This window comes from Schistocerca cancellata, unplaced genomic scaffold, assembly GCF_023864275.1.
Source record: "Schistocerca cancellata isolate TAMUIC-IGC-003103 unplaced genomic scaffold, iqSchCanc2.1 HiC_scaffold_1114, whole genome shotgun sequence".
Classification (NCBI taxonomy): domain Eukaryota; kingdom Metazoa; phylum Arthropoda; class Insecta; order Orthoptera; family Acrididae; genus Schistocerca; species Schistocerca cancellata.
In genome coordinates, this window is record NW_026047113.1 from 1,681,098 (window position 1) to 1,753,186 (window position 72,089).

Sequence of the window (72,089 nt, forward strand, 5' to 3'; positions counted from 1 at the left end):
GATGTATTGAATCGGGACGCAATTTGCATGGTCCATCGTCATTAGGTGGCCCTGAATGTTACAATTCACTATCAGTTTTTCGTCCGAATCGAAAATCTTTGACTCACAGCAGAACGGCCATTAGGTGCCCGAGGCAGCAATCGACCCATGGAGACAAGTCTGCTGGAGGACGATGTATTGAATCGGGACGCAATTTGAGTGATCCATCCTCATGAGGAGGCCCTGAACGTTACAATTCACTCCATTCGATAATCTAGACTCACAGCAGAACGGCCATAAGGTGCCCGAGGCAGCAATAGACCCATGGAGTCAAGTCGGCTGGAGGACGATGTAATGAATCGGGACGCAATTTGAGTGATCCATCGTCATTAGGAGGCCCTGAACATTACAATTCACTATCAGTCTTTCGTCCCATTCGATAATCTAGACTCACAGCAGAACGGCCATAAGGTGCCCGAGGCAACAATAGACCCATGGAGTCAACTCGGCTGGAGGACGATGTATTGAATCGGGACGCAATTTGAGTGTTCCATCGTCATTAGGTGGCCCTGAATGTTACAATTCACTATCAGTTTTTCGTCCGAATCGAAAATCTTTGACTCACAGCAGAACGGCCATTAGGTGCCCGAGGCAGCAATCGACCCATGGAGACAAGTCTGCTGGAGGACGATGTATTGAATCGGGAAACAATTTGAGTGATCCATCGTCATTAGGAGGCCCTGAACGTTACAATTCACTATCAGTTTTTCGTCCCATTCGATAATCTAGACTCACAGCAGAACGGCCATAAGGTGCCCGAGGCAGCAATAGACCCATGGAGTCAAGTCGGCTGGAGGACGATGTATTGAATCGGGACGCAATTTGAGTGATCCATCGTCATTAGGAGGCCCTGAACGTTACAATTCACTATCAGTTTTTCGTCCCATTCGATAATCTAGACTCACAGCAGAACGGCCATAAGGTGCCCGAGGCAGCAATAGACCCATGGAGACAAGTCGGCAGGAGGACGATGTATTGAATCGGGACGCCATTTGAGTGATCCATCGTCATTAGGTGGCCCTGAACGTTACAATTCACTATCAGTTTTTCGTCCCATTCGATAATCTAGACTCACAGCAGAACGGCCATAAGGTGCCCGAGGCAGCAATAGACCCATGGAGACAAGTCTGCTGGTGGACGATGTATTGAATCGGGACGCAATTTGAGTGATCCATCGTCATTAGGAGGCCCTGAACGTTACAATTCACTATCAGTTTTTTGTCCCATTCGATAATCTAGACTCACAGCAGAACGGCCATAAGGTGCCCGAGGCAGCAATAGACCCATGGAGTCAAGTCGGCTGGAGGACGATGTATTGAATCGGGACGCAATTTGAGTGATCCATCGTCATTAGGTGGCCCTGAACGTTACAATTCACTATCAGTTTTTCGTCCGATTCGAAAATCTTTGACTCACAGCCGAACGGCCATAAGGTGCCCGAGGCAGCAATAGACGCATGGAGACAAGTCTGCTGGAGGACGATGTATTGAATCGGGACGCAATTTGAGTGTTCCATCGTCATTAGGAGGCCCTGAACGTTACAATTCACTATCAGTTTTTCGTCCGATTCGAAAATCTTTGAGTCACAGCAGGCCTGCCATAAGGTGCCCGAGGCAGCAATAGACCCATGGAGACAAGTCTGCTGGAGGACGATGTATTGAATCGGGATGCGATTTGAGTGATCCATCGTCATTAGGTGCCCCTGAACGTTACAATTCGCTATCAGTTTTTCATCCCATTCTATAATCTAGACTCACAGCAGAACGGCCATAAGGTGCCCGAGGCAGCAATAGTCCCATGGAGTCAAGTCGGCTAGTGGACGATGTACTGAATCGGGACGCAATTTGAGTGATCCATCGTCATTATGAGGCCCTGAACGTTACAATTCACTATCAGTTTTTCGTCCCATTCGATAATCTAGACTCACAGCAGAACGGCCATAAGGTGCCCGAGGCAGCAATAGACCCATGGAGTCAACTCGGCTGGAGGACGATGTATTGAATCGGGACGCAATTTGTGTGGTCCATCGTCATTAGGTGGCCCTGAATGTTACATATCACTATCAGTTTTTCGTCCGATTCGAAAATCTTTGACTCACAGAAGAACGGCCATAAGGTGCCCGAGGCAGCAATAGACCCATGAAGTCAAGTCTGCTGGACGACGATGTATTGAATCAGGACGCAATTTGAGTGATCCATCGTCATTAGGTGGCCCAGAACGTTACAATTCACTATCAGTTTTTCGTCCCATTCGATAATCTAGACTCACCGCAGAACGGCCATAAGGTGCCCGAGGCAGCAATAGACCCATGGAGTCAAGTCGGCTGGAGGACGATGTATTGAATCGGGACGCAATTTGAGTGATCCATCGTCATTAGGTGGCCCTGAACGTCACAATTCGCTATCAGTTTTTCGTCCGATTCGAAAATCTTTGACTCACAGCCGAACGGCCATAAGGTGCCCGAGGCAGCAATAGACGCATGGAGACAAGTCTGCTGGAGGACGATGTTTTGAATCGGGACGCAATTTGAGTGTTCCATCGTCATTAGGAGGCCCTGAACGTTACAATTCACTATCAGTTTTTCGTCCGATTCGAAAATCTTTGAGTCACAGCAGGCCTGTCATTAGGTGCCCGAGGCAGCAATAGACCCATGGAGACAAGTCTGCTGGAGGACGATGTATTGAATCGGGATGCAATTTGAGTGATCCATCGTCATTAGGTGGCCCTGAACGTTACAATTCGCTATCAGTTTTTCATCCCATTCTATAATCTAGACTCACAGCAGAACGGCCATAAGGTGCCCGAGGCAGCAATAGTCCCATGGAGTCAAGTCGGCTAGTGGACGATGTACTGAATCGGGACGCAATTTGTGTGGTCCATCGTCATTAGGTGGCCCTGAACGTTACAATTCACTATCAGTTTTTCGTCCCATTCGATAATCTAGACTCACAGCAGAACGGCCATAAGGTGCCCGAGGCAGCAATAGACCCATGGAGTCAAGTCGGCTGCAGGACGATGTAATGAATCGGGACGCAATTTGAGTGATCCATCGTCATTTGGAGGCCCTGAACGTTACAATTCACTATCAGTTTTTCGTCCCATTCGATAATTTAGACTCACAGCAGAACGGCCATAAGGTGCCCGAGGCAGCAATAGACCCATGGAGTCAACTCGGCTGGAGGACGATGTATTGAATCGGGACGCAATTTGAGTGATCCATCGTCATTAGGTGGCCCTGAATGTTACAATTCACTATCAGTTTTTCGTCCGAATCGAAAAACTTTGACTCACAGCAGAACGGCCATTAGGTGCCCGAGGCAGCAATCGACCCATGGAGACAAGTCTGCTGGAGGACGATGTATTGAATCGGGACGCAATTTGCGTGGTCCATCGTCACTAGGTGGCCCTGAATGTTACAATTCACTATCAGTTTTTCGTCCGATTCGAAAATCTTTGACTCACAGCAGAACGGACATTAGGTGCCCGAGGCAGCAATAGTCCCATGGAGTCAAGTCGGCTAGTGGACGATGTACTGAATCGGGACACAATTTGTGTGGTCCATCGTCATTAGGTGGCCCTGAATGTTACAAATCACTATCAGTTTTCCGTCCGATTCGAAAATCTTTGACTCACAGCAGAACGGCCATAAGGTGCCCGAGGCAGCAATAGACCCATGGAGACAAGTCTGCTGGAGGACGATGTATTGAATCGGGACGCAATTTGAGTGATCCATCGTCATTAGGAGGCCCTGAACGTTACAATTCACTATCAGTTTTTTGTCCCATTCGATAATCTAGACTCACAGCAGAACGGCCATAAGGTGCCCGAGGCAGCAATAGACCCATGGAGTCAACTCGGCTGGAGGACGATGTATTGAATCGGGACGCAATTTGTGTGGTCCATCGTCATTAGGTGGCCCTGAATGTTACATATCACTATCAGTTTTCCGTCCGATTCGAAAATCTTTGACTCACAGCAGAACGGCCATAAGGTGCCCGAGGCAGCAATCGACCCATGGAGACAAGTCTGCTGGAGGACGATGTATTGAATCGGGACGCAATTTGAGTGATCCATCGTCATTAGGTGGCCCTGAAATTACAATTCACTATCAGTTTTTCGTCCGATTCGAAAATCTTTGACTCACAGCAGAACGGCCATAAGGTGCCCGAGGCAGCAATAGACCCATGAAGTCAAGTCTGCTGGACGACGATGTATTGAATCAGGACGCAATTTGAGTGATCCATCGTCATTAGGTGGCCCAGAACGTTACAATTCACTATCAGTTTTTCGTCCCATTCGATAATCTAGACTCACCGCAGAACGGCCATAAGGTGCCCGAGGCAGCAATAGACCCATGGAGGCAAGTCGGCTGGAGGACGATGTATTGAATCGGGACGCAATTTGAGTGATCCATCGTCATTAGGTGGCCCTGAACGTCACAATTCGCTATCAGTTTTTCGTCCGATTCGAAAATCTTTGACTCACAGCCGAACGGCCATAAGGTGCCCGAGGCAGCAATAGACGCATGGAGACAAGTCTGCTGGAGGACGATGTTTTGAATCGGGACGCAATTTGAGTGTTCCATCGTCATTAGGAGGCCCTGAACGTTACAATTCACTATCAGTTTTTCGTCCGATTCGAAAATCTTTGAGTCACAGCAGGCCTGCCATAAGGTGCCCGAGGCAGCAATAGACCCATGGAGACAAGTCTGCTGGAGGACGATGTATTGAATCGGGATGCAATTTGAGTGATCCATCGTCATTAGGTGGCCCTGAACGTTACAATTCGCTATCAGTTTTTCATCCCATTCTATAATCTAGACTCACAGCAGAACGGCCATAAGGTGCCCGAGGCAGCAATAGTCCCATGGAGTCAAGTCGGCTAGTGGACGATGTACTGAATCGGGACACAATTTGTGTGGTCCATCGTCATTAGGTGGCCCTGAACGTTACAATTCACTATCAGTTTTTCGTCCCATTCGATTATCTAGACTCACAGCAGAACGGCCATAAGTTGCCCGAGGCAGCAATAGACCCATGGAGTCAAGTCGGCTGGAGGACGATGTAATGAATCGGGACGCAATTTGAGTGATCCATCGTCATTAGGAGGCCCTGAACGTTACAATTCACTATCAGTTTTTCGTCCCATTCGATAATCTAGACTCACAGCAGAACGGCCATAAGGTGCCCGAGGCAGCAATAGACCCATGGAGTCAACTCGGCTGGAGGACGATGTATTGAATCGGGACGCAATTTGAGTGATCCATCGTCATTAGGTGGCCTTGAATGTTACAATTCACTATCAGTTTTTCGTCCGAATCGAAAAACTTTGACTCACAGCAGAACGGCCATTAGGTGCCCGAGGCAGCAATCGACCCATGGAGACAAGTCTGCTGGAGGACGATGTATTGAATCGGGACGCAATTTGCGTGGTCCATCGTCACTAGGTGGCCCTGAATGTTACAATTCACTATCAGTTTTTCGTCCGATTCGAAAATCTTTGACTCACAGCAGAACGGACATTAGGTGCCCGAGGCAGCAATAGTCCCATGGAGTCAAGTCGGCTAGTGGACGATGTACTGAATCGGGACGCAATTTGTGTGGTCCATCGTCATTAGGTGGCCCTGAACGTTACAATTCACTATCAGTTTTTCGTCCCATTCGATAATCTAGACTCACAGCAGAACGGCCATAAGGTGCCCGAGGCAGCAATAGACCCATGGAGACAAGTCTGCTGGAGGACGATGTATTGAATCGGGACGCAATTTGAATGATCCATCGTCATTAGGAGGCCCTGAACGTTACAATTCACAATCAGTTTTTTGTCCCATTCGATAATCTAGACTCACAGCAGAACAGCCATAAGGTGCCCGAGGCAGCAATAGACCCATGGAGTCAAGTCGGCTGGAGGACGATGTATTGAATCGGGACGCAATTTGAGTGATCCATCGTCATTAGGTGGCCCTGAACGTTACAATTCACTATCAGTTTTTCGTCCGATTCGAAAATCTTTGACTCACAGCCGAACGGCCATAAGGTGCCCGAGGCAGCAATAGACGCATGGAGACAAGTCTGCTGGAGGACGATGTATTGAATCGGGACGCAATTTGAGTGTTCCATCGTCATTAGGAGGCCCTGAACGTTACAATTCACTATCAGTTTTTCGTCCGATTCGAAAATCTTTGAGTCACAGCAGGCCTGCCATAAGGTGCCCGAGGCAGCAATAGACCCATGGAGACAAGTCTGCTGGAGGACGATGTATTGAATCGGGATGCAATTTGAGTGATCCATCGTCATTAGGTGCCCCTGAACGTTACAATTCGCTATCAGTTTTTCATCCCATTCTATAATCTAGACTCACAGCAGAACGGCCATAAGGTGCCCGAGGCAGCAATAGTCCCATGGAGTCAAGTCGGCTAGTGGACGATGTACTGAATCGGGACGCAATTTGAGTGATCCATCGTCATTAGGAGGCCCTGAACGTTACAATTCACTATCAGTTTTTCGTCCCATTCGATAATCTAGACTCACAGCAGAACGGCCATAAGGTGCCCGAGGCAGCAATAGACCCATGGAGTCAACTCGGCTGGAGGACGATGTATTGAATCGGGACGCAATTTGTGTGGTCCATCGTCATTAGGTGGCCCTGAATGTTACATATCACTATCAGTTTTCCGTCCGATTCGAAAATCTTTGACTCACAGCAGAACGGCCATAAGGTGCCCGAGGCAGCAATCGACCCATGGAGACAAGTCTGCTGGAGGACGATGTATTGAATCGGGACGCAATTTGAGTGATCCATCGTCATTAGGTGGCCCTGAAAGTTACAATTCACTATCAGTTTTTCGTCCGATTCGAAAATCTTTGACTCACAGCAGAACGGCCATAAGGTGCCCGAGGCAGCAATAGACCCATGAAGTCAAGTCTGCTGGACGACGATGTATTGAATCAGGACGCAATTTGAGTGATCCATCGTCATTAGGTGGCCCAGAACGTTACAATTCACTATCAGTTTTTCGTCCCATTCGATAATCTAGACTCACCGCAGAACGGCCATAAGGTGCCCGAGGCAGCAATAGACCCATGGAGTCAAGTCGGCTGGAGGACGATGTATTGAATCGGGACGCAATTTGAGTGATCCATCGTCATTAGGTGGCCCTGAACGTCACAATTCGCTATCAGTTTTTCGTCCGATTCGAAAATCTTTGACTCACAGCAGAACGGCCATAAGGTGCCCGAGGCAGCAATAGACGCATGGAGACAAGTCTGCTGGAGGACGATGTTTTGAATCGGGACGCAATTTGAGTGTTCCATCGTCATTAGGAGGCCCTGAACGTTACAATTCACTATCAGTTTTTCGTCCGATTCGAAAATCTTTGAGTCACAGCAGGCCTGCCATAAGGTGCCCGAGGCAGCAATAGACCCATGGAGACAAGTCTGCTGGAGGACGATGTATTGAATCGGGATGCAATTTGAGTGATCCATCGTCATTAGGTGGCCCTGAACGTTACAATTCGCTATCAGTTTTTCATCCCATTCTATAATCTAGACTCACAGCAGAACGGCCATAATTTGCCCGAGGCAGCAATAGTCCCATGGAGTCAAGTCGGCTAGTGGACGATGTACTGAATCGGGACGCAATTTGTGTGGTCCATCGTCATTAGGTGGCCCTGAACGTTACAATTCACTATCAGTTTTTCGTCCCATTCGATAATCTAGACTCACAGCAGAACGGCCATAAGGTGCCCGAGGCAGCAATAGACCCATGGAGTCAACTCGGCTGGAGGACGATGTATTGAATCGGGACGCAATTTGAGTGATCCATCGTCATTAGGTGGCCCTGAATGTTACAATTCACTATCAGTTTTTCGTTCGAATCGAAAAACTTTGACTCACAGCAGAACGGCCATTAGGTGCCCGAGGCAGCAATCGACCCATGGAGACAAGTCTGCTGGAGGACGATGTATTGAATCGGGACGCAATTTGCGTGGTCCATCGTCACTAGGTGGCCCTGAATGTTACAATTCACTATCAGTTTTTCGTCCGATTCGAAAATCTTTGACTCACAGCAGAACGGACATTAGGTGCCCGAGGCAGCAATAGTCCCATGGAGTCAAGTCGGCTAGTGGACGATGTACTGAATCGGGACGCAATTTGTGTGGTCCATCGTCATTAGGTGGCCCTGAATGTTACAAATCACTATCAGTTTTCCGTCCGATTCGAAAATCTTTGACTCACAGCAGAACGGCCATAAGGTGCCCGAGGCAGCAATAGACCCATGGAGACAAGTCTGCTGGAGGACGATGTATTGAATCGGGACGCAATTTGAGTGATCCATCGTCATTAGGTGGCCCTGAAAGTTACAATTCACTATCAGTTTTTCGTCCGATTCGAAAATCTTTGACTCACAGCAGAACGGCCATAAGGTGCCCGAGGCAGCAATAGACCCATGAAGTCAAGTCTGCTGGAGGACGATGTATTGAATCAGGACGCAATTTTAGTGATCCATCGTCATTAGGTGGCCCAGAACGTTACAATTCACTATCAGTTTTTCGTCCCATTCGATAATCTAGACTCACCGCAGAACGGCCATAAGGTGCCCGAGGCAGCAATAGACCCATGGAGTCAAGTCGGCTGGAGGACGATGTATTGAATCGGGACGCAATTTGAGTGATCCATCGTCATTAGGTGGCCCTGAACGTCACAATTCACTATCAGTTTTTCGTCCCATTCGATAATCTAGACTCACAGCAGAACGGCCATAAGCTGCCCGAGGCAGCAATAGACCCATGGAGACAAGTCTGCTGGAGGACGATGTATTGAATCGGGACGCAATTTGAGTGATCCATCGTCATTAGGAGGCCCTGAACGTTACAATTCACTATCAGTTTTTTGTCCCATTCGATAATCTAGACTCACAGCAGAACGGCCATAAGGTGCCCGAGGCAGCAATAGTCCCATGGAGTCAAGTCGGCTAGTGGACGATGTACTGAATCGGGACGCAATTTGTGTGGTCCATCGTCATTAGGTGGCCCTGAATGTTACAAATCACTATCAGATTTCCGTCCGATTAGAAAATCTTTGACTCACAGCAGAACGGCCATAAGGTGCCCGAGGCAGCAATCGACCCATGGAGACAAGTCTGCTGGAGGAAGATGTATTGAATCGGGACGCAATTTGAGTGATCCATCGTCATTAGGTGGCCCTGAAAGTTACAATTCACTATCAGTTTTTCGTCCGATTCGATAATCTTTGACTCACAGCAGAACGGCCATAAGGTGCCCGAGGCAGCAATAGACCCATGAAGTCAATTCTGCTGGAGGACGAGGGATTGAATCAGGACGCAATTTGAGTGATCCATCGTCATTAGGTGGCCCTGAACGTTACAATTCACTATCAGTTTTTCGTCCCATTCGATAATCTAGACCCACCGCAGAACGGCCATAAGGTGCCCGAGGCAGCAATAAACCCATGGAGACAAGTCGGCTGGGGACGATGTATTGAATCGGGACGCAATTTGAGTGATCCATCGTCATTAGGTGGCCCTGAACGTTACAATTCACTATCAGTTTTATCGTCCCATTCGATAATCTAGATTCACAGCAGAACGGCCATAAGGTGCCCGAGGCAGCAATAGACCCATGGAGTCAACTCGGCTGGAGGACGATGTATTGAATCGGGACGCAATTTGCGTGGTCCATCGTCATTAGGTGGCCCTGAATGTTACAATTCACTATCAGTTTTTCGTCCGATTCGAAAATCTTTGACTCACAGCAGAACGGCCATTAGGTGCCCGAGGCAGCAATCGACCCATGGAGACAAGTCTGCTGGAGGACGATGTATTGAATCGGGACGCAATTTGAGTGATCCATCGTCATTAGGAGGCCTTGAACGTTACAATTCACTATCAGTTTTTCGTCCCATTCGATAATCTAGACTCACAGCAGAACGGCCATAAGGTGCCCGAGGCAGCAATAGACCCATGGAGTCAAGTCGGCTGGAGGACGACGTAATGAATCGGGACGCAATTTGAGTGATCCATCGTCATTAGGAGGCCCTGAACGTTACAATTCACTATCAGTTTTTCGTCCCATTCGATAATCTAGACTCACAGCAGAACGGCCATAAGGTGCCCGATGCAGCAATAGACCCATGGAGTCAACTCGGCTGGAGGACGATGTATTGAATCGGGACGCAATTTGAGTGATCCATCGTCATTAGGTGGCCCTGAATGTTACAATTCACTATCAGTTTTTCGTCCGAATCGAAAAACTTTGACTCACAGCAGAACGGCCATTAGGTGCCCGAGGCAGCAATCGACCCATGGAGACAAGTCTGCTGGAGGACGATGTATTGAATCGGGACGCAATTTGCGTGGTCCATCGTCATTAGCTGGCCCTGAATGTTACATATCACTATCAGTTTTCCGTCCGATTCGAAAATCTTTGACTCACAGCAGAACGGCCATAAGGTGCCCGAGGCAGCAATCGACCCATGGAGACAAGTCTGCTGGAGGGCGATGTATTGAATCGGGACGCAATTTGAGTGATCCATCGTCATTAGGTGGCCCTGAAAGTTACAATTCACTATCAGTTTTTCGTCCGATTCGAAAATCTTTGACTCACAGCAGAACGGCCATAAGGTGCCCGAGGCAGCAATAGACCCATGAAGTCTAGTCTGCTGGAGGACGATGTATTGAATCAGGACGCAATTTGAGTGATCCATCGTCATTAGGTGGCCCTGAACGTTACAATTCACTATCAGTTTTTCGTCCCATTCGATAATCTAGACTCACCGCAGAACGGCGATAAGGTGCCCGAGGCAGCAATAGACCCATGGAGTCAAGTCGGCTGGAGGACGATGTATTGAATCGGGACGCAATTTGAGTGATCCATCGTCATTAGGTGGCCCTGAACGTCACAATTCACTATCAGTTTTTCGTCCCATTCGATAATCTAGACTCACAGCAGAACGGCCAATAAGGTGCCCGAGGCAGCAATAGACCCATGGAGTCAACTCGGCTGGAGGACGATGTATTGAATCGGGACGCAATTTGAGTGATCCATCGTCATTAGGTGGCCCTGAATGTTACAATTCACTATCAGTTTTTCGTCCGATTCGAAAATCTTTGACTCACAGCAGAACGGCCATTAGGTGCTCGAGGCAGCAATAGTCCCATGGAGTCAAGTCGGCTAGTGGACGATGTACTGAGTCGGGACGCAATTTGTGTGGTCCATCGTCATTAGGTGGCCCTGAATGTTACAAATCACTATCAGTTTTCCGTCCGATTCGAAAATCTTTGACTCACAGCAGAACGGCCATAAGGTGCCCGAGGCAGCAATCGACCCATGGAGACAAGTCTGCTGGAGGACGATGTATTGAATCGGGACGCAATTTGAGTGATCCATCGTCATTAGGTGGCCCTGAAAGTTACAATTCACTATCAGTTTTTCGTCCGATTCGAAAATCTTTGACTCACAGCAGAACGGCCATAAGGTGCCCCGAGGCAGCAATGGACCCATGAAGTCAAGTCTGCTGGAGGACGATGTATTGAATCAGGACGCAATTTGAGTGATCCATCGTCATTAGGTGGCCCTGAACGTTACAATTCACTATCAGTTTTTCGTCCCATTCGATAATCTAGACTCACCGCAGAACGGCCATAAGGTGCCCGAGGCAGCAATAGACCCATGGAGTCAAGTCGGCTGGAGAACGATGTATTGAATCGGGACGCAATTTGAGTGATCCATCGTCATTAGGTGGCCCTGAACGTCACAATTCACTATCAGTTTTTCGTCCCATTCGATAATCTAGACTCACAGCAGAACGGCCATAAGGTGCCCGAGGCAGCAATAGACCCATGGAGACAAGTCTGCTGGAGGACGATGTATTGAATCGGGACGCAATTTGAGTGATCCATCGTCATTAGGAGGCCCTGAACGTTACAATCCACTATCAGTTTTTTGTCCCATTCGATAATCTAGACTCACAACAGAACGGCCATAAGGTGCCCGAGGCAGCAATAGACCCATGGAGTCAAGTCGGCTGGAGGACGATGTATTGAATCGGGTCGCAATTTGAGTGATCCATCGTCATTAGGTGGCCCTGAACGTTACAATTCACTATCAGTTTTTCGTCCGATTCGAAAATCTTTGACTCACAGCCGAACGGCCATAAGGTGCCCGAGGCAGCAATAGACGCATGGAGACAAGTCTGCTGGAGGACGATGTATTGAATCGGGACGCAATTTGAGTGTTCCATCGTCATTAGGAGGCCCTGAACGTTACAATTCACTATCAGTTTTTCGTCCGATTCGAAAATCTTTGCGTCACAGCAGGCCTGCCATAAGGTGCCCGAGGCAGCAATAGACCCATGGAGTCAAGTCGGCTGGAGGACGATGTATTGAATCGGGACGCAATTTGAGTGATCCATCGTCATTAGGAGGCCCTGAACGTTACAATTCACTATCAGTTTTTCGTCCCATTCGATAATCTAGACTCACAGCAGAACGGCCATAAGGTGCCCGAGGCAGCAATAGACCCATGGAGATAAGTCTGCTGGAGGACGATGTATTGAATCGGGACGCAATTTGAGTGATCCATCGTCATTAGGAGGCCCTGAACGTTACAATTCACTATCAGTTTTTTGTTCCATTCGATAATCTAGACTCACAGCAGAACGGCTATAAGGTGCCCGAGGCAGCAATAGACCCATGGAGTCAAGTCGGCTTGAGGACGATGTATTGAATCGGGACGCAATTTGAGTGATCCATCGTCATTAGGTGGCCCTGAACGTTACAATTCACTATCAGTTTTTCGTCCGATTCGAAAATCTTTGACTCACAGCCGAACGGCCATAAGGTGCCCGAGGCAGCAATAGACGCATGGAGACAAGTCTGCTGGAGGACGATGTATTGAATCGGGACGCAATTTGAGTGTTCCATCGTCATTAGGAGGCCCTGAACGTTACAATTCACTATCAGTTTTTCGTCCGATTTGAAAATCTTTGAGTGACAGCAGGCCTGCCATAACGTGCCCGAGGCAGCAATAGTCCCATGGAGACAGGTCTGCTGGAGGACGATGTATTGAATCGGGATGCAATTTGAGTGATCCATCGTCATTAGGTGGCCCTGAACGTTACAATTCGCTATCAGTTTTTCATCCCATTCTATAATCTAGACTCACAGCAGAACGGCCATAAGGTGCCCGAGGCAGCAATAGTCCCATGGAGTCAAGTCGGCTAGTGGACGATGTACTGAATCGGGACGCAATTTGTGTGGTCCATCGTCCTTAGGTGGCCCTGAATGTTACAATTCACTGTCAGTTTTCCGTCCGATTCGAAAATCTTTGACTCACAGCAGAACGGCCATAAGGTGCCCGAGGCAGCAAACGACCCGTGGAGACAAGTCTGCTGGAGGACGATGTATTTAATCGGAACGCAATTTGAGTGATCCATCGTCATTAGGTGGCCCTGAAAGTTACAATTCACTATCAGTTTTTCGTCCGATTCGAAAATCTTTGACTCACAGCAGAACGGCCATAAGGTGCCCGAGGCAGCAATAGACCCATGAAGTCAAGTCTGCTGGAGGACGATGTATTGAATCAGGATGCAATTTGAGTGATCCATCGTCATTAGGTGGCCCTGAACGTTACAATTCACTATCAGTTTTTCGTCCGATTCGAAAATCTTTGACTCACAGTAGAACGGCCATAAGGTGCCCGAGGCAGCAATAGACCCATGAAGTCAAGTCTGCTTGAGGACGATGTATTGAATCGGGACGCAATTTTAGTGTTCCATCGTCATTAGGAGGCCCTGAACGTTACAATTCACTATCAGTTTTTCGTCCGATTCGAAAATCATTGACTCACAGCAGAATGGCCATAAGGTGCCCGAGGCAGCAATAGACCCATGGAGACAAGTCGGCTGGAGGACGATGTATTTAATCGGGACGCAATTTGAGTGATCCATCGTCATTAGGTGGCCCTGAAAGTTACAATTCACTATCAGTTTTTCGTCCGATTCGAAAATCTTTGACTCACAGCAGAACGGCCATAAGGTGCCCGAGGCAGCAATAGACCCATGGAGACAAGTCGGCTGGAGGACGATGTATTGAATCGGGACGCAATTTGAGTGTTCCATCGTCATTAGGAGGCCCTGAACGTTACAATTCACTATCAGTTTTTCGTCCGATTCGAAAATCTTTGAGTCACAGCTGAACGGCCATAAGGTGCCCGAGGCTGCAATAGACCCATGGAGACAAGTCTGCTGGAGGACGATATATTGAATCGGGACGCAATTTGAGTGTTCCATCGTCATTAGGAGGCCCTGAACGTTACAATTCACTATCAGTTTTTCGTCCGATTCGAAAATCTTTGAGTCACAGCTGAACGGCCATAAGGTGCCCGAGGCAGCAATAGACCCATGGAGACAGGTCTGCTGGAGGACGATGTATTGAATCGGGACGCAATTTGAGTGATCCATCGTCATTACGTGGCCCTGAAAGTTACAATTCACTATCAGTTTTTCGTCCCATTCGATAATCTAGACTCACAGCAGAACGGCCATAAGGTGCCCGAGGGAGCAATAGACCCATGGAGACAAGTCGGCTGGAGGACGATGTATTGAATCGGGACGCAATTTGAGAGATCCATCGTCATTAGGTGGCCCTGAACGTTACAATTCACTATCAGTTTTTCGTCCCATTCGATAATCTAGACTCACAGCAGAACGGCCATAAGGTGCCTGAGGCAGCAATAGACCCATGGAGTCAGGTCGGCTGGAGGACGATGTACTGAATCCGGACGCAATTTGTGTGGTCCATCGTCACTAGGTGGCCCTAAATGTTACAATTCACTATCAGTTTTTCTTCCGATTCGAAAATCTTTGACTCACAGCAGAACGGCCATAAGGTGCCCGAGGCAGCAATAGACCCATGGAGACAAGTCTGCTGGAGGACGATGTATTGAATCGGGACGCAATTTGAGTGTTCCATCGTCATTAGGAGGCCCTGAACGTTACAATTCACTATCAGTTTTTCGTCCGATTCGAAAATCTTTGAGTCACAGCAGGCCTGCCATAAGGTGCCCGAGGCAGCAATAGACCCATGGAGACAAGTCTGCTGGAGGACGATGTATTGAATCAGGACGCAATTTGAGTGATCCATCGTCATTAGGTGGCCCTGAACGTTAGAATTCACTATCAGTTTTTCATCCCATTCTATAATCTAGACTCACAGCAGAACGGCCATAAGGTGCCCGAGGCAGCAATAGTCCCATGGAGTCAAGTCGGCTAGTGGACGATGTACTGAATCGGGACGCAATTTGTGTGGTCCATCGTCATTAGGTGGCCCTGAAAGTTACAATTCACTATCAGTTTTTCGTCCGATTCGAAAATCTTTGACACTCACCACAACGGCCATAAATTGCCCGTGGCAGCAATAGACCCATGAAGTCAAGTCTGCTGGAGGACGATGTATTGAATCAGGACGCAATTTGAGTGATCCATCGTCATTAGGTGGCCCTGAACGTTACAATTCACTATCAGTTTTTCGTCCCATTCGATAATCTAGACTCACAGCAGAACGGCCATAAGGTGCCCGAGGCAGCAATAGACCCATGGAGACAAGTCGGCTGGGGACGATGTATTGAATCGGGACGCAATTTGCGTGGTCCATCGTCATTAGGTGGCCCCGAATGTTACAATTCACTATCAGTTTTTCGTCCGATTCGAAAATCTTTGACTCACAGCTGAACGGCAAATAGGTGCCCGAGGCAGCAATCGACCCATGGAGACAAGTCTGCTGGAGGACGATGTATTGAATCGGGACGTAATTTGAGTGATCCATCGTCATTAGGAGGCCCTGAACGTTACAATTCACTATCTGTTTTTCGTCCCATTCGATAATCTAGACTCACAGCAGAACGGCCATAAGGTGCCCGAGGCAGCAATAGACCCATGGAGACATGTCGGCTGGAGGACGATGTAATGAATCGGGACGCAATTTGAGTGATCCATCGTCATTAGGAGGCCCTGAACGTTACAATTCACTATCAGTTTTTCGTCCCATTCGATAATCTAGACTCACAGCAGAACGGCCATAAGGTGCCCGAGGCAGCAATAGACCCATGGAGTCAACTCGGCTGGAGGACGATGTATTGAATCGGGACGCAATTTGAGTGATCCATCGTCATTAGGTGGCCCTGAACGTTACAATTCACTATCAGTTTTTCGTCCCATTCGATAATCTAGACTCACAGCAGAACGGCCATAAGGTGCCCGAGGCAGCAATAGACCCATGGAGACAAGTCTGCTGGAGGACGATGTATTGAATCGGGACGCAGTTTGAGTGATCCATCGTCATTAGGAGGCCCTGAACGTTACAATTCACTATCAGTTTTTTGTCCCATTCGATAATCTAGACTCACAGCAGAACGGCCATAAGGTGCCCGAGGCAGCAATAGAACCATGGAGTAAAGTCGGCTGGAGGACGATGTATTGAATCGGGACGCAATTTGAGTGATCCATCGTCATTAGGTGGCCCTGAACGTTACAATTCACTATCAGTTTTTCGTCCGATTCGAAAATCTTTGACTCACAGCAGAACGGCCATAAGGTGCCCGAGGCAGCAATAGACCCATGAAGTCAAGTCTGCTGGAGGACGATGTATTGAATCGGGACGCAATTTTAGTGTTCCATCGTCATTAGGAGGCCCTGAACGTTACAATTCACTATCAGTTTTTCGTCCGATTCGAAAATCTTTGACTCTCAGCAGAATGGCCATAAGGTGCCCGAGGCAGCAATAGACCCATGGAGACAAGTCGGCTGGAGGTCGATGTATTTAATCGGGACGCAGTTTGAGTGATCCATCGTCATTAGGTGGCCCTGAAAGTTACAATTCACTATCAGTTTTTCGTCCGATTCGAAAATCTTTGACTCACAGCAGAACGGCCATAAGGTGCCCGAGGCAGCAATAGACCCATGGAGACAAGTCGGCTGGAGGACGATGTATTGAATCGGGACGCAATTTGAGTGTTCCATCGTCATTAGGAGGCCCTGAACGTTACAATTCACTATCAGTTTTTCGTCCGATTCGAAAATCTTTGAGTCACAGCTGAACGGCCATAAGGTGCCCGAGGGTGCAATAGACCCATGGAGACAAGTCGGCTGGAGGACGATGTATTGAATCGGGACGCAATTTGAGTTTTCCATCGTCATTAGGAGGCCCTGAACGTTACAATTCACTATCAGTTTTTCGTCCGATTCGAAAATCTTTGAGTCACAGCTGAACGGCCATAAGGTGCCCGAGGCTGCAATAGACCCATGGAGACAGTCTGCTGGAGGACAATGTATTGAATCGGGTCGCAATTTGAGTGATCCATCGTCATTAGGTGGCCCTGAACGTTACAATTCACTATCAGTTTTTCGTCCGATTCGAAAATCTTTGACTCACAGCAGAACGGCCATAAGGTGCCAAGGCAGCAATAGACCCATGGAGACATGTCGGCTGGAGGACGATGTATTGAATCGGGACGCAATTTGAGTGATCCATCGTCATTAGGTGGCCCTGAACGTTACAATTCACTATCAGTTTTTCGTCCGATTCGAAAATCTTTGACTCACAGCAGAACGGCCATAAGGTGCCCGAGGCAGCAATAGACCCATGGAGACAAGTCTGCTGGAGGACGATGTATTGAATCGGGACGCAATTTGAGTGATCCATCGTCATTAGGTGGCCCTGAAAGTTACAATTCACTATCAGTTTTTCGTCCCATTCGATAATCTAGACTCACAGCAGAACGGCCATAAGGTGCCCGAGGCAGCAATAGACCCATGGAGACAAGTCGGTTGGAGGACGATGTATTGAATCGGGACGCAATTTGAGTGATCCATCGTCATTAGGTTGCCCTGAAAGTTACAATTCACTATCAGTTTTTCGTCCGATTCGAAAATCTTTGACTCACAGCAGAACGGCCATAAGGAGCCGAGGCAACAATAGACCCATGGAAACAAGTCTGCTGGGGGACGATATATTGAATCGAGACGCAATTTGAGTGATCCATCGTCATTAGGTGGCCCTGAACGTTAGAATTCACTATCAGTTTTTCATCCCATTATATAATCTAGACTCACAGCAGAACGGCCATAAGGTGCCCGAGGCAGCAATAGTCCCATGGAGTCAAGTCGGCTAGTGGACGATGTACTGAATCGGGACGCAATCTGTGTGGTCCATCGTCATTAGGTGGCCCTGAATGTTACAAATCACTATCAGTTTTTCGTCCGATTCGAAAATCTTTGACTCACAGCAGAACGGCCATAAGGTGCCCGAGGCAGCAATCGACCCATGGAGTCAAGTCGGCTGGAGGACGATGTATTGAATCGGGACGCAATTTGAGTGATCCATCGTCATTAGGTGGCCCTGAAAGTTACAATTCACTATCAGTTTTTCGTCCGATTCGAAAATCTTTGACACTCAGCAGAACGGCCATAAGGTGCCCGAGGCAGCAATGGACCCATGAAGTCAAGTCTGCTGGAGGACGATGTATTGAATCAGGACGCAATTTGAGGGATCCATCGTCATTAGCTGGCCCTGAACGTTACAATTCATTATCAGTTTTTCGTCCCATTCGATAATCTAGATTCACAGCAGAACGGCCATAAGGTGCCGGAGGCAGCAATAGACCCATGGAGTCAACTCGGCTGGAGGACGATGTATTGAATCGGGACGCAATTTGCGTGGTCCATCGTCATTAGGTGGCCCTGAATGTTACAATTCACTATCAGTTTTTCGTCCGATTCGAAAATCTTTGACTCACAGCAGAACGGCCATTAGGTCTCCGAGGCAGCAATCGACCCATGGAGACAAGTCTGCTGGAGGACGATGTATTGAATCGGGACGCAATTTGAGTGATCCATCGTCATTAGGAGGCCCTGAATGTTACAATTCACTATCAGTTTTTCGTCCCATTCGATAATCTAGACTCACAGCAGAACGGCCATAAGGTGCCCGAGGCAGCAATACACCCATGGAGACAAGTCGGCTGGAGGACGATGTAATGAATCGGGACGCAATTTGAGTGATCCATCGTCATTAGGAGGCCCTGAACGTTACAATTCACTATCAGTTTTTCGTCCCATTCGATAATCTAGACTCACAGCAGAACGGCCATAAGGTGCCCGAGGGAGCAATAGACCCATGGAGTCAGCTCGGCTGGAGGACGATGTATTGAATCGGGACGCAATTTGAGTGATCCATCGTCATTAGGTGGCCCTGAACGTTACAATTCACTATCAGTTTTTCGTCCCATTCGAAAATCTTTGACTCACAGCAGAACGGCCATAAGGTGCCCGAGGTAGCAATAGACCCATGGAGACAAGTCTGCTGGAGGACGATGTATTGAATCGGGACGCAGTTTGAGTGATCCATCGTCATTAGGAGGCCCTGAACGTTACAATTCACTATCAGTTTTTTGTCCCATTCGATAATCTAGACTCACAGCAGAACGGCCATAAGGTGCCCGAGGCAGCAATAGACCCATGGAGTAAAGTCGGCTGGAGGACGATGTATTGAATCGGGACGCAATTTGAGTGATCCATCGTCATTAGGTGGCCCTGAACGTTACAATTCACTATCAGTTTTTCGTCCGATTCGAAAATCTTTGACTCTCAGCAGAATGGCCATAAGGTGCCCGAGGCAGCAATAGACCCATGGAGACAAGTCGGCTGGAGGTCGATGTATTTAATCGGGACGCAGTTTGAGTGATCCATCGTCATTAGGTGGCCCTGAAAGTTACAATTCACTATCAGTTTTTCGTCCGATTCGAAAATCTTTGACTCACAGCAGAACGGCCATAAGGTGCCCGAGGCAGCAATAGACCCATGGAGACAAGTCGGCTGGAGGACGATGTATTGAATCGGGACGCAATTTGAGTGTTCCATCGTCATTAGGAGGCCCTGAACGTTACAATTCACTATCAGTTTTTCGTCCGATTCGAAAATCTTTGAGTCACAGCTGAACGGCCATAAGGTGCCCGAGGGTGCAATAGACCCATGGAGACAAGTCGGCTGGAGGACGATGTATTGAATCAGGACGCAATTTGAGTGATCCATCGTCATTAGGTGGCCCTGAACGTTACAATTCATTATCAGTTTTTCGTCCCATTCGATAATCTAGACTCACAGCAGAACGGCCATAAGGTGCCCGAGGCAGCAATAGACCCATGGAGACAAGTCGGCTGGGGACGATGTATTGAATCGGGACGCAATTTGAGTGATCCTTCGTCATTAGGTGGCCCTGAACGTTACAATTCACTATCAGTTTTTCGTCCCATTCGATAATCTAGATTCACAGCAGAACGGCCATAAGGTGCCGGAGGCAGCAATAGACCCAAGGAGTCAACTCGGCTGGAGGACGATGTATTGAATCGGGACGCAATTTGCGTGGTCCATCGTCATTAGGTGGCCCTGAATGTTACAATTCACTATCAGTTTTTCGTCCGATTCGAAAATCTTTGACTCACAGCAGAACGGCCATTAGGTGCCCGAGGCAGCAATCGACCCATGGAGACAAGTCTGCTGGAGGACGATGTATTGAATCGGGACGCAATTTGAGTGATCCATCGTCATTAGGAGGCCCTGAATGTTACAATTCACTATCAGTTTTTCGTCCCATTCGATAATCTAGACTCACAGCAGAAAGGCCATAAGGTGCCCGAGGCAGCAATAGACCCATGGAGTCAAGTCGGCTGGAGGACGATGTATTGAATCGGGACGCAATTTGAGTGATCCATCGTCATTAGGAGGCCCTGAACGTTACAATTCACTATCAGTTTTTCGTCCCATTCGATAATCTAGACTCACAGCGGAACGGCCACCAGGTGCCCGAGGCAGCAATAGACCCATGGAGTCAAGTCGGCTGGAGGACGATGTATTGAATCGGGACGCAATTTGAGAGATCCATCGTCATTAGGTGGCCCTGAACGTTACAATTCACTATCAGTTTTTCGTCCCATTCGATAATCTAGACTCACAGCAGAACGGCCATAAGGTGCCCGAGGCAGCAATAGACCCATGGAGACAAGTCTGCTGGAGGACGATGTATTGAATCGGGACGCAATTTGAGTGATCCATCGTCATTAGGAGGCCCTGAACGTTACAATTCACTATCAGTTTTTTGTCCCATTCGATAATCTAGACTCACAGCAGAACGGCCATAAGGTGCCCGAGGCAGCAATAGACCCATGGAGTCAAGTCGGCTGGAGGACGTTGTATTTAATCGGGACGCAATTTGAGTGATCCATCGTCATTAGGTGGCCCTGAACGTTACAATTCACTATCAGTTTTTCGTCCGATTCGAAAATCTTTGACTCACATCAGAACGGCCATAAGGTGCCCGAGGCAGCAATAGACGCATGGAGACAAGTCTGCTGGAGGACGATGTATTGAATCGGGACGCAATTTGAGTGTTCCATCGTCATTAGGAGGCCCTGAACGTTACAATTCACTATCAGTTTTTCGTCCGATTCGAAAATCTTTGAGTCACAGCAGGCCTGCCATAAGGTGCCCGAGGCAGCATTAGACCCATGGAGACAAGTCGGTTGGAGGACGATGTATTGAATCGGGACGCAATTTGAGTGATCCATCGTCATTAGGTTGCCCTGAAAGTTACAATTCACTATCAGTTTTTCGTCCGATTCGAAAATCTTTGACTCACAGCAGAACGGCCATAAGGTGCCGAGGCAACAATAGACCCATGGAAACAAGTCTGCTGGAGGACGATATATTGAATCGGGACGCAATTTGTGTGATCCATCGTCATTAGGTGGCCCTGAACGTTAGAATTCACTATCAGTTTTTCATCCCATTCTATAATTTAGACTCACAGCAGAGCGGCCATAAGGTGCCCGAGGCAGCAATAGACCCATGGAAACAAGTCTGCTGGAGGACGATATATTGAATCGGGACGCAATTTGTGTGATCCATCGTCATTAGGTGGCCCTGAATGTTACAATTCACTATCAGTTTTTCGTCCCATTCGATAATCTAGACTCACAGCAGAACGGCCATAAGGTGCCCGAGGCAGCAATAGACCCATGGAGACAAGTCGGCTGGGGACGATGAATTGAATCGGGACGCAATTTGAGTGATCCTTCGTCATTAGGTGGCCCTGAACGTTACAATTCACTATCAGTTTTTCGTCCCATTCGATAATCTAGATTCACAGCAGAACGGCCATAAGGTGCCGGAGGCAGCAATAGACCCATGGAGTCAACTCGGCTGAAGGACGATGTATTGAATCGGGACGCAATTTGCGTGGTCCATCGTCATTAGGTGGCCCTGAATGTTACAATTCACTATCAGTTTTTCGTCCGATTCGAAAATCTTTGACTCACAGCAGAACGGCCATTAGGTGCCCGAGGCAGCAATCGACCCATGGAGACAAGTCTGCTGGAGGACGATGTATTGAATCGGGACGCAATTTGAGTGATCCATCGTCATTAGGAGGCCCTGAATGTTACAATTCACTATCAGTTTTTCGTCCCATTCGATAATCTAGACTCACAGCAGAACGGCCATAAGGTGCCCGAGGCAGCAATAGACCCATGGAGTCAAGTCGGCTGGAGGACGATGTATTGAATCGGGACGCAATTTGAGTGATCCATCGTCATTAGGAGGCCCTGAACGTTACAATTCACTATCAGTTTTTCGTCCCATTCGATAATCTAGACTCACAGCAGAACGGCCATAAGGTGCCCGAGGCAGCAATAGACCCATGGAGACAAGTCTGCTGGAGGACGATGTATTGAATCGGGACGCAATTTGAGTGATCCATCGTCATTAGGAGGCCCTGAACGTTACAATTCACTATCAGTTTTTTGTCCCATTCGATAATCTAGACTCACAACAGAACGGACATAAGGTGCCCGAGGGTGCAATAGACCCATGGAGTCAAGTCGGCTGGAGGACGTTGTATTTAATCGGGACGCAATTTGAGTGATCCATCGTCATTAGGTGGCCCTGAACGTTACAATTCACTATCAGTTTTTCGTCCGATTCGAAAATCTTTGACTCACAGCAGAACGGCCATAAGGTGCCCGAGGCAGCAATAGACGCATGGAGACAAGTCTGCTGGAGGACGATGTATTGAATCGGGACGCAATTTGAGTGTTCCATCGTCATTAGGTGGCCCTGAACGTTACAATTCACTATCAGTTTTTCGTCCGATTCGAAAATCTTTGAGTCACAGCAGGCCTGCCATAAGGTGCCCGAGGCAGCATTAGACCCATGGAGACAAGTCTGCTGGAGGACGATGTATTGAATCGGGACGCAATTTGAGTGATCCATCGTCATTAGGTCGCCTTGAACGTTACAATTCATTATCAGTTTTTCATCCCATTCTATAATCTAGACTCACAGCAGAACGGCCATAAGGTGCCCGAGGCAGCAATAGTCCCATGGGGTCAAGTCGGCTGGGGACGATGTATTGAATCGGGACGCAATTTGAGTGATCCACCGTCATTAGGTGGCCCTGAACGTTACAATTCACTATCAGTTTTTCGTCCCATTCGATAATCTAGACTCACAGCAGAACGGCCATAAGGTGCCCGAGGCAGCAATAGACCCATGGAGTCAACTCGGCTGGAGGACGATGTATTGAATCGGGACGCAATTTGCGTGGTCCATCGTCATTAGGTGGCCCTGAATGTTACAATTCACTATCAGTTTTTCGTCCGATTCGAAAATCTTTGACTCACAGCAGAACGGCCATTAGGTGCCCGTGGCAGCAATCGACCCATGGAGACAAGTCTGCTGGAGGACGATGTATTGAATCGGGACGCAATTTGAGTGATCCATCGTCATTAGGAGGCCCTGAACGTTACAATTCACTATCAGTTTTTCGTCCGATTCGAAAATTTTTGAGTCACAGCAGGCCTGCCATAAGGTGCCCGAGGCAGCAATAGTCCCATGGTGTCAAGTCGGCTAGTAGACGATGTACTGAATCGGGACTCAATTTGTGTGGTCCATCGTCATTAGGTGGCCCTGAATGTTACAAATCACTATCAGTTTTTCGTCCGATTCGAAAATCTTTGACTCACAGCAGAACGGCCATAAGGTGCCCGAGGCAGCAATCGACCCATGGAGACAAGTCTGCTGGAGGACGATGTATTGAATCAGGACGCAATTTGAGTGATCCATCGTCATTAGGTGGCCCTGAACGTTACAATTCACTATCAGTTTTTCGTCCGATTCGAAAATCTAGACTCACAGCAGAACGGCCATAAGGTGCCCGAGGCAGCAATAGACCCATGGAGTCAAGTCGGCTGGAGGACGATGTATTGAATCGGGACGCAATTTGAGTGATCCATCGTCATTAGGAGGCCCTGAACGTTACAATTCACTATCAGTTTTTCGTCCCATTCGATAATCTAGACTCACAGCAGAACGGCCATAAGGTGCCCGAGGCAGCAATAGACCCATGGAGACAAGTCTGCTGGAGGACGATGTATTGAATCGGGACGCAATTTGAGTGATCCATCGTCATTAGGAGGCCCTGAACGTTACAATTCACTATCAGTTTTTTGTCCCATTCGATAATCTAGACTCACAACAGAACGGACATAAGGTGCCCGAGGCAGCAATAGACCCATGGAGTCAAGTCGGCTGGAGGACGTTGTATTTAATCGGGACGCAATTTGAGTGATCCATCGTCATTAGGTGGCCCTGAACGTTACAATTCACTATCAGTTTTTCGTCCGATTCGAAAATCTTTGACTCACAGCAGAACGGCCATAAGGTGCCCGAGGCAGCAATAGACGCATGGAGACAAGTCTGCTGGAGGACGATGTATTGAATCGGGACGCAATTTGAGTGTTCCATCGTCATTAGGTGGCCCTGAACGTTACAATTCACTATCAGTTTTTCGTCCGATTCGAAAATCTTTGAGTCACAGCAGGCCTGCCATAAGGTGCCCGAGGCAGCATTAGACCCATGGAGACAAGTCTGCTGGAGGACGATGTATTGAATCGGGACGCAATTTGAGTGATCCATCGTCATTAGGTCGCCTTGAACGTTACAATTCATTATCAGTTTTTCATCCCATTCTATAATCTAGACTCACAGCAGAACGGCCATAAGGTGCCCGAGGCAGCAATAGTCCCATGGGGTCAAGTCGGCTGGGGACGATGTATTGAATCGGGACGCAATTTGAGTGATCCACCGTCATTAGGTGGCCCTGAACGTTACAATTCACTATCAGTTTTTCGTCCCATTCGATAATCTAGACTCACAGCAGAACGGCCATAAGGTGCCCGAGGCAGCAATAGACCCATGGAGTCAACTCGGCTGGAGGACGATGTATTGAATCGGGACGCAATTTGCGTGGTACATCGTCACTAGGTGGCCCTGAATGTTACAATTCACTATCAGTTTTTCGTCCGATTCGAAAATCTTTGACTCACAGCAGAACGGCCATTAGGTGCCCGTGGCAGCAATCGACCCATGGAGACAAGTCTGCTGGAGGACGATGTATTGAATCGGGACGCAATTTGAGTGATCCATCGTCATTAGGAGGCCCTGAACGTTACAATTCACTATCAGTTTTTCGTCCCATTCGATAATCTAGACTCACAGCAGAACGGCCATAAGGTGCCCGAGGCAGCAATAGACCCATGGAGTCAAGTCGGCTGGAGGACGATGTATTGAATCGGGACGCAATTTGAGTGATCCATCGTCATTAGGAGGCCCTGAACGTTACAATTCACTATCAGTTTTTCGTCCGATTCGAAAATTTTTGAGTCACAGCAGGCCTGCCATAAGGTGCCCGAGGCAGCAATAGTCCCATGGAGTCAAGTCGGCTAGTAGACGATGTACTGAATCGGGACTCAATTTGTGTGGTCCATCGTCATTAGGTGGCCCTGAATGTTACAAATCACTATCAGTTTTTCGTCCGATTCGAAAATCTTTGACTCACAGCAGAACGGCCATAAGGTGCCCGAGGCAGCAATCGACCCATGGAGACAAGTCTGCTGGAGGACGATGTATTGAATCAGGACGCAATTTGAGTGATCCATCGTCATTAGGTGGCCCTGAACGTTACAATTCACTATCAGTTTTTCGTTCCATTCGATAATCTAGACTCACAGCAGAACGGCCATAAGGTGCCCGAGGCAGCAATAGACCCATGGAGACAAGTCGGCTGGGGACGATGTATTGAATCGGGACGCAATTTGAGTGATCCATCGTCATTAGGTGGCCCTGAACGTTACAATTCACTATCAGTTTTTCGTCCCATTCGATAATCTAGATTCACAGCAGAACGGCCATAAGGTGCCCGAGGCAGCAATAGACCCATGGAGTCAAGTCTGCTGGAGGACGATGTATTGAATCGGGACGCAATTTGAGTGATCCATCGTCATTAGGAGGCCCCGAACGTTACAATTCACTATCAGTTTTTTGTCCCATTCGATAATCTAGACTCACAGCAGAACGGCCATAAGGTGCCCGAGGCAGCAATAGACCCATGGAGTCAAGTCGGCTGAAGGACGATGTATTGAATCCGGACGCAATTTGAGTGATCCATCGTCATTAGGTGGCCCTGAACGTTACAATTCACTATCAGTTTTTCGTCCGATTCGAAAATCTTTGACTCACAGCAGAACGGCCTAGGTGCCCGAGGCAGCAATAGACCCATGGAGACATGTCGGCTGGAGGACGATGTATTGAATCGGGACGCAATTTGAGTGATTTATCGTCATTAGGTGGCCCTGAAAGTTACAAATCACTATCAGTTTTTCGTCCGATTCGAAAATCTTTGACTCACAGCAGAACGGCCATAAGGTGCCCGAGGCAGCAATAGACCCATGGAGTCAACTCGGCTGGAGGACGATGTATTGAATCGGGACGCAATTTGCGTGGTCCATCGTCATTAGGTGGCCCTGAATGTTACAATTCACTATCAGTTTTTCGTCCCATTCGATAATCTAGACTCACAGCAGAACGGCCATAAGGTGCCCGAGGCAGCAATAGACCCATGGAGACAAGTCGGCTGGGGACGATGTATTGAATCGGGACGCAATTTGAGTGATCCATCGTCATTAGGTGGCCCTGAACGTTACAATTCACTATCTGATTTTCGTCCCATTCAATAATCTAGACTCACAGCGGAACGGCCATAAGGTGCCCGAGGCAGCAATAGACCCATGGAGTCAAGTCTGCTGGAGGACGATGTATTGAATCGGGACGCAATTTGAGTGATCCATCGTCATTAGGAGGCCCCGAACGTTACAATTCACTATCAGTTTTTTGTCCCATTCGATAATCTAGACTCACAGCAGAACGGCCATAAGGTGCCCGAGGCAGCAATAGACGCATGGAGACAAGTCTGCTGGAGGACGATGTATTGAATCGGGACGCAATTTGAGTGTTCCATCGTCATTAGGTGGCCCTGAACGTTACAATTCACTATCAGTTTTTCGTCCGATTCAAAAATCTTTGAGTCACAGCAGGCCTGCCATAAGGTGCCCGAGGCAGCATTAGACCCATGGAGACAAGTCTGCTGGAGGACGATGTATTGAATCGGGACGCAATTTGAGTGATCCATCGTCATTAGGTCGCCTTGAACGTTACAATTCATTATCAGTTTTTCATCCCATTCTATAATCTAGACTCACAGCAGAACGGCCATAAGGTGCCCGAGGCAGCAATAGTCCCATGGGGTCAAGTCGGCTGGGGACGATGTATTGAATCGGGACGCAATTTGAGTGATCCACCGTCATTAGGTGGCCCTGAACGTTACAATTCACTATCAGTTTTTCGTCCCATTCGATAATCTAGACTCACAACAGAACGGACATAAGGTGCCCGAGGCAGCAATAGACCCATGGAGTCAAGTCGGCTGGAGGACGTTGTATTTAATCGGGACGCAATTTGAGTGATCCATCGTCATTAGGTGGCCCTGAACGTTACAATTCACTATCAGTTTTTCGTCCGATTCGAAAATCTTTGACTCACAGCAGAACGGCCATAAGGTGCCCGAGGCAGCAATAGACGCATGGAGACAAGTCTGCTGGAGGACGATGTATTGAATCGGGACGCAATTTGAGTGTTCCATCGTCATTAGGTGGCCCTGAACGTTACAATTCACTATCAGTTTTTCGTCCGATTCGAAAATCTTTGAGTCACAGCAGGCCTGCCATAAGGTGCCCGAGGCAGCATTAGACCCATGGAGACAAGTCTGCTGGAGGACGATGTATTGAATCGGGACGCAATTTGAGTGATCCATCGTCATTAGGTCGCTTTGAACGTTACAATTCATTATCAGTTTTTCATCCCATTCTATAATCTAGACTCACAGCAGAACGGCCATAAGGTGCCCGAGGCAGCAATAGTCCCATGGGGTCAAGTCGGCTGGGGACGATGTATTGAATCGGGACGCAATTTGAGTGATCCACCGTCATTAGGTGGCCCTGAACGTTACAAGTCACTATCAGTTTTTCGTCCCATTCGATAATCTAGACTCACAGCAGAACGGCCATAAGGTGCCCGAGGCAGCAATAGACCCATGGAGTCAACTCGGCTGGAGGACGATGTATTGAATCGGGACGCAATTTGCGTGGTCCATCGTCATTAGGTGGCCCTGAATGTTACAATTCACTATCAGTTTTTCGTCCGATTCGAAAATCTTTGACTCACAGCAGAACGGCCATTAGGTGCCCGTGGCAGCAATCGACCCATGGAGACAAGTCTGCTGGAGGACGATGTATTGAATCGGGACGCAATTTGAGTGATCCATCGTCATTAGGAGGCCCTGAACGTTACAATTCACTATCAGTTTTTCGTCCCATTCGATAATCTAGACTCACAGCAGAACGGCCATAAGGTGCCCGAGGCAGCAATAGACCCATGGAGTCAAGTCGGCTGGAGGACGATGTATTGAATCGGGACGCAATTTGAGTGATCCATCGTCATTAGGAGGCCCTGAACGTTACAATTCACTATCAGTTTTTCGTCCGATTCGAAAATTTTTGAGTCACAGCAGGCCTGCCATAAGGTGCCCGAGGCAGCAATAGTCCCATGGAGTCAAGTCGGCTAGTAGACGATGTACTGAATCGGGACTCAATTTGTGTGGTCCATCGTCATTAGGTGGCCCTGAATGTTACAAATCACTATCAGTTTTTCGTCCGATTCGAAAATCTTTGACTCACAGCAGAACGGCCATAAGGTGCCCGAGGCAGCAATCGACCCATGGAGACAAGTCTGCTGGAGGACGATGTATTGAATCAGGACGCAATTTGAGTGATCCATCGTCATTAGGTGGCCCTGAACGTTACAATTCACTATCAGTTTTTCGTTCCATTCGATAATCTAGACTCACAGCAGAACGGCCATAAGGTGCCCGAGGCAGCAATAGACCCATGGAGACAAGTCGGCTGGGGACGATGTATTGAATCGGGACGCAATTTGAGTGATCCATCGTCATTAGGTGGCCCTGAACGTTACAATTCACTATCAGTTTTTCGTCCCATTCGATAATCTAGATTCACAGCAGAACGGCCATAAGGTGCCCGAGGCAGCAATAGACCCATGGAGACAAGTCTGCTGGAGGACGATGTATTGAATCGGGACGCAATTTGAGTGATCCATCGTCATTAGGAGGCCCCGAACGTTACAATTCACTATCAGTTTTTTGTCCCATTCGATAATCTAGACTCACAGCAGAACGGCCATAAGGCGCCCGAGGCAGCAATAGACCCATGGAGTCAAGTCGGCTGAAGGACGATGTATTGAATCCGGACGCAATTTGAGTGATCCATCGTCATTAGGTGGCCCTGAACGTTACAATTCACTATCAGTTTTTCGTCCGATTCGAAAATCTTTGACTCACAGCAGAACGGCCTAGGTGCCCGAGGCAGCAATAGACCCATGGAGACATGTCGGCTGGAGGACGATGTATTGAATCGGGACGCAATTTGAGTGATTTATCGTCATTAGGTGGCCCTGAAAGTTACAAATCACTATCAGTTTTTCGTCCGATTCGAAAATCTTTGACTCACAGCAGAACGGCCATAAGGTGCCCGAGGCAGCAATAGACCCATGGAGTCAACTCGGCTGGAGGACGATGTATTGAATCGGCACGCAATTTGCGTGGTCCATCGTCATTAGGTGGCCCTGAATGTTACAATTCACTATCAGTTTTTCGTCCCATTCGATAATCTAGACTCACAGCAGAACGGCCATAAGGTGCCCGAGGCAGCAATAGACCCATGGAGACAAGTCGGCTGGGGACGATGTATTGAATCGGGACGCAATTTGAGTGATCCATCGTCATTAGGTGGCCCTGAACGTTACAATTCACTATCAGATTTTCGTCCCATTCGATAATCTAGACTCACAGCGGAACGGCCATAAGGTGCCCGAGGCAGCAATAGACCCATGGAGTCAAGTCTGCTGGAGGACGATGTATTGAATCGGGACGCAATTTGAGTGATCCATCGTCATTAGGAGGCCCCGAACGTTACAATTCACTATCAGTTTTTTGTCCCATTCGATAATCTAGACTCACAGCAGAACGGCCATAAGGTGCCCGAGGCAGCAATAGACCCATGGAGTCAAGTCGGCTGGAGGACGATGTATTGAATCGGGACGCAATTTGAGTGATCCATCGTCATTAGGTGGCCCTGAACGTTACAATTCACTATCAGTTTTTCGTCCGATTCGAAAATCTTTGACTCACAGCAGAACGGCCTAGGTGCCCGAGGCAGCAATAGACCCATGGAGACATGTCGGCTGGAGGACGATGTATTGAATCGGGACGCAATTTGAGTGATCCATCGTCATTAGGTGGCCCTGAAAGTTACAATTCACTATCAGTTTTTCGTCCGATTCGAAAATCTTTGACTCACAGCAGAACGGCCATAAGGTGCCCGAGGCAGCAATAGACCCATGGAGTCAACTCGGCTGGAGGACGATGTATTGAATCGGGACGCAATTTGCGTGGTCCATCGTCATTAGGTGGCCCTGAATGTTACAATTCACTATCAGTTTTTCGTCCGATTCGAAAATCTTTGACTCACAGCAGAACGGCCATTAGGTGCCCGAGGCAGCAATCGACCCATGGAGACAAGTCTGCTGGAGGACGATGTATTGAATCGGGACGCAATTTGAGTGATCCATCGTCATTAGGAGGCCCTGAACGTTACAATTCACTATCAGTTTTTCGTCCCATTCGATAATCTAGACTCACAGCAGAACGGCCATAAGGTGCCCGAGGCAGCAATAGACCCATGGAGTCAAGTCGGCTGGAGGACGTTGTATTGAATCGGGACGCAATTTGAGTGATCCATCGTCATTAGGTGGCCCTGAACGTTACAATTCACTATCACTTTTTCGTCCGATTCGAAAATCTTTGACTCACAGCAGGCCTGCCATAAGGTGCCCGAGGCAGCAATAGACGCATGGAGACAAGTCTGCTGGAGGACGATGTATTGAATCGGGACGCAATTTGAGTGTTCCATCGTCATTAGGAGGCCCTGAACGTTACAATTCACTATCAGTTTTTCGTCCGATTCGAAAATCTTTGAGTCACAGCAGGCCTGCCATAAGGTGCCCGAGGCAGCAATAGACCCATGGAGACAAGTCTGCTGGAGGACGATGTATTGAATCGGGACGCAATTTGAGTGATCCATCGTCATTAGGTGGCCCTGAACGTTACAATTCACTATCAGTTTTTCATCCCATTCTATAATCTAGACTCACAGCAGAACGGCCATAAGGTGCCCGAGGCAGCAATAGACCCATGGAGTCAACTCGGCTGGAGGACGTTGTATTGAATCGGGACGCAATTTGAGTGATCCATCGTCATTAGGTGGCCCTGAACGTTACAATTCACTATCAGTTTTTCGTCCCATTCGAAAATCTTTGACTCACTGCAGAACGGCCATTAGGTGCCCGAAGCAGCAATCGACCCATGGAGACAAGTCTGCTGGAGGACGATGTATTGAATCGGGACGCAATTTGAGTGATCCATCGTCATTAGGAGGCCCTGAACGTTACAATTCACTATCAGTTTTTCGTCCCATTCGATAATCTAGACTCACAGCAGAACGGCCATAAGGTGCCCGAGGCTGCAATAGACCCATGGAGTCAAGTCGGCTGGAGGACGATGTATTGAATCGGGACGCAATTTGAGTGATCCATCGTCATTAGGAGGCCCTGAACGTTACAATTCACTATCAGTTTTTCGTCCCATTCGATAATCTAGACTCACAGCAGAACGGCCATAAGGTGCCCGAGGCAGCAATAGACCCATGGAGTCAAGTCGGCTGGAGGACGATGTATTGAATCGGGACGCAATTTGAGAGATCCATCGTCATTAGGTAGCCCTGAAAGTTACAATTCGCTATCAGTTTTTCGTCCGATTCGAAAATCTTTGACTCACAGCAGAACGGACATAAGGTGCCCGAGGCAGCAATAGACCCATGGAGACAAGTCTGCTGGAGGACGATGTATTGAATCGGGTCGCAATTTGAGTGATCCATCGTCATTAGGAGGCCCTGAATGTTACAATTCACTATCAGTTTTTTGTCCCATTCGATAATCTAGACTCACAGCAGAACGGCCATAAGGTGCCCGAGGCAGCAATTCGACCCATGGAGTCAAGTCGGCTGGAGGACGATGTATTGAATCGGGACGCAATTTGAGTGATCCATCGTCATTAGGAGGCCCTGAACGTTACAATTCACTATCAGTTTTTCGTCCGATTCGAAAATCTTTGACTCACAGCAGAACGGCCATAAGGTGCACGAGACAGCAATAGACGCATGGAGACAAGTCTGCTGGAGGACGATGTATTGAATCGGGACGCAATTTGAGTGTTCCATCGTCATTAGGAGGCCCTGAACGTTACAATTCACTATCAGTTTTTCGTCGGATTCGAAAATCTTTGAGTCACAGCAGGCCTGCCATAAGGTGCCCGAGGCAGCAATAGACCCATGGAGACAAGTTTGCTGGAGGACGATGTATTGAATCGGGACGCAATTTGAGTGATCCATCGTCATTAGGTGGCCCTGAACGTTACAATTCACTATCAGTTTTTCGTCCCATTCGATAATCTAGACTCACAGCAGAAAAGCCATAAGGTGCCCGAGGCAGCAATAGACCCATGGAGACAAGTCGGCTGGAGAACGATGTATTGAATCGGGACGCAATTTGAGTGATCCATCGTCATTAGGTGGCCCTGAACGTTACAATTCACTATCAGTTTTTCGTCCCATTCGATAATCTAGATTCACAGCAGAACGGCCATAAGGTGCCCGAGGCAGCAATAGACCCATGGAGTCAAGTCGGCTGGAGGACGATGTATTGAATCGGGACGCAATTTGAGTGATCCATCGTCATTAGGTGGCCCTGAACGTTACAATTCACTATCAGTTTTTCATCCCATTCTATAATCTAGACTCACAGCAGAACGGCCATAAGGTGCCCGAGGCAGCAATAGACCCATGGAGTCAACTCGGCTGGAGGACGATGTATTGAATCGGGACGCACTTTGCGTGGTCCATCGTCATTAGGTGGCCCTGAATGTTACAATTCACTATCAGTTTTTCGTCCGATTCGAAAATCTTTGACTCACAGCAGAACGGCCATTAGGTGCCCGAGGCAGCAATCGACCCATGGAGACAAGTCTGCTGGAGGACGATGTATTGAATCGGGACGCAATTTGAGAGATCCATCGTCATTAGGTGGCCCTGAGAGTTACAATTCACTATCAGTTTTTCGTCCGATTCGAAAATCTTTGAGTCACAGCAGGCCTGCCATAAGGTGCCCGAGGCAGCAATAGACCCATGGAGACAAGTCGGCTGGGGACGATGTATTGAATCGGGACGCAATTTGAGTGATCCATCGTCATTAGGTGGCCCTGAACGTTACAATTCACTATCAGTTTTTCGTCCCATTGGATAATCTAGATTCACAGCAGAACGGCCATAAGGTGCCCGAGGCAGCAATAGACCCATGGAGTCAAGTCTGCTGGAGGACGATGTATTGAATCGGGACGCAATTTGAGTGATCCATCGTCATTAGGAGGCCCCGAACGTGACAATTCACTATCAGTTTTTTGTCCCATTCGAAAATCTTTGAGTCACAGCAGGACTGCCATAAGGTGCCCGAGGCAGCAATAGACCCATGGAGACAAGTCTGCTGGAGGGCGATGTATTGAATCGGGACGCAATTTGAGTGATCCATCGTCATTAGGTGGCCCTGAACGTTACAATTCACTATCAGTTTGCATCCCATTCGATAATCTAGACCCACAGCAGAACGGCCATAAGGTGCCCGAGGCAGCAATAGACCCATGGAGACAAGTCTGCTGGAGGACGATGTATTGAATCGGGACGCAATTTGAGTGATCCATCGTCATTAGGTGGCCCTGAATGTTACAAATCATTATCAGGTTTTTCGTCCGATTCGAAAATCTTTGACTCACAGCAGAACGACCATAAGGTGCCCGAGGCAGCAATCGACCCATGGAGACAAGTCTGCTGGAGGACGATGTATTGAATCTTGACGCAATTTGAGTGATCCATCGTCATTAGGTGGCCCTGAAAGTTACAATTCACTATCAGTTTTTCGTCCCATTCGATAATCTAGACTCACAGCAGAACGGCCATAAGGTGCCCGAGGCAGCAATAGACCCATGGAGACAAGTCGGCTGGAGAACGATGTATTGAATCGGGACGCAATTTGAGTGATCCATCGTCATTAGGTGGCCCTGAACGTTACAATTCACTATCAGTTTTTCGTCCCATTCGATAATCTAGATTCACAGCAGAACGGCCATAAGGTGCCCGAGGCAGCAATAGACCCATGGAGTCAACTCGGCTGGAGGACGATGTATCGAATCTGGACGCAATTTGCGTGTTCCATCGTCATTAGGTTGCCCTGAATGTTACAATTCACTATCAGTTTTTCGTCCGATTCGAAAGTCTTTGACTCACAGCAGAACGGCCATTAGGTGCCCGAGCAGCAATCGACCCATGGAGACAAGTCTGCTGGAGGACGATGTATTGAATCGGGACGCAATTTGAGTGATCCATCGTCATTAGGAGGCCCTGAACGTTACAATTCACTATCAGTTTTTCGTCCCATTCGATAATCTATACTCACAGCAGAACGGCCATAAGGTGCCCGAGGCAGCAATAGACCCATGGAGTCAAGTCGGCTGGAGGACGATGTATTGAATCGGGACGCAATTTGAGAGATCCATCGTCATTAGGAGGCCCTGAACGTTACAATTCACTATCAGTTTTTTGTCCCATTCGATAATCTAGACTCACAGCAGAACGGCCATAAGGTGCCCGAGGCAGCAATTCGACCCATGGAGTCAAGTCGGCTGGAGGACGATGTATTGAATCGGGACGCAATTTGAGTGATCCATCGTCATTAGGAGGCCCTGAACGTTACAATTCACTATCAGTTTTTCGTCCGATTCGAAAATCTTTGACTCACAGCAGAACGGCCATAAGGTGCACGAGACAGCAATAGACGCATGGAGACAAGTCTGCTGGAGGACGATGTATTGAATCGGGACGCAATTTGAGTGTTCCATCGTCATTAGGAGGCCCTGAACGTTACAATTCACTATCAGTTTTTCGTCGGATTCGAAAATCTTTGAGTCACAGCAGGCCTGCCATAAGGTGCCCGAGGCAGCAATAGACCCATGGAGACAAGTCTGCTGGAGGACGATGTATTGAATCGGGACGCAATTTGAGTGATCCATCGTCATTAGGTGGCCCTGAACGTTACAATTCACTATCAGTTTTTCGTCCCATTCGATAATCTAGACTCACAGCAGAAAAGCCATAAGGTGCCCGAGGCAGCAATAGACCCATGGAGACAAGTCGGCTGGAGAACGATGTATTGAATCGGGACGCAATTTGAGTGATCCATCGTCATTAGGTGGCCCTGAACGTTACAATTCACTATCAGTTTTTCGTCCCATTCGATAATCTAGATTCACAGCAGAACGGCCATAAGGTGCCCGAGGCAGCAATAGCCCCATGGAGTCAAGTCGGCTGGAGGACGATGTATTGAATCGGGACGCAATTTGAGTGATCCATCGTCATTAGGTGGCCCTGAACGTTACAATTCACTATCAGTTTTTCATCCCATTCTATAATCTAGACTCACAGCAGAACGGCCATAAGGTGCCCGAGGCAGCAATAGACCCATGGAGTCAACTCGGCTGGAGGACGATGTATTGAATCGGGACGCACTTTGCGTGGTCCATCGTCATTAGGTGGCCCTGAATGTTACAATTCACTATCAGTTTTTCGTCCGATTCGAAAATCTTTGACTCACAGCAGAACGGCCATTAGGTGCCCGAGGCAGCAATCGACCCATGGAGACAAGTCTGCTGGAGGACGATGTATTGAATCGGGACGCAATTTGAGAGATCCATCGTCATTAGGTGGCCCTGAGAGTTACAATTCACTATCAGTTTTTCGTCCGATTCGAAAATCTTTGACTCACAGCAGAACGGACATAAGGTGCCCGAGGCAGCAATAGACCCATGGAGACAAGTCTGCTGGAGGACGATGTATTGAATCGGGACGCAATTTGAGTGATCCATCGTCATTAGAAGGCCCTGAACGTTACAATTCACTATCAGTTTTTTGTCCCATTCGATAATCTAGACTCACAGCAGAACGGCCATAAGGTGCCCGAGGCAGCAATTCGACCCATGGAGTCAAGTCGGCTGGAGGACGATGTATTGAATCGGGACGCAATTTGAGTGATCCATCGTCATTAGGAGGCCCTGAACGTTACAATTCACTATCAGTTTTTCGCCCGATTCGAAAATCTTTGACTCACATCAGAACGGCCATAAGGTGCACGAGACAGCAATAGACGCATGGAGACAAGTCTGCTGGAGAACGATGTATTGAATCGGGACGCAATTTGAGTGTTCCATCGTCATTAGGAGGCCCTGAACGTTACAATTCACTATCAGTTTTTCGTCGGATTCGAAAATCTTTGAGTCACAGCAGGCCTGCCATAAGGTGCCCGAGGCAGCAATAGACCCATGGAGACAAATCGGCTGGGGACGATGTATTGAATCGGGACGCAATTTGAGTGATCCATCGTCATTAGGTGGCCCTGAACGTTACAATTCACTATCAGTTTTTCGTCCCATTGGATAATCTAGATTCACAGCAGAACGGCCATAAGGTGCCCGAGGCAGCAATAGACCCATGGAGTCAAGTCTGCTGGAGGACGATGTATTGAATCGGGACGCAATTTGAGTGATCCATCGTCATTAGGAGGCCCCGAACGTGACAATTCACTATCAGTTTTTTGTCCCATTCGAAAATCTTTGAGTCACAGCAGGACTGCCATAAGGTGCCCGAGGCAGCAATAGACCCATGGAGACAAGTCTGCTGGAGGGCGATGTATTGAATCGGGACGCAATTTGAGTGATCCATCGTCATTAGGTGGCCCTGAACGTTACAATTCACTATCAGTTTTACATCCCATTCGATAATCTAGACCCACAGCAGAACGGCCATAAGGTGCCCGAGGCAGCAATAGACCCATTGAGACAAGTCTGCTGGAGGACGATGTATTGAATCGGGACGCAATTTGAGTGATCCATCGTCATTAGGTGGCCCTGAATGTTACAAATCATTATCAGGTTTTTCGTCCGATTCGAAAATCTTTGACTCACAGCAGAACGACCATAAGGTGCCCGAGGCAGCAATCGACCCATGGAGACAAGTCTGCTGGAGGACGATGTATTGAATCTTGACGCAATTTGAGTGATCCATCGTCATTAGGTGGCCCTGAAAGTTACAATTCACTATCAGTTTTTCGTCCCATTCGATAATCTAGACTCACAGCAGAACGGCCATAAGGTGCCCGAGGCAGCAATAGACCCATGGAGACAAGTCGGCTGGAGAACGATGTATTGAATCGGGACGCAATTTGAGTGATCCATCGTCATTAGGTGGCCCTGAACGTTACAATTCACTATCAGTTTTTCGTCCCATTCGATAACCTAGATTCACAGCAGAACGGCCATAAGGTGCCCGAGGCAGCAATAGACCCATGGAGTCAACTCGGCTGGAGGACGATGTATCGAATCGGGACGCAATTTGCGTGTTCCATCGTCATTAGGTGGCCCTGAATGTTACAATTCACTATCAGTTTTTCGTCCGATTCGAAAGTCTTTGACTCACAGCAGAACGGCCATTAGGTGCCCGAGCAGCAATCGACCCATGGAGACAAGTCTGCTGGAGGACGATGTATTGAATCGGGACGCAATTTGAGTGATCCATCGTCATTAGGAGGCCCTGAACGTTACAATTCACTATCAGTTTTTCGTCCCATTCGATAATCTATACTCACAGCAGAACGGCCATAAGGTGCCCGAGGCAGCAATAGACCCATGGAGTCAAGTCGGCTGGAGGACGATGTATTGAATCGGGACGCAATTTGAGAGATCCATCGTCATTAGGTGGCCCTGAAAGTTACAATTCACTATCAGTTTTTCGTCCGATTCGAAAATCTTTGACTCACAGCAGAACGGACATAAGGTGCCCGAGGCAGCAATAGACCCATGGAGACAAGTCTGCTGGAGGACGATGTATTGAATCGGGACGCAATTTGAGTGATCCATCGTCATTAGGAGGCCCTGAACGTTACAATTCACTATCAGTTTTTTGTCCCATTCGATAATCTAGACTCACAGCAGAACGGCCATAAGGTGCCCGAGGCAGCAATTCGACCCATGGAGTCAAGTCGGCTGGAGGACGATGTATTGAATCGGGACGCAATTTGAGTGATCCATCGTCATTAGGAGGCCCTGAACGTTACAATTCACTATCAGTTTTTCGTCCGATTCGAAAATCTTTGACTCACAGCAGAACGGCCATATGGTGCACGAGACAGCAATAGACGCATGGAGACAAGTCTGCTGGAGGACGATGTATTGAATCGGGACGCAATTTGAGTGTTCCATCGTCATTAGGAGGCCCTGAACGTTACAATTCACTATCAGTTTTTCGTCGGATTCGAAAATCTTTGAGTCACAGCAGGCCTGCCATAAGGTGCCCGAGGCAGCAATAGACCCATGGAGACAAGTCTGCTGGAGGACGATGTATTGAATCGGGACGCAATTTGAGTGATCCATCGTCATTAGGTGGCCCTGAACGTTACAATTCACTATCTGTTTTTCGTCCCATTCGATAATCTAGACTCACAGCAGAACGGCCATAAGGTGCCCGAGGCAGCAATAGACCCATGGAGACAAGTCGGCTGGGGACGATGTATTGAATCGGGACGCAATTTGAGTGATCCATCGTCATTAGGTGGCCCTGAACGTTACAATTCACTATCAGTTTTTCGTCCCATTGGATAATCTAGATTCACAGCAGAACGGCCATAAGGTGCCCGAGGCAGCAATAGACCCATGGAGTCAAGTCTGCTGGAGGACGATGTATTGAATCGGGACGCAATTTGAGTGATCCATCGTCATTAGGAGGCCCCGAACGTGACAATTCACTATCAGTTTTTTGTCCCATTCGAAAATCCTTGAGTCACAGCAGGACTGCCATAAGGTGCCCGAGGCAGCAATAGACCCATGGAGACAAGTCTGCTGGAGGGCGATGTATTGAATCGGGACGCAATTTGAGTGATCCATCGTCATTAGGTGGCCCTGAACGTTACAATTCACTATCAGTTTTACATCCCATTCGATAATCTAGACCCACAGCAGAACGGCCATAAGGTGCCCTAGGCAGCAATAGACCCATGGAGACAAGTCTGCTGGAGGACGATGTATTGAATCGGGACGCAATTTAAGTGATCCATCGGCATTAGGTGGCCCTGAACGTTACAATTCACTATCAGTTTTTCATCCCATTCGATAATCTAGACTCACAGCAGAACGGCCATAAGGTGCCCGAGGCAGCAATAGTCCCATGGAGTCAAGTCGGCTAGTGGACGATGTATTGAATCGGGACGCAATTTGTGTGGTCCATCGTCATTAGGTGGCCCTGAATGTTACAAATCATTATCAGGTTTTTCGTCCGATTCGAAAATCTTTGACTCACAGCAGAACGACCATAAGGTGCCCGAGGCAGCAATCGACCCATGGAGACAAGTCTGCTGGAGGACGATGTATTGAATCGGGACGCAATTTGAGTGATCCATCGTCATTAGGTGGCCCTGAAAGTTACAATTCACTATCAGTTTTTCGTCCCATTCGATAATCTAGACTCACAGCAGAACGGCCATAAGGTGCCCGAGGCAGCAATAGACCCATGGAGACAAGTCGGCTGGAGAACGATGTATTGAATCGGGACGCAATTTGAGTGATCCATCATCATTAGGTGGCCCTGAACGTTACAATTCACTATCAGTTTTTCGTCCCATTCGATAATCTAGATTCACAGCAGAACGGCCATAAGGTGCCCGAGGCAGCAATAGACCCATGGAGTCAACTCGGCTGGAGGACGATGTATCGAATCGGGACGCAATTTGCGTGTTCCATCGTCATTAGGTGGCCCTGAATGTTACAATTCACTATCAGTTTTTCGTCCGATTCGAAAGTCTTTGACTCACAGCAGAACGGCCATAAGGTGCCCGAGGCAGTAATAGACCAATGGAGACAAGTCCGCTGGAGAACGAAGTATTGAATCGGGACGCAATTTGAGTGATCCATCGTCATTAGGTGGCCCTGAAAGTTACAATTCACTATCAGTTTTTCGTCCGATTCGAAAATCTTTGACTCACAGCAGAACGGCCATAAGGTGCCCGAGGCAGCAATAGACCCATGGAGACAAGTCTGCTGGAGGACGATGTATTGAATCGGGACGCAATTTGAGTGTTCCATCGTCATTAGGAGGCCCTGGACGTTACAATTCACTATCAGTTTTTCGTCGGATTCGAAAATCTTTGAGTCACAGCAGGCCTGCCATAAGGTGCCCGAGGCAGCAATAGACCCATGGAGACAAGTCTGCTGGAGGACGATGTATTGAATTGGGACGCAATTTGAGTGATCCATCGTCATTAGGTGGCCCTGAACGTTACAATTCACTATCAGTTTTTCGTCCCATTCGATAATCTAGACTCACAGCAAAACGGCCATAAGGTGCCCGAGGCAGCAATAGACCCATGGAGACAAGTCGGCTGGGGACGATGTATTGAATCGGGACGCAATTTGAGTGATCCATCGTCATTAGGTGGCCCTGAACGTTACAATTCACTATCAGTTTTTCGTCCCATTGGATAATCTAGATTCACAGCAGAACGGCCATAAGGTGCCCGAGGCAGCAATAGACCCATGGAGTCAAGTCTGCTGGAGGACGATGTATTGAATCGGGACGCAATTTGAGTGATCCATCGTCATTAGGAGGCCCCGAACGTGACAATTCACTATCAGTTTTTTGTCCCATTCGAAAATCTTTGAGTCACAGCAGGACTGCCATAAGGTGCCCGAGGCAGCAATAGACCCATGGAGACAAGTCTGCTGGAGGACGATGTATTGAATCGGGACGCAATTTGAGTGATCCATCGTCATTAGGTGGCCCTGAACGTTACAATTCACTATCAGTTTTTCATCCCATTCGATAATCTAGACCCACAGCAGAACGGCCATAAGGTGCCCTAGGCAGCAATAGACCCATGGAGACAAGTCTGCTGGAGGACGATGTATTGAATCGGGACGCAATTTGAGTGATCCATCGTCATTAGGTGGCCCTGAACGTTACAATTCACTATCAGTTTTTCATCCCATTCGATAATCTAGACTCACAGCAGAACGGCCATAAGGTGCCCGAGGCAGCAATAGTCCCATGGAGTCAAGTCGGCTAGTGGACGATGTATTGAATCGGGACGCAATTTGTGTGGTCCATCGTCATTAGGTGGCCCTGAATGTTACAAATCATTATCAGGTTTTTCGTCCGATTCGAAAATCTTTGACTCACAGCAGAACGACCATATGGTGCCCGAGGCAGCAATCGACCCATGGAGACAAGTCTGCTGGAGGACGATGTATTGAATCGGGACGCAATTTGAGTGATCCATCGTCATTAGGTGGCCCTGAAAGTTACAATTCACTATCAGTTTTTCGTCCCATTCGATAATCTAGACTCACAGCAGAACGGCCATAAGGTGCCCGAGGCAGCAATAGACCCATGGAGACAAGTCGGCTGGAGAACGATGTATTGAATCGGGACGCAATTTGAGTGATCCATCATCATTAGGCGGCCCTGAACGTTACAATTCACTATCAGTTTTTCGTCCCATTCGATAATCTAGATTCACAGCAGAACGGCCATAAGGTGCCCGAGGCAGCAATAGACCCATGGAGTCAACTCGGCTGGAGGACGATGTATCGAATCGGGACGCAATTTGCGTGTTCCATCGTCATTAGGTGGCCCTGAATGTTACAATTCACTATCAGTTTTTCGTCCGATTCGAAAGTCTTTGACTCACAGCAGAACGGCCATAAGGTGCCCGAGGCAGTAATAGACCAATGGAGTCAAGTCCGCTGGAGGACGAAGTATTGAATCGGGACGCAATTTGAGTGATCCATCGTCATTAGGTGGCCCTGAAAGTTACAATTCACTATCAGTTTTTCGTCCGATTCGAAAATCTTTGACTCACAACAGAACGGCCATAAGGTGCCCGAGGCAGCAATAGACCCATGGAGACAAGTCTGCTGGAGGACGATGTATTGAATCGGGACGCAATTTGAGTGATCCATCGTCATTAGGAGGCCCTGAACGTTACAATTCACTATCAGTTTTTTGTCCCATTCGATAATCTAGACTCACAGCAGAACGGCCATAAGGTGCCCGAGGCAGCAATAGACCCATGGAGACAAGTCGGCTGGGGACGATGTATTGAATCGGGACGCAATTTGAGTGATCCATCGTCATTAGGAGGCCCCGAACGTGACAATTCACTATCAGTTTTTTGTCCCATTCGAAAATCTTTGAGTCACAGCAGGACTGCCATAAGGTGCCCGAGGCAGCAATAGACCCATGGAGACAAGTCTGCTGGAGGACGATGTATTGAATCGGGACGCAATTTGAGTGATCCATCGTCATTAGGTGGCCCTGAACGTTACAATTCACTATCAGTTTTTCATCCCATTCGATAATCTAGACCCACAGCAGAACGGCCATAAGGTGCCCTAGGCAGCAATAGACCCATGGAGACAAGTCTGCTGGAGGACGATGTATTGAATCGGGACGCAATTTGAGTGATCCATCGTCATTAGGTGGCCCTGAACGTTACAATTCACTATCAGTTTTTCATCCCATTCGATAATCTAGACTCACAGCAGAACGGCCATAAGGTGCCCGAGGCAGCAATAGTCCCATGGAGTCAAGTCGGCTAGTGGACGATGTATTGAATCGGGACGCAATTTGTGTGGTCCATCGTCATTAGGTGGCCCTGAATGTTACAAATCATTATCAGGTTTTTCGTCCGATTCGAAAATCTTTGACTCACAGCAGAACGACCATATGGTGCCCGAGGCAGCAATCGACCCATGGAGACAAGTCTGCTGGAGGACGATGTATTGAATCGGGACGCAATTTGAGTGATCCATCGTCATTAGGTGGCCCTGAAAGTTACAATTCACTATCAGTTTTTCGTCCCATTCGATAATCTAGACTCACAGCAGAACGGCCATAAGGTGCCCGAGGCAGCAATAGACCCATGGAGACAAGTCGGCTGGAGAACGATGTATTGAATCGGGACGCAATTTGAGTGATCCATCATCATTAGGTGGCCCTGAACGTTACAATTCACTATCAGTTTTTCGTCCCATTCGATAATCTAGATTCACAGCAGAACGGCCATAAGGTGCCCGAGGCAGCAATAGACCCATGGAGTCAACTCGGCTGGAGGACGATGTATCGAATCGGGACGCAATTTGCGTGTTCCATCGTCATTAGGTGGCCCTGAATGTTACAATTCACTATCAGTTTTTCGTCCGATTCGAAAGTCTTTGACTCACAGCAGAACGGCCATAAGGTGCCCGAGGCAGTAATAGACCAATGGAGACAAGTCCGCTGGAGGACGAAGTATTGAATCGGGACGCAATTTGAGTGATCCATCGTCATTAGGAGGCCCCGAACGTGACAATTCACTATCAGTTTTTTGTCCCATTCGAAAATCTTTGAGTCACAGCAGGACTGCCATAAGGTGCCCGAGGCAGCAATAGACCCATGGAGACAAGTCTGCTGGAGGACGATGTATTGAATCGGGACGCAATTTGAGTGATCCATCGTCATTAGGTGGCCCTGAACGTTACAATTCACTATCAGTTTTTCATCCGATTCGAAAATCTTTGACTCACAGCAGAACGGCCATAAGGTGCCCGAGGCAGCAATAGACCCATGGAGACAAGTCTGCTGGAGGACGATGTATTGAATCGGGACGCAATTTGAGTGATCCATCGTCATTAGGAGGCCCTGAACGTTACAATTCACTATCAGTTTTTTGTCCCATTCGATAATCTAGACTCACAGCAGAACGGCCATAAGGTGCCCGAGGCAGCAATAGACCCATGGAGACAAGTCGGCTGGGGACGATGTATTGAATCGGGACGCAATTTGAGTGATCCATCGTCATTAGGTGGCCCTGAACGTTACAATTCACTATCAGTTTTTCGTCCCATTGGATAATCTAGATTCACAGCAGAACGGCCATAAGGTGCCCGAGGCAGCAATAGACCCATGGAGTCAAGTCTGCTGGAGGACGATGTATTGAATCGGGACGCAATTTGAGTGATCCATCGTCATTAGGAGGCCCCGAACGTGACAATTCACTATCAGTTTTTTGTCCCATTCGAAAATCTTTGAGTCACAGCAGGACTGCCATAAGGTGCCCGAGGCAGCAATAGACCCATGGAGACAAGTCTGCTGGGGACGATGTATTGAATCGGGACGCAATTTGAGTGATCCATCGTCATTAGGTGGCCCTGAACGTTACAATTCACTATCAGTTTTTCGTCCCATTGGATAATCTAGATTCACAGCAGAACGGCCATAAGGTGCCCGAGGCAGCAATAGACCCATGGAGTCAAGTCTGCTGGAGGACGATGTATTGAATCGGGACGCAATTTGAGTGATCCATCGTCATTAGGAGGCCCCGAACGTGACAATTCACTATCAGTTTTTTGTCCCATTCGAAAATCTTTGAGTCACAGCAGGACTGCCATAAGGTGCCCGAGGCAGCAATAGACCCATGGAGACAAGTCTGCTGGAGGACGATGTATTGAATCGGGACGCAATTTGAGTGATCCATCGTCATTAGGTGGCCCTGAACGTTACAATTCACTATCAGTTTTTCATCCCATTCGATAATCTAGACCCACAGCAGAACGGCCATAAGGTGCCCTAGGCAGCAATAGACCCATGGAGACAAGTCTGCTGGAGGACGATGTATTGAATCGGGACGCAATTTGAGTGATCCATCGTCATTAGGTGGCCCTGAACGTTACAATTCACTATCAGTTTTTCATCCCATTCGATAATCTAGACTCACAGCAGAACGGCCATAAGGTGCCCGAGGCAGCAATAGTCCCATGGAGTCAAGTCGGCTAGTGGACGATGTATTGAATCGGGACGCAATTTGTGTGGTCCATCGTCATTAGGTGGCCCTGAATGTTACAAATCATTATCAGGTTTTTCGTCCGATTCGAAAATCTTTGACTCACAGCAGAACGACCATAAGGTGCCCGAGGCAGCAATCGACCCATGGAGACAAGTCTGCTGGAGGACGATGTATTGAATCGGGACGCAATTTGAGTGATCCATCGTCATTAGGTGGCCCTGAAAGTTACAATTCACTATCAGTTTTTCGTCCCATTCGATAATCTAGACTCACAGCAGAACGGCCATAAGGTGCCCGAGGCAGCAATAGACCCATGGAGACAAGTCGGCTGGAGAACGATGTATTGAATCGGGACGCAATTTGAGTGATCCATCATCATTAGGTGGCCCTGAACGTTACAATTCACTATCAGTTTTTCGTCCCATTCGATAATCTAGATTCACAGCAGAACGGCCATAAGGTGCCCGAGGCAGCAATAGACCCATGGAGACAACTCGGCTGGAGGACGATGTATCGAATCGGGACGCAATTTGCGTGTTCCATCGTCATTAGGTGGCCCTGAATGTTACAATTCACTATCAGTTTTTCGTCCGATTCGAAAGTCTTTGACTCACAGCAGAACGGCCATAAGGTGCCCGAGGCAGTAATAGACCAATGGAGACAAGTCCGCTGGAGGACGAAGTATTGAATCGGGACGCAATTTGAGTGATCCATCGTCATTAGGTGGCCCTGAAAGTTACAATTCACTATCAGTTTTTCGTCCGATTCGAAAATCTTTGACTCACAGCAGAACGGCCATAAGGTGCCCGAGGCAGCAATAGACCCATGGAGACAAGTCTGCTGGAGGACGATGTATTGAATCGGGACGCAATTTGAGTGATCCATCGTCATTAGGAGGCCCTGAACGTTACAATTCACTATCAGTTCTTTGTCCCATTCGATAATCTAGACTCACAGCAGAACGGCCATAAGGTGCCCGAGGCAGCAATTCGACCCATGGAGTCAAGTCGGCTGGAGGACGATGTATTGAATCGGGACGCAATTTGAGTGATCCATCGTCATCAGGTGGCCCTGAACGTTACAATTCACTATCAGTTTTTCGTCCGATTCGAAAACCTTTGACTCACAGCAGAACGGCCATAAGGTGCCCGAGACAGCAATAGACGCATGGAGACAAGTCTGCTGGAGGACGATGTATTGAATCGGGACGCAATTTGAGTGTTCCATCGTCATTAGGAGGCCCTGAACGTTACAATTCACTATCAGTTTTTCGTCCGATTCGAAAATCTTTGAGTCACAGCAGGCCTGCCATAAGGTGCCCGAGGCAGCAATAGACCCATGGAGACAAGTCTGCTGGAGGACGATGTATTGAATCGGGACGCAATTTGAGTGATCCATCGTCATTAGGTGGCCCTGAACGTTACAATTCACTATCAGTTTTTCATCCCATTCTATAATCTAGACTCACAGCAGAACGGCCATAAGGTGCCCAAGGCAGCAATTGTCCCATGGAGTCAAGTCGGCTAGTGGACGATGTACTGAATCGGGACTCAATTTGTGTGGTCCATCGTCATTAGGTGGCCCTGAATGTTACAAATCACTATCAGTTTTTCGTCCGATTCGAAAATCTTTGACTCACAGCAGAACGGCCATAAGGTGCCCGAGGCAGCAATCGACCCATGGAGACAAGTCTGCTGGAGGACGATGTATTGAATCAGGACGCAATTTGAGTGATCCATCGTCATTAGGTGTCCCTGAACGTTACAATTCACTATCAGTTTTTCGTCCCATTCGATAATCTAGACTCACAGCAGAACGGCCGTAAGGTGCCCGAGGCAGCAATAGATCCATGGAGACAAGTCGGCCGGGGACGATGTATTGAATCGGGACGCAATTTGAGTGATCCATCGTCATTAGGAGGCCCTGAACGTTACAATTCACTATCAGTTTTTTGTCCCATTCGATAATCTAGACTCACAGCAGAACGGCCATAAGGTGCCCGAGGCAGCAATTCGACCCATGGAGTCAAGTCGGCTGGAGGACGATGTATTGAATCGGGACGCAATTTGAGTGATCCATCGTCATTAGGAGGCCCTGAACGTTACAATTCACTATCAGTTTTTCGTCCGATTCGAAAATCTTTGACTCACAGCAGAACGGCCATAAGGTGCCCGAGGCAGCAATAGACCCATGGAGACAAGTCTGCTGGAGGACGATGTATTGAATCGGGACGCAATTTGAGTGTTCCATCGTCATTAGGAGGTCCTGAACGTTACAATTCACTATCAGTTTTTCGTCCGATTCGAAAATCTTTGAGTCACAGCAGGACTGCCATAAGGTGCCCGAGGAACCAATAGACCCATGGAGACAAGTCTGCTGGAGGACGATGTATTGAATCGGGACGCAATTTGAGTGATCGATCGTCATTAGGTGGCCCTGAACGTTACAATTCACTATCAGTTTTTCATCCCATTCGATAATCTAGACTCACAGCAGAACGGCCATAAGGTACCCGAGGCAGCAATAGACCCATGGAGACAAGTCTGCTGGAGGACGATGTATTGAATCGGGACGCAATATGAGTGATCCATCGTCATTAGGTGGCCCTGAACGTTACAATTCGCTATCAGTTTTTCATCCCATTCGATAATCTAGACTCACAGCAGAACGGCCATAAGGTGCCCGAGGCAGCAATAGTCCCATGGAGTCAAGTCGGCTAGTGGACGATGTATTGAATCGGGACGCAATTTGTGTGGTCCATCGTCATTAGGTGGCCCTGAATGTTACAAATCACTATCGGGTTTTTCGTCCGATTCGAAAATCTTTGACTCACAGCAGAACGACCATAAGGTGCCCGAGGCAGCAATCGACCCATGGAGACAAGTCTGCTGGAGGACGATGTTTTGAATCGGGACGCAATTTGAGTGATCCATCGTCATTAGGTGGCCCTGAAAGTTACAATTAACTATCAGTTTTTCGTCCCATTCGATAATCTAGACTCACAGCAGAACGGCCATAAGGTGCCCGAGGCAGCAATAGACCCATGGAGGCAAGTCGGCTGGAGAACGATGTATTGAATCGGGACGCAATTTGAGTGATCCATCGTCATTAGGTGGCCCTGAACGTTACAATTCACTACCAGATTTTCGTCCCATTCGATAATCTAGATTCACAGCAGAACGGCCATAAGGTGCCCGAGGTAGCAATAGACCCATGGAGTCAACTCGGCTGGAGGACGATGTATCGAATCGGGACGCAATTTGCGTGTTCCATCGTCATTAGGTGGCCCTGAATGTTACAATTCACTATCAGTTTTTCGTCCAATTCGAAAGTCTTTGACTCACAGCAGAACGGCCATAAGGTGCCCGAGGCAGTAATAGACCAATGGAGACAAGTCCGCTGGAGGACGAAGTATTGAATCGGGACGCAATTTGAGTGATCCATCGTCATTAGGTGACCCTGAATGTTACAATTCACTATCAGTTTTTCGTCCGATTCGAAAGTCTTTGACTCACAGCAGAACGGCCATAAGGTGCCCGAGGCAGTAATAGACCAATGGAGACAAGTCCGCTGGATGACGAAGTATTGAATCGGGACGCAATTTGAGTGTTCCATCGTCATTAGAGGCCCTGAACGTTCCAATTTACTATCAGTTTTTCGTCCGATTCGAAACTCTTTGACTCACAGCAGAACGGCCATAAGGTGCCAGACGCAGCAATAGACCCATGGAGACAAGTCGGCTGGTGGACGATGTATTGAATCGGGACGCAATTTGAGTGATCCATCGTCATTAGGTTGCGCTGAAAGTTACAATTCACTATCAGTTTTTCGTCCGATTCGAAAATCTTTGACTCACAGCAGAACGGCCATAAGGTGCCCGAGGCAGCAATAGTCCCATGGAGTCAAGTCGGCTGGGGACGATGTATTGAATCGGGACGCAATTTGAGTGATCCACCGTCATTAGGTGGCACTGAACGTTACAATTCACTATTAGTTTTTCGTCCCATTCGATAATCTAGATTCACAGCAGAACGGCCATAAGGTGCCCGAGGCAGCAATAGACCCATGGAGTCAACTCGGCTGGAGGACGATGTATTGAATCGGGACGCACTTTGCGTGGTCCATCGTCATTAGGTGGCCCTGAATGTTACAATTCACTATCAGTTTTTCGTCCGATTCGAAAATCTTTGACTCACAGCAGAACGGCCATTAGGTGCCCGAGGCAGCAATCGACCCATGGAGACAAGTCTGCTGGAGGACGATTTATTGAATCGGGACGCAATTTGAGTGATCCATCGTCATTAGGAGGCCCTGAACGTTACAATTCACTATCAGTTTTTCGTCCCATTCGATAATCTAGACTCACAGCAGAACGGCCATAAGGTGCCCGAGGCTGCAATAGACCCATGGAGTCAAGTCGGCTGGAAGACGATGTATTGAATCGGGACGCAATTTAAGTGATCCATCGTCATTAGGAGGCCCTGAACGTTACAATTCACTATCAGTTTTTCGTCCCATTCGATAATCTAGACTCACAGCAGAACGGCCATAAGGTGCCCGAGGCAGCACTAGACCCATGGAGTCAAGTCGGCTGGAGGACGATGTATTGAATCGGGACGCAATTTGAGAGATCCATCGTCATTAGGTGGCCTTGAAAGTTACAATTCACTATCAGTTTTTCGTCCGATTCGAAAATCTTTGACTCACAGCAGAACGGCCATAAGGTGCCCGAGGCAGCAATAGACCCATGGAGACAAGTCTGCTGGAGGACGATGTATTGAATCGGGACGCAATTTGAGTGATCCATCGTCATTAGGAGGCCCTGAACGTTACAATTCACTATCAGTTTTTCGTCCCATTGGATCATCTAGATTCACAGCAGAACGGCCATAAGGTGCCCGAGGCAGCAATAGACCCATGGAGTCAAGTCTGCTGGAGGACGATGTATTGAATCGGGACGCAATTTGAGTGATCCATCGTCATTAGGAGGCCCCGAACGTTACAATTCACTATCAGTTTTTTGTCCCATTCGAAAATCTTTGACTCACAGCAGAACGGCCATAACGAGCCCGAGGCAGCAATAGACCCATGGAGACAAGTCTGCTGGAGGACGATGTATTGAATCGGGACGCAATTTGAGTGTTCCATCGTCATTAGGAGACCCTGAACGTTACAATTCACTATCAGTTTTTCGTCCGATTCGAAAATCTTTGACTCACAGCAGAACGGCCATAAGGTGCCCGAGGCAGTAATAGACCAATGGAGACAAGTCCGCTGGAGGACGAAGTATTGAATCGGGACGCAATTTGAGTGATCCATCGTCATTAGGTGGCCCTGAAAGTTACAATTCACTATCAGTTTTTCGTCCGATTCGAAAATCTTTGAGTCACAGCAGGCCTGCCATAAGGTGCCCGAGGCAGCAATAGACCCATGGAGACAAGTCTGCTGGAGGACGATGTATTGAATCGGGACGCAATTTGAGTGATCCATAATCATTAGGTGGCCCTGAACGTTACAATTCACTATCAGTTTTTCATCCCATTCTATAATCTAGACTCACAGCAGAACGGCCATAAGGTGCCCGAGGCAGCAATAGTCCCATGGAGTCAAGTCGGCTAGTGGACGATGTACTGAATCGGGACTCAATTTGTGTGGTCCATCGTCATTAGGTGGCTCTGAATGTTACAAATCACTATCAGTTTTTCGTCCGATTCGAAAATCTTTGACTCACAGCAGAACGGCCATAAGGTGCCCGAGGCAGCAATCGACCCATGGAGACAAGTCTGCTGGAGGACGATGTATTGAATCAGGACGCAATTTGAGTGATCCATCGTCATTAGGTGGCCCTGAACGTTACAATTCACTATCAGTTTTTCGTCCCATTCGATAATCTAGACTCACAGCAGAACGGCCGTAAGGTGCCCGAGGCAGCAATAGACCCATGGAGACAAGTCGGCCGGGGACGATGTATTGAATCGGGACGCAATTTGAGTGATCCATCGTCATTAGGTGGCCCTGAACGTTACAATTCACTATCAGTTTTTCGTCCCATTGGATAATCTAGATTCACAGCAGAACGGCCATAAGGTGCCCGAGGCAGCAATAGACCCATGGAGTCAAGTCTGCTGGAGGACGATGTATTGAATCGGGACGCAATTTGAGTGATCCATCGTCATTAGGTGGCCCTGAACATTACAATTCACTATCAGTTTTTCGTCCGATTCGAAAATCTTTGACTCACAGCAGAACGGCCATAAGGTGCCCGAGGCAGCAATAGACCCATGGAGACAAGTCTGCTGGAGGACGATGTGTTGAATCGGGACGCAATTTGAGTGTTCCATCGTCATTAGGAGGCCCTGAACGTTACAATTCACTATCAGTTTTTCGTCCGATTCGAAAATCTTTGAGTCACAGCAGGACTGCCATAAGGTGCCTGAGGAACCAATAGACCCATGGAGACAAGTCAGCTGGAGGACGATGTATTGAATCGGGACGCAATTAGAGTGATCCATCGTCATTAGGTGGCCCTGAACGTTACAATTCACTATCAGTTTTTCATCCCATTCGATAATCTAGACTCACAGCACAACGGCCATAAGGTACCCGAGGCAGCAATAGACCCATGGAGACAAGTCTGCTGGAGGACGATGTATTGAATCGGGACGCAATTTGAGTGATCCATCGTCATTAGGTGGCCCTGAACGTTACAATTCGCTATCAGTTTTTCATCCCATTCGATAATCTAGACTCACAGCAGAACGGCCATAAGGTGCCCGAGGCAGCAATAGTCCCATGGAGTCAAGTCGGCTAGTGGACGATGTATTGAATCGGGACGCAATTTGTGTGGTCCATCGTCATTAGGTGGCCCTGAATGTTACAAATCACTATCAGGTTTTTCGTCCGATTCGAAAATCTTTGACTCACAGCAGAACGACCATAAGGTGCCCGAGGCAGCAATCGACCCGTGGAGACAAGTCTGCTGGAGGACGATGTATTGAATCGGGACGCAATTTGAGTGATCCATCGTCATTAGGTGGCCCTGAAAGTTACAATTCACTATCAGTTTTTCGTCCCATTCGATAATCTAGATTCACAGCAGAACGGCCATAAGGTGCCCGAGGCAGCAATAGACCCATGGAGACAAGTCGGCTGGTGGACGATGTATTGAATCGGGACGCAATTTGAGTGATCCATCGTCATTAGGTTGCGCTGAAAGTTACAATTCACTATCAGTTTTTCGTACGATTCGAAAATCTTTGACTCACAGCAGAACGGCCATAAGGTGCCCGAGGCCGCAATAGACGCATGGAGACAAGTCTGCTGGAGGACGATGTATTGAATCGGGACGCAATTTGAGTGTTCCATCGTCATTAGGAGGCCCTGAACGTTACAATTCACTATCAGTTTTTCGTCCGATTCGAAAATCTTTGAGTCACAGCAGGCCTGCCATAAGGTGCCCGAGGCAGCAATAGACCCATGGAGACAAGTCTGCTGGAGGACGATGTATTGAATCGGGACGCAATTTGAGTGATCCATCGTCATTAGGTGGCCCTGAACGTTACAATTCACTATCAGGTTTTCATCCCATTCTATAATCTAGACTCACAACAGAACGGCCATAAGGTGCCCGAGGCAGCAATAGTCCCATGGAGTCAAGTCGGCTGGGGACGATGTATTGAATCGGGACGCAATTTGAGTGATCCACCGTCATTAGGTTGCCCTGAACGTTACAATTCACTATCAGTTTTTCGTCCCATTCGATAATCTAGATTCACAGCAGAACGGCCATAAGGTGCCCGAGGCAGCAATAGACCCATGGAGTCAACTCGGCTGGAGGACGATGTATTGAATCGGGACGCAATTTGCGTGGTCCATCGTCATTAGGTGGCCATGAATGTTACAATTCACTATCAGTTTTTCGTCCGATTCGAAAATCTTTGACTCACAGCAGAACGGCGATTAGGTGCCCGAGGCAGCAATCGACCAATGGAGACAAGTCTGCTGGAGGACGATGTATTGAATCGAGACGCAATTTGAGTGATCCATCGTCATTAGGAGGCCCTGAACGTTACATATCACTATCAGTTTTTCATCCCATTCGATAATCTAGACTCACAGCAGAACGGCCATAAGGTGCCCGAAGCTGCAATAGACCCATGGAGTCAAGTCGGCTGGAGGACGATGTATTGAATCGGGACGCAATTTGAGTGATCCATCGTCATTAGGAGGCCCTGAACGTTACAATTCACTATCAGTTTTTCGTCCCATTCGATAATCTAGACTCACAGCAGAACGGCCATAAGGTGCCCGAGGCAGCAATAGACCCATGGAGTCAAGTCGGCTGGAGGACGATGTATTGAATCGGGACGCAATTTGAGAGATCCATCGTCATTAGGTGGCCCTGAATGTTACAATTCACTATCAGTTTTTCGTCCGATTCGAAAATCTTTGAGTCACAGCAGGCCTGCCATAAGGTGCCCGAGGCAGCAATAGACCCATGGAGACAAGTCTGCTGGAGGACGATGTATTGAATCGGGACGCAATTTGAGTGATCCATCGTCATTAGGTGGCCCTGAACGTTACAATTCACTATCAGTTTTTCGTCCCATTCGATAATCTAGACTCACAGCAGAACGGCCATAAGGTGCCCGAGGCAGCAATAGACCCATGGAGACAAGTCGGCTGGGGACGATGTATTGAATCGGGACGCAATTTGAGTGATCCATCGTCATTAGGTGGCCCTGAACGTTACAATTCACTATCAGTTTTTCGTCCCATTGGATAATCTAGATTCACAGCAGAACGGCCATAGGGTGCCCGAGGCAGCAATAGACCCATGGAGTCAAGTCTGCTGGAGGACGATGTATTGAATCGGGACGCAATTTGAGTGATCCATCGTCATTAGGAGGCCCCGAACGTTACAATTCACTATCAGTTTTTTGTCCCATTCGATAATCTAGACTCACAGCAGAACGGCCATAAGGTGCCCGAGGCTGCAATAGACCCATGGAGTCAAGTCGGCTGGAGGACGATGTATTGAATCGGGACGCAATTTGAGTGATCCATCGTCATTAGGTGGCCCTGAACGTTACAATTCACTATCAGTTTTACGTCCGATTCGAAAATCTTTGACTCACAGCAGAACGGCCATAAGGTGCCCGAGGCAGCAATAGACCCATGGAGACAAGTCTGCTGGAGGACGATGTATTGAATCGGGACGCAATTTGAGTGTTCCATCGTCATTAGGTGGCCCTGAACGTTACAATTCACTATCAGTTTTTCGTCCGATTCGAAAATCTTTGAGTCACAGCAGGACTGCCATAAGGTGCCCGAGGCAGCAATAGACCCATGGAGACAAGTCTGCTGGAGGACGATGTATTGAATCGGGACGCAATTTGAGTGATCCATCGTCATTAGGTGGCCCTGAACGTTACAATTCACTATCAGTTTTTCATCCCATTCGATAATCTAGACTCACAGCAGAACGGCCATAAGGTGCCCGAGGCAGCAATAGACCCATGGAGATAAGTCTGCTGGAGGACGATGTATTGAATCGGGACGCAATTTGAGTGATCCATCGTCATTAGGTGGCCCTGAACGTTACAATTCACTATCAGTTTTTCATCCCATTCGATAATCTAGACTCACAGCAGAACGGCCATAAGGTGCCCGAGGCAGCAATAGTCCCATGGAGTCAAGTCGGCTAGTGGACGATGTATTGAATCGGGACGCAATTTGTGTGGTCCATCGTCATTAGGTGCCCCTGAATGTTACAAATCACTATCAGGTTTTTCGTCCGATTCGAAAATCTTTGACTCACAGCAGAACTACCATAAGGTGCCCGAGGCAGCAATCGACCCATGGAGACAAGTCTGCTGGAGGACGATGTATTGAATCGGGACGCAATTTGAGTGATCCATCGTCATTAGGTGGCCCTGAACGTTACAATTCACTACCAGTTTTTCGTCCCATTCGATAATCTAGATTCACAGCAGAACGGCCATAAGGTGCCCGAGGCAGCAATAGACCCATTGAGTCAACTCGGCTGGAGGACGATGTATCGAATCGGGACGCAATTTGCGTGTTCCATCGTCATTAGGTGGCCCTGAATGTTACAATTCACTATCAGTTTTTCGTCCGATTCGAAAGTCTTTGACTCACAGCAGAACGGCCATAAGGTGCCCGAGGCAGTAATAGACCAATGGAGACAAGTCCGCTGGAGGACGAAGTATTGAATCGGGACGCAATTTGAGTGTTCCATCGTCATTAGGTGGCCCTGAAAGTTACAATTCACTATCAGTTTTTCATCCCATTCTATAATCTAGACTCACAGCAGAACGGCCATAAGGTGCCCGAGGCAGCAATAGTCCCATGGAGTCAAGTCGGCTAGTGGACGATGTACTGAATCGGGACGCAATTTGTGTGGTCCATCGTCATTAGGTGGCCCTGAATGTTACAAATCACTATCAGGTTTTTCGTCCGATTCGAAAATCTTTGACTCACAGCAGAACGGCCATAAGGTGCCCGAAGCTGCAATAGACCCACGGAGTCAAGTCGGCTGGAGGACGATGTATTGAATCGGGACGCAATTTCAGTGATCCATCGTCATTAGGAGGCCCTGAACGTTACAATTCACTATCAGTTTTTCATCCCATTCGATAATCTAGACTCACAGCAGAACGGACATAAGGTGCCCGAGGCAGCAATAGACCCATGGAGTCAAGTCGGCTGGAGGACGATGTATTGAATCGGGACGCAATTTGAGAGATCCATCGTCATTAGGTGGCCCTGAAAGTTACAATTCACTATCAGTTTTTCGTCCGATTCGAAAATCTTTGACTCACAGCAGAACGGCCATAAGGTGCCCGAGGCAGCAATAGACCCATGGAGACAAGTCTGCTGGAGGACGATTTATTGAATCGGGACGCAATTTGAGTGATCCATCGTCATTAGGAGGCCCTGAACGTTACAATTCACTATCAGTTTTTTGTCCCATTCGATAATCTAGACTCACAGCAGAACGGCCATAAGGTGCCCGAGGCAGCAATAGACCCATGGAGACAAGTCGGCTGGGGACGATGTATTGAATCGGGACGCAATTTGAGTGATCCATCGTCATTAGGTGGCCCTGAACGTTACAATTCACTATCAGTTTTTCGTCCCATTGGATAATCTAGATTCACAGCAGAACGGCCATAAGGTGCCCGAGGCAGCAATAGACCCATGGAGTCAAGTCTGCTGGAGGACGATGTATTGAATCGGGACGCAATTTGAGTGATCCATCGTCATTAGGAGGCCATGAACGTTACAATTCACTATCAGTTTTTTGTCCCATTCGATAATCTAGACTCACAGCAGAACGGCCATAAGGTGCCCGAGGCAGCAATAGACCCATGGAGTCAAGTCGGCTGGAGGACGATGTATTGAATCGGGACGCAATTTGAGTGATCCATCGTCATTAGGTGGCCCTGAACGTTACAATTCACTATCAGTTTTACGTCCGATTCGAAAATCTTTGACTCACAGCAGAACGGCCATAAGGTGCCCGAGGCAGCAATAGACCCATGGAGACAAGTCTGCTGGAGGACGATGTATTGAATCGGGACGCAATTTGAGTGTTCCATCGTCATTAGGTGGCCCTGAACGTTACAATTCACTATCAGTTTTTCGTCCGATTCGAAAATCTTTGAGTCACAGCAGGACTGCCATAAGGTGCCCGAGGCAGCAATAGACCCATGGAGACAAGTCTGCTGGAGGACGATGTATTGAATCGGGACGCAATTTGAGTGATCCATCGTCATTAGGTGGCCCTGAACGTTACAATTCACTACCAGTTTTTCGTCCCATTCGATAATCTAGATTCACAGCAGAACGGCCATAAGGTGCCCGAGGCAGCAATAGACCCATGGAGACAAGTCTGCTGGAGGACGATGTATTGAATCGGGACGCAATTTGAGTGATCCATCGTCATTAGGTGGCCCTGAACGTTACAATTCACTATCAGTTTTTCATCCCATTCGATAATCTAGACTCACAGCAGAACGGCCATAAGGTGCCCGAGGCAGCAATAGTCCCATGGAGTCAAGTCGGCTAGTGGACGATGTATTGAATCGGGACGCAATTTGTGTGGTCCATCGTCATTAGGTGGCCCTGAATGTTACAAATCACTATCAGGTTTTTCGTCCGATTCGAAAATCTTTGACTCACAGCAGAACTACCATAAGGTGCCCGAGGCAGCAATCGACCCATGGAGACAAGTCTGCTGGAGGACGATGTATTGAATCGGGACGCAATTTGAGTGATCCATCGTCATTAGGTGGCCCTGAACGTTACAATTCACTACCAGTTTTTCGTCCCATTCGATAATCTAGATTCACAGCAGAACGGCCATAAGGTGCCCGAGGCAGCAATAGACCCATTGAGTCAACTCGGCTGGAGGACGATGTATCGAATCGGGACGCAATTTGCGTGTTCCATCGTCATTAGGTGGCCCTGAATGTTACAATTCACTATCAGTTTTTCGTCCGATTCGAAAGTCTTTGACTCACAGCAGAACGGCCATAAGGTGCCCGAGGCAGTAATAGACCAATGGAGACAAGTCCGCTGGAGGACGAAGTATTGAATCGGGACGCAATTTGAGTGTTCCATCGTCATTAGGTGGCCCTGAAAGTTACAATTCACTATCAGTTTTTCATCCCATTCTATAATCTAGACTCACAGCAGAACGGCCATAAGGTGCCCGAGGCAGCAATAGTCCCATGGAGTCAAGTCGGCTAGTGGACGATGTACTGAATCGGGACGCAATTTGTGTGGTCCATCGTCATTAGGTGGCCCTGAATGTTACAAATCACTATCAGGTTTTTCGTCCGATTCGAAAATCTTTGACTCACAGCACAACGACCATAAGGTGCCCGAGGCAGCAATCGACCCATGGAGACAAGTCTGCTGGAGGACGATGTATTGAATCGGGACGCAATTTGAGTGATCCATCGTCATTAGGAGGCCCTGAACGTTACAATTCACTATCAGTTTTTCGTCCCATTCGATAATCTAGACTCACAGCAGAACGGCCATAAGGTGCCCGAAGCTGCAATAGACCCACGGAGTCAAATCGGCTGGAGGACGATGTATTGAATCGGGACGCAATTTCAGTGATCCATCGTCATTAGGAGGCCCTGAACGTTACATTCACTATCAGTTTTTCATCCCATTCGATAATCTAGACTCACAGCAGAACGGCCATAAGGTGCCCGAGGCAGCAATAGACCCATGGAGTCAAGTCGGCTGGAGGACGATGTATTGAATCGGGACGCAATTTGAGAGATCCATCGTCATTAGGTGGCCCTGAAAGTTACAATTCACTATCAGTTTTTCGTCCGATTCGAAAATCTTTGACTCACAGCAGAACGGCCATAAGGTGCCGGAGGCAGCAATAGACCCATGGAGACAAGTCTGCTGGAGGACGATTTATTGAATCGGGACGCAATTTGAGTGATCCATCGTCATTAGGAGGCCCTGAACGTTACAATTCACTATCAGTTTTTTGTCTCATTCGATAATCTAGTCTCACAGCAGGACGGCCATAAGGTGCCCGAGGCAGCAATTCGACCCATGGAGTCAAGTCGGCTGGAGGACGATGTATTGAATCGGGACGCAATTTGAGTGATCCATCGTCATTAGGTGGTCCTGAACGTTACAATTCACTATCAGTTTTTCGTCCGATTCGAAAATCTTTGAGTCACAGCAGGCCTGCCATAAGGTGCCCGAGGCAGCAATAGACCCATGGAGACAAGTCTGCTGGAGGACGATGTATTGAATCGGGACGCAATTTGAGTGATCCATCGTCATTAGGTGGCCCTGAACGTTACAATTCACTATCAGTTTTTCATCCCATTCTATAATCTAGACTCACAGCAGAACGGCCATAAGGTGCCCGAGGCAGCAATAGACCCATGGAGTCAAGTCGGCTGGAGGACGATGTATTGAATCGAAACGCAATTTGAGAGATCCATCGTCATTAGGTGGCCCTGAAAGTTACAATTCACTATCAGTTTTTCGTCCGATTCGAAAATCTTTGACTCCCAGCAGAACGGCCATAAGGTGCCCGAGGCAGCAATAGACCCATGGAGACAAGTCTGCTGGAGGACGATTTATTGAATCGGGACGCAATTTGAGTGATCCATCGTCATTAGGAGGCCCTGAACGTTACAATTCACTATCAGTTTTTTGTCCCATTCGATAATCTAGACTCACAGCAGAACGGCCATAAGGTGCCCGAGGCAGCAATAGACCCTTGGAGACAAGTCGGCTGGGGACGATGTATTGAATCGGGACGCAATTTGAGTGATCCATCGTCATTAGGTGGCCCTGAACGTTACAATTCACTATCAGTTTTTCGTCCCATTGGATAATCTAGATTCACAGCAGAACGGCCATAAGGTGCCCGAGGCAGCAATAGACCCATGGAGTCAAGTCTGCTGGAGGACGATGTATTGAATCGGGACGCAATTTGAGTGATCCATCGTCATTAGGAGGCCCCGAACGTTACAATTCACTATCAGTTTTTTGTCCCATTCGATAATCTAGACTCACAGCAGAACGGATATAAGGTGCCCGAGGCAGCAATGGACCCATGGAGTCAAGTCGGCTGGAGGACGATGTATTGAATCGGGTCGCAATTTGAGTGATCCATCGTCATTAGGTGGCCCTGAACGTTACAATTCACTATCAGTTTTACGTCCGATTCGAAAATCTTTGACTCACAGCAGAACGGCCATAAGGTGCCCGAGGCAGCAATAGACCCATGGAGACAAGTCTGCTGGAGGACGATGTATTGAATCGGGACGCAATTTGAGTGTTCCATCGTCATTAGGTGGCCCTGAACGTTACAATTCACTATCAGTTTTTCGTCCGATTCGAAAATCTTTGAGTCACAGCAGGACTGCCATAAGGTGCCCGAGGCAGCAATAGACCCATGGAGACAAGTCTGCTGGAGGACGATGTATTGAATCGGGACGCAATTTGAGTGATCCATCGTCATTAGGTGGCCCTGAACGTTACAATTCACTATCAGTTTTTCATCCCATTCGATAATCTAGACTCACAGCAGAACGGCCATAAGGTGCCCGAGGCAGCAATAGACCCATGGAGACAAGTCTGCTGGAGGACGATGTATTGAATCGGGACGCAATTTGAGTGATCCATCGTCATTAGGTGGCCCTGAACGTTACAATTCACTATCAGTTTTTCATCCCATTCGATAGTCTAGACTCACAGCAGAACGGCCATAAGGTGCCCGAGGCAGCAATAGTCCCATGGAGTCAAGTCGGCTAGTGGACGATGTATTGAATCGGGACGCAATTTGTGTGGTCCATCGTCATTAGGTGGCCCTGAATGTTACAAATCACTATCAGGTTTTTCGTCCGATTCGAAAATCTTTGACTCACAGCAGAACTACCATAAGGTGCCCGAGGCAGCAATCGACCCATGGAGACAAGTCTGCTGCAGGACGAAGTATTGAATCGGGACGCAATTTGAGTGATCCATCGTCATTAGGTGGCCCTGAACGTTACAATTCACTACCAGTTTTTCGTCCCATTCGATAATCTAGATTCACAGCAGAACGGCCATAAGGTGCCCGAGGCAGCAATAGACCCATGGAGTCAAGTCGGCTGGAGGACGATGTATTGAATCGAAACGCAATTTGAGAGATCCATCGTCATTAGGTGGCCCTGAAAGTTACAATTCACTATCAGTTTTTCGTCCGATTCGAAAATCTTTGACTCACAGCAGAACGGCCATAAGGTGCCCGAGGCAGCAATAGACCCATGGAGACAAGTCTGCTGGAGGACGATTTATTGAATCGGGACGCAATTTGAGTGATCCATCGTCATTAGGTGGCCCTGAACGTTACAATTCACTATCAGTTTTTTGTCCCATTCGATAATCTAGACTCACAGCAGAACGGCCATAAGGTGCCCGAGGCAGCAATAGACCCATGGAGACAAGTCGGCTGGGGACGATGTATTGAATCGGGACGCAATTTGAGTGATCCATCGTCATTAGGTGGCCCTGAACGTTACAATTCACTATCAGTTTTTCGTCCCATTGGATAATCTAGATTCACAGCAGAACGGCCATAAGGTGCCCGAGGCAGCAATAGACCCATGGAGTCAAGTCTGCTGGAGGACGATGTATTGAATCGGGACGCAATTTGAGTGATCCATCGTCATTAGGAGGCCCCGAACGTTACAATTCACTATCAGTTTTTTGTCCCATTCGATAATCTAGACTCACAGCAGAACGGCCATATGGTGCCCGAGGCAGCAATGGACCCATGGAGTCAAGTCGGCTGGAGGACGATGTATTGAATCGGGACGCAATTTGAGTGATCCATCGTCATTAGGTGGCCCTGAACGTTACAATTCACTATCAGTTTTACGTCCGTTACGTCCGATTCGAAAATCTTTGACTCACAGCAGAACGGCCATAAGGTGCCCGAGGCAGCAATAGACCCATGGAGACAAGTCTGCTGGAGGACGATGTATTGAATCGGGACGCAATTTGAGTGTTCCATCGTCATTAGGTGGCCCTGAACGTTACAATTCACTATCAGTTTTTCGTCCGATTCGAAAATCTTTGAGTCACAGCAGGACTGCCATAAGGTGCCCGAGGCAGCAATAGACCCATGGAGACAAGTCTGCTGGAGGACGATGTATTGAATCGGGACGCAATTTCAGTGATCCATCGTCATTAGGTGGCCCTGAACGTTACAATTCACTATCAGTTTTTCATCCCATTCGATAATCTAGACTCACAGCAGAACGGCCATAAGGTGCCCGAGGCAGCAATAGACCCATGGAGACAAGTCTGCTGGAGGACGATGTATTGAATCGGGACGCAATTTGAGTGATCCATCGTCATTAGGTGGCCCTGAACGTTACAATTCACTATCAGTTTTTCATCCCATTCGATAGTCTAGACTCACAGCAGAACGGCCATAAGGTGCCCGAGGCAGCAATAGTCCCATGGAGTCAAGTCGGCTAGTGGACGATGTATTGAATCGGGACGCAATTTGTGTGGTCCATGGTCATTAGGTGGCCCTGAATGTTACAAATCACTATCAGGTTTTTCGTCCGATTCGAAAATCTTTGACTCACAGCAGAACTACCATAAGGTGCCCGAGGCAGCAATCGACCCATGGAGACAAGTCTGCTGGAGGACGATGTATTGAATCGGGACGCAATTTGAGTGATCCATCGTCATTAGGTGGCCCTGAACGTTACAATTCACTACCAGTTTTTCGTCCCATTCGATAATCTAGATTCACAGCAGAACGGCCATAAGGTGCCCGAGGCAGCAATAGACCCATTGAGTCAACTCGGCTGGAGGACGATGTATCGAATCGGGACGCAATTTGCGTGTTCCATCGTCATTAGGTGGCCCTGAATGTTACATTTCACTATCAGTTTTTCGTCCGATTCGAAAGTCTTTGACTCACAGCAGAACGGCCATAAGGTGCCCGAGGCAGTAATAGACCAATGGAGACAAGTCCGCTGGAGGACGAAGTATTGAATCGGGACGCAATTTGAGTGTTCCATCGTCATTAGGTGGCCCTGAAAGTTACAATTCACTATCAGTTTTTCATCCCATTCTATAATCTAGACTCACAGCAGAACGGCCATAAGGTGCCCGAGGCAGCAATAGTCCCATGGAGTCAAGTCGGCTAGTGGACGATGTACTGAATCGGGACGCAATTTGTGTGGTCCATCGTCATTAGGTGGCCCTGAATGTTACAAATCACTATCAGGTTTTTCGTCCGATTCGAAAATCTTTGACTCACAGCAGAACGACCATAAGGTGCCCGAGGCAGCAATAGACCCATGGAGTCAAGTCGGCTGGAGGACGATTTAATGAATCGGGACGCAATTTGAGTGATCCATCGTCATTAGGAGGCCCTGAACGTTACAATTCACTATCAGTTTTTTGTCCCATTGGATAATCTAGATTCACAGCAGAACGGCCATAAGGTGCCCGAGGCAGCAATAGACCCATGGAGTCAAGTCTGCTGGAGGACGATGTATTGAATCGGGACGCAATTTGAGTGATCCATCGTCATTAGGAGGCCCCGAACGTTACAATTCACTATCAGTTTTTTGTCCCATTCGATAATCTAGACTCACAGCAGAACGGCCATAAGGTGCCCGAGGCGGCAATAGTCCCATGGAGTCAAGTCGGCTAGTGGACGATGTATTGAATCGGGACGCAATTTGTGTGGTCCATCGTCATTAGGTGGCCCTGAATGTTACAAATCACTATCAGGTTTTTCGTCCGATTCGAAAATCTTTGACTCACAGCAGAGCTACCATAAGGTGCCCGAGGCAGCAATCGACCCATGGAGACAAGTCTGCTGGAGGACGATGTATTGAATCGGGACGCAATTTGAGTGATCCATCGTCATTAGGTGGCCCTGAATGTTACAATTCACTACCAGTATTTCGTCCCATTCGATAATCTAGATTCACAGCAGAACGGCCATAAGGTGCCCGAGGCAGCAATAGACCCATTGAGTCAACTCGGCTGGAGGACGATGTATCGAATCGGGACGCAATTTGCGTGTTCCATCGTCATTAGGTGGCCCTGAATGTTACAATTCACTATCAGTTTTTCGTCCGATTCGAAAGTCTTTGACTCACAGCAGAACGGCTATAAGGTGCCCGAGGCAGTAATAGACCAATGGAGACAAGTCCGCTGGAGGACGAAGTATTGAATCGGGACGCAATTTGAGTGATCCATCGTCATTAGGTGGCCCTGAAAGTTACAATTCACTATCAGTTTTTCGTCCGATTCGAAAGTCTTTGACTCACAGCAGAACGGCCATAAGGTGCCCGAGGCAGTAATAGACCAATGGAGACAAGTCCGCTGGAGGACGAAGTATTGAACGGGACGCAATTTGAGTGTTCCATCGTCATTAGAGGCTCTGAACGTTCCAATTTACTATCAGTTTTTCGTCCGATTCGAAACTCTTTGACTCACAGCAGAACGGCCATAAGGTGCCCGAGGCAGCAATAGACCCATGGAGACAAGTCGGCTGGTGGACGATGTATTGAATCGGGACGCAATTTGAGTGATCCATCGTCATTAGGTTGCGCTGAAAGTTACAATTCACTATCAGTTTTTCGTCCGATTCGAAAATCTTTGACTCACAGCAGAACGGCCATAAGGAACCCGAGGCAACAATAGACCCATGGAAAAAAGTCTGCTGGAGGACGATATATTGAATCGGGACGCAATTTGAGTGATCCATCGTCATTAGGTGGCCCTGAACGTGACAATTCACTATCAGTTTTTCGTCCCATTCGATAATCTAGACTCACAGCAGAACGGCCATAAGGTGCCTGAGGCAGCAATAGACCCATGGAGTCAGATCGGCTGGCGAACAATGTACTGAATCGGGACGCAATTTGTGTGGTCCATCGTCATTAGGTGGCCCTGAATGTTACAAACCACTATCAGTTTTTCGTCCGATTCGAAAATCTTTGACTCACAGCAGAACGGCCATAAGGTGCCCGAGGCAGCAATAGACCCATGGAGACAAGTCTGCTGGAGGATGATGTATTGAATCGGGACGCAATTTGAGTGTTCCATCGTCATTAGGAGGCCCTGAACGTTACAATTCACTATCAGTTTTTCGTCCGATTCGAAAATCTTTGAGTCACAGCAGGCCTGCCATAAGGTGCCCGAGGCAGCAATAGACCCATGGAGACACGTCTGCTGGAGGACGATGTATTGAATCGGGACGCAATTTGAGTGATCCATCGTCATTAGGAGGCCCTGAACGTTACAATCCACTATCAGTTTTTCGTCCCATTCGATAATCTAGACTCACAGCAGAACGGCCATAAGGTGCCCGAAGCTGCAATAGACCCATGGAGTCAAGTCGGCTGGAGGACGATGTATTGAATCGGGACGCAATTTGAGTGATCCATCGTCGTTAGGAGGCCCTGAACGTTACAATTCACTATCAGTTTTTCGTCCCATTCGATAATCTAGACTCACAGCAGAACGGCCATAAGGTGCCCGAGGCAGCAATTCGACCCATGGAGTCAAGTCGGCTGGAGGACAATGTATTGAATCGGGACGCAATTTGAGTGATCCATCGTCATTAGGTGGCGCTGAACGTTACAATTCACTATCAGTTTTTCATCCCATTCTATAATCTAGACTCACAGCAGAACGGCCATAAGGTGCCCGAGGCAGCAATAGTCCCATGGAGTCAAGTCGGCTAGTGGACGATGTACTGAATCGGGACGCAATTTGTGTGGTCCATCGTCATTAGGTGGCCCTGAATGTTACAAATCACTATCAGGTTTTTCGTCAGATTCGAAAATCTTTGACTCACAGCAGAACGACCATAAGGTGCCCGAGGCAGCAATCGACCCATGGAGACAAGTCTGCTGGATGACGATGTATTGAATCGGGACGCAATTTGAGTGATCCATCGTCATTAGGTGGCCCTGAAAGTTACAATTCACTATCAGTTTTTCGTCCCATTCGATAATCTAGACTCACAGCAGAACGGCCATACGGTGCCCGAGGCAGCAATAGACCCATGGAGACAAGTCGGCTGGAGAACGATGTATTGAATCGGGACGCAATTTGAGTGATCCATCGTCATTAGGTGGCCCTGAACGTTACAATTCACTACCAGTTTTTCGTCCCATTCGATAATCTAGATTCACAGCAGAACGGCCATAAGGTGCCCGAGGCAGCAATAGACCCATTGAGTCAACTCGGCTGGAGGACGATGTATCGAATCGGGACGCAATTTGCGTGTTCCATCGTCATTAGGTGGCCCTGAATGTTACAATTCACTATCAGTTTTTCGTCCGATTCGAAAGTCTTTGACTCACAGCAGAACGGCCATAAGGTGCCCGAGGCAGTAATAGACCAATGGAGACAAGTCCGCTGGAGGACGAAGTATTGAACGGGACGCAATTTGAGTGATCCATCGTCATTAGGTGGCCCTGAAAGTTACAATTCACTATCAGTTTTTCGTCCGATTCGAAAGTCTTTGACTCACTGCAGAACGGCCATAAGGTGCCCGAGGCAGTAATAGACCAATGGAGACAAGTCCGCTGGAGGACGAAGTATTGAACGGGACGCAATTTGAGTGTTCCATCGTCATTAGAGGCTCTGAACGTTCCAATTTACTATCAGTTTTTCGTCCGATTCGAAACTCTTTGACTCACAGCAGAACGGCCATAAGGTGCCCGAGGCAGCAATAGACCCATGGAGACAAGTCGGCTGGTGGACGATGTATTGAATCGGGATGCAATTTGAGTGATCCATCGTCATTAGGTTGCGCTGAAAGTTACAATTCACTATCAGTTTTTCGTCCGATTCGAAAATCTTTGACTCACAGCAGAACGGCCATAAGGTGCCCGAGGCAGCAATAGACCCATGGAGACAAGTCTGCTGGAGGATGATGTATTGAATCGGGACGCAATTTGAGTGTTCCATCGTCATTAGGAGGCCCTGAACGTTACAATTCACTATCAGTTTTTCGTCCGATTCGAAAATCTTAGAGTCACAGCAGGCCTGCCATAAGGTGCCCGAGGCAGCAATAGACCCATGGAGACACGTCTGCTGGAGGACGATGTATTGAATCGGGACGCAATTTGAGTGATCCATCGTCATTAGGTGGCCCTGAACGTTACAATTCACTATCAGTTTTTCATCCCATTCTATAGTCTAGACTTACAGCAGAACGGCCATAAGGTGCCCGAGGCAGCAATAGTCCCATGGAGTCAAGTCGGCTAGTGGACGATGTACTGAATCGGGACGTAATTTGTGTGGTCCATCGTCATTAGGTGGCCCTGAATGTTACAAATCACTATCAGTTTTTCGTCCGATTCGAAAATCTTTGACTCACAGCAGAACGGCCATAAGGTGCCCGAGGCAGCAATCGACCCATGGAGACAAGTCTGCTGGAGGACGATGTATTGAATCGGGACGCAATTTGAGTGATCCATCGTCATTAGGTGGCCCTGAAAGTTACAATTCACTATCAGTTTTTCGTCCGATTCGAAATTCTTTGACTCACAGCAGAACGGCCATTAGGTGCCGAAGGCAGCAATCGACCCATGGAGACAAGTCTGCTGGAGGACGATGTATTGAATCGGGACACAATTTGAGTGATCCATCGTCATTAGGAGGCCCTGAACGTTACAATTCACTATCAGTTTTTCGTCCCATTCGATAATCTAGACTCACAGCAGAACGGCCATAAGGTGCCCGAGGCAGCAATAGACCCATGGAGTCAAGTCGGCTGGAGGACGATGTATTGAATCGGGACGCAATTTGAGTGATCCATCGTCATTAGGAGGCCCTGAACGTTACAATTCACTACCAGTTTTTCGTCCCATTCGATAATCTAGATTCACAGCAGAACGGCCATAAGGTGCCCGAGGCAGCAATAGACCCATGGAGTCAACTCGGCTGGAGGACGATGTATTGAATCGGGACGCAATTTGCGTGTTCCATCGTCATTAGGTGGCCCTGAATGTTACAATTCACTATCAGTTTTTCGTCCGATTCGAAAGTCTTTGACTCACAGCAGAACGGCCATAAGGTGCCCGAGGCAGCAATAGACCAATGGAGACAAGTCCGCTGGAGAACGATGTATTGAATCGGGACGCAATTTGAGTGTTCCATCGTCATTAGAGGCCCTGAACGTTCCAATTTACTATCAGTTTTTCGTCCGATTCGAAAATCTTTGACTCATAGCAGAACGGCCATAAGGTGCCCGAGGCAGCAATAGACCCATGGAGACAAGTCGGCTGGAGGACGATGTATTGAATCGGGACGCAATTTGAGTGATCCATCGTCATTAGGTTGCGCTGAAAGTTACAATTCACTATCAGTTTTTCGTCCGATTCGAAAATCTTTGACTCACAGCAGAACGGCCATAAGGTGCCGGAGGCAACAATAGACCCATGGAAACAAGTTTGCTGCAGGACGATATATTGAATCGAAACGCAATTTGAGTGATCCATCGTCATTAGGTGGCCCTGAACGTGACAATTCACTATCATTTTTTCGTCCCATTCGATAATCTAGCCTCACAGCAGAACGGCCATAAGGTGCCTGAGGCAGCAATAGACCCATGGTGTCAGGTCGGCTGGCGGACGATGTACTGAATCGGGACGCAATTTGTGTGGTCCATCGTCATTAGGTGGCCCTGAATGTTACAATTCACTATCAGTTTTTCGTCCGATTCGAAAATCTTTGACTCACAGCAGAACGGCCATAAGGTGCTCGAGGCAGCAATAGACCCATGGAGACAAGTCTGCTGGAGGATGATGTATTGAATCGGGACGCAATTTGAGTGTTCCATCGTCATTAGGATGCCCTGAACGTTACAATTCACTATCAGTTTTTCGTCTGATTCGAAAATCTTTGAGTCACAGCAGGCCTGCTATAAGGTGCCCGAGGCAGCAATAGACCCATGGAGACACGTCTGCTGGAGGACGATGTATTGAATCGGGACGCAATTTGAGTGATCCATCGTCATTAGGTGGCCCTGAACGTTACAATTCACTATAAGTTTTTCATCTCATTCTATAATATAGACTCACAGCAGAACGGCCATAAGGTGCCCGAGGTAGCAATAGTCCCATGGAGTCAAGTCGGCTAGCGGACGATGTACTGAATCGGGACGCAATTTGTGTGATCCATCGTCATTAGGTGGCCCTGAATGTTACAAATCACTATCAGTTTTTCGTCCCATTCGATAATCTAGACTCACAGCAGAACGGACATAAGATGCCCGAGGCAGCAATAGACCCATGGTGACAAGTCGGCTGGGGACGATGTATTGAATCGGAACGCAATTTGAGTGATCCATCGTCATTAGGTGGCCCTGAACGTTACAATTCACTATCAGTTTTTCGTCCCATTCGATAATCTAGATTCACAGCAGAACGGCCATAAGCTGCCCGAGGCAGCAATACACCCATGGAGTCAACTCGGCTGGAGGACGATGTATTGAATCGGGACGCAATTTGCGTGGTCCATCGTCATTAGGTGGCCCTGAATGTTACAATTCACTATCAGTTTTTCGTCCGATTCGAAATTCTTTGACTCACAGCAGAACGGCCATTAGGTGCCCGAGGCAGCAATCGACCCATGGAGACAAGTCTGCTGGGGGACGATGTATTGAATCGGGACGCAATTTGAGTGATCCATCGTGATTAGGAGGCCCTGAACGTTACAATTCACTATCAGTTTTTCGTCCCATTCGATAATCTAGACTCACAGGAGAACGGCTATAAGGTGCCCGAGGCAGCAATAGACCCATGGAGACAAGTCTGCTGGAGGACGATGTATTGAATCGGGACGCAATTTGAGTGATCCATCGTCATTAGGTGGCCCTGAACGGTACAATTCACTATCAGTTCTTCGTCCGATTCGAAAATCTTTGACTCACAGCAGAACGGCCATAAGGTGCCCGAGGCAGCAATAGACGCATGGAGACAAGTCTGCTGGAGGACGATGTATTGAATCGGGACGCAATTTGTGTGATCCATCGTCATTAGGTGGCCCTGAACGTTACAATTCACTATCAGTTTTTCATCCCATTCTATAATCTAGACTCACAGCAGAACGGCCATAAGGTGCCCGAGGCAGCAATAGTCCCATGGAGTCAAGTCGGCTGGGGACGATGTATTGAATCGGGACGCAATTTGAGTGATCCATCGTCATTAGGTGGCCCTGAACGTTACAATTCACTATCAGTTTTTCGTCCCATTCGATAATCTAGACTCACAGCAGAACGGCCATAAGGTGCCCGAGGCAGCAATAGACCCATAGAGTCAAGTTGGCTGGAGGACGATGTATTGAATCGGGACGCAATTTGAGAGATCCATCGTCAGTAGGTGGCCCTGAACGTTACAATTCACTATCAGTTTTTCGTCCCATTCAATAATCTAGACTCAAGAGCAGAACGGCCATAAGGTGCCCGAGGCAGCAATAGACCCATGGAGACAAGTCTGCTGGAGGACGATGTATTAAATCGGGACGCAATTTGAGTGATCCATCGTCATTAGGAGGCCCTGAACGTTACAATTCACTATCAGTTTTTTGTCCCATTCGATAATCTACACTCACAGCAGAACGGCCATTAGGTGCCCGAGGCAGCAATAGACCCATGGAGTCAAGTCGGCTGGAGGACGATGTATTGAATCGGGACGCAATTTGAGTGATCCATCGTCATTAGGTGGCCCTGAACGTTACAATTCACTATCAGTTTTTCGTCCGATTCGAAAATCTTTGACTCACAGCAGAACGGCCATAAGGTGCCCGAGGCAGCAATAGACGCATGGAAACAAGTCTGCTGGAGGATGATGTATTGAATCGGGACGCAATTTGAGTGTTCCATCGTCATTAGGAGGCACTGAACATTACAATTCACTATCAGTTTTTCGTCCTATTCGAAAATCTTTGAGTCACAGGAGGCCTGCCATAAGGTGCCCGAGGCAGCAATAGACCCATGGAGACAAGTCTGCTGGAGGACGATGTATTGAATCGGGACGCAATTTGAGTGATCCATCGTCATTAGGTGGCCCTGAACGTTACAATTCACTATCAGTTTTTCATCCCATTCTATAATCTAGACTCACAGCAGAACGGCCATAAGGTGCCCGAGGCAGCAATAGTCCCATTGAGTCAAGTCGGCTAGTGGACGATGTACTGAATCGGGACGCAATTTGTGTGGTCCATCGTCATTAGGTGGCCCTGAATGTTACAAATCACTATCAGTTTTAGTCCGATTCGAAAATCTTTGACTCACAGCAGAACGGCCATAAGGTGCCCGAGGCAGCAATCGACCGATGGAGACAAGTCTGCTGGAGGACGATGTATTGAATCGGGACGCAATTTGAGTGATCCATCGTCATTAGGTGGCCCTGAAAGTTACAATTCACTATCAGTTTTTCGTCCGATTCGAAATCTTTGACTCACAGCAGAACGGCCATAAGGTGCCCGAGGCAGCAATAGACCCATGAAGTCAAATCTGCTGGAGGACGATGTATTGAATCAGGACGCAATTTGAGTGATCCATCGTCATTAGGTGGCCCTGAACGTTACAATTCACTATCAGTTTTTCGTCCCATTCGATAATCTAGACTCACAGCAGAACGGCAATAAGGTGCCCGAGGCAGCAATAGACCCACGGAGACAAGTCGGCTGGGGACGATGTATTGAATCAGGACGCAATTTGAGTGATCCATCGTCATTAGGTGGCCCTGAACGTTACAATTCACTATCAGTTTTTCGTCCCATTCGATAATCTAGATTCACAGCAGAACGGCCATAAGGTGCCCGAGGCAGCAATAGACCCATGGAGTCAAGTCGGCTGGAGGACGA